Below are 72,089 nucleotides of genomic sequence, written 5' to 3'. Positions count from 1 at the left end.
CCCTGGACCCTGGAATCATGACCTGGGCCAAAGGCAAATACTTAATGACTGAGCCACCCAGGTGCCCCACTACTTTTTTTTTTTTTTTTTTAAGATTTATTATTTTTAGTGAGAGAGAGAGCAGTGGGAGGGGCTGTAGGAGAGGGACAGCCAATCTCAAGCAGATTCTGCTCTGAGTGTGTAGTCCACCACAGGGCTTGATCCCATGGCCCCGAAATCACAACCGGGAGCTAAAACCAACAGTTTCGGCTGCACCACCCCAAGCACACCTCATTCACTTGTTTCAATTCAGATGTCTCTCAGAATGCCTTATACTTATGGATACTTTAATGAACATGCATAAGAAATAATAGTGTGCTGTATGAGTTGAGACAACATTGACAAATTTCTGTGTGTTTAAACTGACAAAGCTAATCAGGGATAACAAGTGTCTTAAGAATTGGAGACCAAAAAAAAAAAATAAAATAAAATAAAATAAAAAATAAAAAAAAAAAGAATTGGAGACCAAGATAATCCCAAATTCATTGGAATTTTTGAAAATCTTTGCATTGCTGTGAACATTTAGATGAAATCTCTCTCATTGTCTCATTGCGAAAGGGGAAATCACAGTCCCTGGGGAAGGCAGACCTACAAAAAGCTGAACAGTGGTTCTTATTTAGTAAACGTGATGTGAACACCTACCATCTGCCCTTTGTGGTACTAAGGAGGGTGGTTATACATCTGATAAAACACACTGTCAGCCCTGGGGAGTTCACAGTACGGTAGAGTGTAAGGGCATGGACTCCCCCACATGCTGATATACTGTGCTCACTCCGGAGAGGAGAGCTCTTCGGTGTGCACAAAAAGCACTAGATAGAATCCTTATTCCTGCAAGGAGACAGAGAAAACATTTGGAGCGTAAGCAAGGAGGTGTTTGTGCATCAGAGAACGGTGAGAAGAGAATTCAAGCCCTAGGGCTGCAGCACAGGCCAAGACAAGAAGGCATGAGAATGCCTGGCACATTCTATAAAAGGCTAAAAGTTCAGCGTGGTAAGGACCTGGGCTCCCAGGATTAAAAAGAAGTGTTTAGTCTGATTGTAAAATACTCACGGTCTTCATGGTAAGGAGTTTGGACTTGATTCTGGAAATGAGGGTGAGGCATTAAAGATTTATTCTTGTGGACATTTTGAGAATGTTCCTGCAAAGCGTTTCATTGAGACACCGGCTCTGATTCACATACACTGGCTCAGAAACCAATTGAACACTCAGGAGTCCACATGGTACAAAGACTACTCTTAAGGTGGCTGTTAGAAGCAAAACTCTTTAGGTGGCTCTCATTATAACTTCGCGGGGTACCAGAGAGAGCTACTCCCAGCTGGTCTTACTTCAGTCCTTCCATTAGCGCTCCATTGTTGATTGTTCTCTTCCAGAATGTCTCTTCTAATGAACCTGATCCCACTGGATATCCCTTGGTGATCCATCCTGCAGTCACTTCCTGATCTGTTGGTTTCCTCTTTGTCCCTTTGTCATTTTCATGCATTGATGCACCACATCCCAACCTCACTCTTTCTGTTCACACAGTAAACATTCAGTATGTTTTCTCTACTGTTGTTTGATGGGCTGACTATCTTGTAAGACAGACTTAAGCAATGGAGGCGTCTGGGGATTTCAGCAGAAGCGAATCATAATAAAGGAAACCCCCATTAGGTAATAGTGAGAAAAATTAAGCCTGCTAGCTAAAAAAATATTACGGCCACAGAGGGAAGACTAGAAAACCAAACAAAGTATTGGAGAGTAGCCTGTGAAAAGAAAGGAGGAGAGGAATTAATAAAGGCTCAGCCTCTGAGAGATTGATCACACTGTGACTCTAGGGCTAAGAGTCTCATTACTTGCTTTTGGGAATGTTGGACCACAACTTTCAAAACGATTTCCTTGGAAGACTTGTTTTATTACCAAGTAATTTTCCTTGATTTTTAAAATATAGTAAAAGTGCTTAATATGCCTTATAAACATTACCAGAATATTTTCAATAAGATGTCATTTCTCCAAGCCACAAACTCCTTTCGGGCCCCGTAATTTACATCAGCACGGGCTGGATTCAGGGAAACTCCACCAAGATTTCCGTGGCAGACTTCCATCGCTACAAAACTGAGGACCAGTTTGGAAATGAAGCAAATACCAGTTCATTCGGAGAGAAAACATGGAAGCTGAGACATGATGAGCTTGGCCCAAGTCCTGGACTCTGGTTGCCTGGTGAGTGAACAGAGCCTGGTATTCATCTGCATGGGAGGATAAGGGATGTTACAGAAAGTGTTTTTAAAATGTCCAGTGATAGGTGGAAGCTGTCTCAAGTCCAAACGGCACTGGGATGGTTTTTAAGACCATTACTTACCTGCTATTATATATTGAAGAATTTCGACAATGGTGTTGGGATATAAACATCACCGTGTGTTTATAACCAAGACCAAATGATAGAAATAGGAAAACAGACTGTGGGCACACAGGGCAGAAGTGAGGACTGCCTTTGTCCTGACATGTTGCCCGTCAGCTCAGAGAAATGGAATGTCTCTGTTGCTTTGGCAACGTGAGAAGTACAGAGAAGACCTCTCTCAAAGCTGTCCTCCTTCACCCTGACCAGTTATCTTCCAATGGGATCTTGACTCTCTATTAGGCGTTTATCTTGGGGGAGGAGGTTTGAATCAGATCAATAATTTAATTTCCATGCATAGCAAGAGAAATAATAGGAGGCTGAAGATAAATGAGGAAGGACCCTCAGAGTATAAAAGGAGGGCCTGGGAGAATTGAAATCATCTCCTTAGTTATTTGGTCTCAGGGGATGCCCGTGTCATGAGAAGAGGGAGAAGAAAACAGATGCAGAGACGGGGAGCAGATCCGGGAGCTTGGCAGCAGAACAGAGGCAAGTCTGACACCAAAGCTGTCAGTGGGGAGAGGTTTTTTCCCCTCACAGAGAGTTATGGACACATAAACACTATTTAGGTAGATCTTTCATAAACACTTATTCTCTGTTACAGCATCCCATTTATTTCCTTTATAGCATTATTGCGAGCGGCAAGTAAATTACCCATTCTCTGGTTTACTTCTTTATCCCCGGTTTCTCACATGAAACCATCCCTGAAAAGAGAGACTTTATATTTTGCACAGTCTCTAGGATTCATCAAACAATATTGCTGAACAGTTGAATTCATTGAGGAATAAATGAATGTAAGCACTGCAGAGAGGCTGGTTATAGTGAGCTGGGGAAATATTGCTGTCGAGTGGGGTGGCATTTAGAAGGACTCAATTGTTTATAGGAAAGCAAGGGTTTTTTTTGTTTTTTTTGTTGTTGTTGTTGTTTTGATAGACAGAGATCACAAATAGGCAGGGAGAGGGGGAAGCAGGCTCCCCGCTGAGCAGAGAGCCCGATGTGGGGCTCGATCCCAGGACCCTGAGATTACGACCCGAGTCAAAGGCAGAGGCTTTAACCCACTGAGCCACCCAGGTGCCCCTAGGAGAGCAGTTTTGGTATCACTATGTAGAGCCTGAGACTGCAAGGGCCAAATAGAATCCTTTTTTTTTTTTTAATTTTATTTATTTATTTGACAGTCAGAGATCACAAGTAGGCAGAGAGGCAGGCAGAGAGAGAGGTAGAAGCAGGCTCCCTGCTGAGCAGAGAGCCCAATGCGGGGCTCAATCCCAGGATGCTGGGATCATGACCTGACCTGAAGGCAGAGGCTTTAACCCACTGAGCCACCCAGGTGCCCCCCCAAAATAGAATTCTTAAACTGGTTCTCCAAGTTGACTCTGGATCACACACCCTGGGGTCTTTCTTGTGGACTGAACACACACCAGCTCAGCCCAGAATGCCAGAGACGTAACATTCACTCATCTGCCATATTGAATTAACCACACACACGCCTACACAGAGCTAAATCAGAAACTCTAAATGAAGCCTGTATTACACATCTGTGTTGTAGTGGATAATTTGCCTCTTGGTCCACTGAGAACAACTCCTTTCTTCAGGAAATATTTCTTTCAAAGCCACGCTTCTAATAGGGGAGTATGTAGTGCAATCCTAGCAATCCTACCCATGGGCGTAGAACCCAGTCCAAGATGGACTAATCCCCAGACTGCTGCTTCTACTCCCAACTCATCCATTATTCCCCACCTGAGGTGATAGTGGCTAATCTAAGCATGGTCACAGGACCCAAGCCAAAAAAACCTTAGTCCCTAGTCAGAATTTTTAAAACAATGACTGGAGAAAAAGAGTGTTTTCCTCTCTTGATTACACTGATGCCTAATGGAAGGAAGCAGTGAGCTGAGAAAATGAAACCAGTGCTCAGAAAGAAGCAGAAATGCAAGAAGGTTCCCACAAGCACATAGAGTCCCTAACTTAGGTCATTACTGCCCCTCCAGTTTTGGTTGTTGAGTTTTCCTCTTGAGTGTCTGTACTACTCCAATATTCTTCCGCCAAATCTTGTGTTTTGTTTAAGTTCATTTGAAATGAATTTCTGTTGTCACCCAAGAGAACCCTAATACAAATGATTATACTTTTTTTTTTTTTAATTTCAAAATAAAACTGGGAAGTGTCCTGGGTAGTTCTTTTCCCCAGCCTTTGAGAAGGTAGCTAGGAGAATTTAATTGTCAACTCAGAGGATGCACTAAGAATTAGAGTGTTACTACCTTACATTAGCTTTTTCTACTTACTTTTGTTCTAACTCAGAGCAGAGGACCAAATGCCCATGAAGAGAAGAGTGAGTGAGAAGATGAATGGCTGAAGACACTTATTCTTCACATCTCAGTATTTATTTATTGAGAGAATTGGCCAGTCGCTAAAGCAGAATTACACCCTACTGAAGGTAACCCTTCACCCACTGAGCTCTAGAGTCTCATTCTGAGGAAATAATTCCGCATTGGTAGGCCAAAACCTATAACAGCATTGGTAGGGTATACAGAAGAAAAGATTTTGCAAGTGAAAGTACCTTCCAGTCTAGTCTGTCTTTTTTTTTCCTCTCTTTTTAATTTTTCCTCCCTACTTCGAAGTCTTCACTTCTTTCTCAAATGCATGTGCAGAAGAGGGGTATTGTACAGTGTTGGTTGTACTCAGGGAGAAAAATCATGTAACAACGCAAGCATTTTAAAACACAAGGAATAATGTGTAAATATGTAGCACCTGAGAACATGTTGACAGACCTTTCAGGCCCAAATCCAACAAGAACGAGCTGTGTATATATGACTTACACCTTGAACAGAGTTACTACGGATGGCAAACTGCTATCCTTTCTTCCTACCCACCACCCACTCTCATTATTTCTTGCTAAGGAATTCCTTGCAGTAGTAGGCAGAGGCCCAGTGTAATGATGGTTGGCTTAAGCCAGTCATTATGAACTGTTGAATTTTTGCCAATAATTGCTCTGAGGGTGAACTTGCAACTCAGCCCTAGGCTAGATAAGCCATAAGGGGAAGACTGCCTAGGGCTTCCAAGAAAGATTCCTCACAGGGGGTCGTTCCTGTCCCTTCCTCTCCTATTTCATCACTGTAGTGTGGGGATATGGTACCCGGAGGTGTCACTATAAAGGAGATAACGTGGGCGACGCAAGGATGGAAGAACAAAGGGATGGAGGAAACCGGATCCTTGGGAATTTGTGTTAAGTAAAGTTACAGTTAAGTTTAAGTTATAGTTATGTTCTGGTGGTCTACACACCACTGTTTATATACTTATTGGTTATCTGCTCTAAATGCATCTTATCTGGTACAGTATGAAAAATAACTGAAAGCACACTTACACGCCCCAATTTTCATTGTGCTAGCAAGGGGCGGGGTAATAATTAACAAGTATTGTTAACATGGAAAAACTAAGCTTTTCAGTTGAGTATCATGAACTCTTGGTAGAGAAGTTCTGTCATGAGTCAAGACTACACAACTCTAAGATAGTATCGCTCACAGGTAGAACAAAGTAAGATTTTAATTTGATGTATGCTAAAATACACTTGGTCTGGTTTCACTTTATGCACCATTTCTCTCATGTACAGCATTAGCACTTACAGATATGATTAAAAACAGATTAACTGAACAGAATGTGTAATGGTCCTCAGCTGAGTATTGGAAAGTTAAAACAGATCTGAAAACTCTTCTGCAACACTCAGGATTTAAATACATTGAGTATGTCAGCAATTTTGTACTCTCACGGCAAGAGATAAAAGAAGCAAAGATAAAGGGATGCACAAAATAGGAATGTCTTTGGGGATATTAAGGCAATTAAGAGCAATATGGAAGTAATCAAAACTTGGTCGACAGACCAAATAAGACCTCATGAAATAAAAATATGGGCCAACATTTGCAAAATGTTGCATGCCTTCAGATTACATATGTCTACAACAGAAATCAAGGGTTAGATTCAACAAGCAGATATGAAACATTAGCAATGGATGAAATGAGCAAAAGGATTGCCTGGGCTTGAACGTGGTGAGTGTTTCTCAGTCTTTCACCGTGAGAGATGAAGCAGCATAGGAGCAGAAAATATGCAAATATGCAAAGTCAAACAAACAGCTTGTTTTATTTATTGTGAACTGTTGTGTTTCACATCCCTGTGAGATATCCAAGAAGTGTTTATGAAGTTTGTATTTTCAAGGATTATTTCTTCCTCCGATGATCGGGACTAAAAGGTATACACAACGAATGCATCCAGGATCCTAGGCTAAAACATACAGGACTGCCTGAATGCAGGCACCAACTGTGGATTAATAAAACCAAGACACTCACATCAGGCGATACTGTGCTTTTCTGGAGACTTCCCTGATTTGAGAAGTAAGAAGCACAGACCTAGATAAACACAGGATTTAAACTATCAGTCAGTGCAGATCTCATGAAGATGAGAACACAGCCAGCAGATGTGACCCAAACCGCACCAGACAGAGGGAAATCATAATGAGGCAGACGAAAAGCTATGTCTCTGTCTGGATTATATGTGATCGTTGGAAACTGACATATTACAATCCCGATTTCAATGCAGCAGCTGTCATCTCGCTGGTCCACTGGTATATTTCTCTCAACTCATTCAGCTTCCTTTTTGTGGTTCTTCCAATGTGGCAGTATCCTAAAAAGATTATTTTAATCATATCAAAGACATTTGAACTTTAATAACAGTGCCACAAAGGAGAGGCAGAGCTGGTGTTTCTGTTGCTAATTTGTTTCATTGCTTCTTACACGGGCAGCTTTCCTCTATTCAGGTGCACCCCTTGTGTTTGCAGTTTGATTGTTAGGGGACATCTAAATGTTTTTATTCCCTCCACTATCCGCCCCCCCCCCCACCTTGTGTATCAAAAATCCCACCCTTTTTTCTTTGGCTAAAAATTGGGGGGCCAGATTCAGACTATGGTTTTTCAGCAAGAACATGTTCCTGTTTGTCTAGCAAGGCGTTTCCTTACAGTCCCTAAAACAATTGTGAAAATACCCTTTGGAGCCCGATGACTGTGCCTGCTGTTCTCTACAGCCAGGACAGCCATGAGATAGAGGATCTGCTAATAATTAGCCACTTTCAGAATCCACCCTTAGGTTGGCAGACGAAACATCTAGAACCTTCAGGGTCATGTGAATAAATTACCTTTCTCATCAGTGTTCGCAAATGAAAGGCAGAGGTCTCCAAGTAAAGCAGTGTGTCAAGTCCAGGAAGCATTCCCTAACCACAGAGCGTTATTCCAGAGAAAAATTAGCAACACAAACCTCTTTGGCTTTAAAAGATTTCAAACACGGACATGAAATTGATAATCATCCTGCTGCATACGAGGTCACAGTGCTGCTGGGAAAGAGGAGAGGTGGGGATGTCAGCCTCCTTCCTATTTCCTGAAGCTGAAGGGAACAGACGAGAATGCTGTTGATGGCAAAGATAGCCACGGCACCGTTGCCAATGAAAACTCTCCTTGTCCAGTTGCTGCCTTGCCATAGAAGCAAGGATCACCGGCTTGACAAAGGGAACCTGAGCTTAAGGGACTGCTTCTATCCCAGCCTTGATATTCAGTGGCCACTTCATAACTCAGGTCTCTTGAGAGCTTTGCCTCTCAAATGAAAGGTTGGACGATGTGACCTTTCAGGCTCTGTCCTCTGTCAAGCACGCAGGTGTCCACTGTCTACCTCTGAGTGGGAGACGAACAAATCCCAAGAACAGAAAAGACTCTCTCCCCAGAATTGTCTCCCTTATGGTTAAAAATGCCTCATCTTCACTCTACTGCTCAAAATCTTGAAAGCTCAAGATGCACGTGTCAAGGGTGAAGATGGGAACAGGAAGCTCTTCTGTTGGGGAAGGAGCTCGAATGAAGACATGAGAAAAGGGGAATTGCAGGATAATACAAAGGACTCGAATCCTTTGTGGATTGATGGCCTTAGGGGTCATGGGGGTTAGTACTGGGATATCTTTAGGCATAATTACTATTTTATTCACAAAAGAAGAGTGATCCTGTTTAGTCCACATAACCCAGACTTCAGGCAGCGAGATGCTGTGGACCATGGTATCCGAGTTATGGAAGGTGGGCATGACAGAGCTCTTGGGCTGGGCTGGGAAATCTTTTCCCTAAAAGGGGTGGATACAGTGCAGACCGGTGCAGTAAAAAATAACTCATATTCAGCAAATACATAGTAATTACTCTATGTAGGAACTAATATACGCGCTTGACCTATATTAACTCACGTGATTCGATCAATAACCCTATAAAGGAAGTGCTCTTATTGTCATCTTCCACATATGGACACTGCCCAAGGCCACAAGGCTTGTGGTAGTGAGCTGATGTTGTATAATACATCTCCCCGAGCCGCTGAAAGCACTAACACAGTATTTATTACATATTTCACAGTTTCTGTGGGTCTGACATTCGAGAACAGCTTGACTGGGTGATTCCGAGTCAAGGTCACTCATAAGATGTCACCTAGTACCTGTGGCCGCCATCGTCTGCAAACGTGACTAGAAGCAGAGCTGTTTTTAGGGTGGCTCGCTGTCCTGGCTGGCAAGTTGGTGCTGGCTCTTGGCAGAAGCCCTCAGCTCCTTCCCACATGGGCCTTTCCCCGGGGCACGGGAGTTTTCTCGGGTCACCCCGCTGGCTTCTTCCTAAGGAGATGATTCAAGAAGGCAGGTCGAGGTTGCAGCGTCCCCTCCAGCTTCAGACGTGTCACACACTGAGTTTTGCCGTAACCATCGGTCACCTCCATCGGCTCTCCTTCACTGTGAAAGGAGACCGCAGGAGAGCATGAGCAGCAGCAGTTGAGGACAATTAAGGGCCGTCTTGGAGGCTGCCTATTGCAGAGCTAACAAGTAACGGAAAGCCTCGATGTCTGGCTCCACAGTCCGTGCTCCTCACCGTGATGCTAGGGCGGCCACCTGGCTTCGGCTCCTGTCCTCTCCCTAAGCAGTCACGAGGGAAGCAAGACTGGGAGCTTAAGTAAGCCTGGGTGAAAGGCTTGAATCTTTATCTTTTTCCCCCTTGACAGTGAATCAAAGTCCTATTCAAGATCCAGTTTTAGGTATATAATTGCCTCTAATTTCCCTCTCTGGAGCCACTTTTGTCCCAGCAACATCCTCCCAGATGGAGAAGTTGGACCGGAGTTCTGAATGCTCATCAGCCCCAAAGCAGTGGAGATCCAAGTGGAGTTGCTCAGCGGGGGCGGGAGCCAGGGAGCAGGGAGGGGCAGGCAAAGTAGGGTGGGCTGGCTGCTCCTTTCCTCAGGACACAGAGGGAATTAAAGGAGGAGGGGAGCAGAGATTTTGCTTCTATCTGGGCAAGGGTTATTCTGTAGCAGACATAGGTTACAAATGAGGAGAGCTTGTGGTTATCATTTACTGTCTTCCACTGCAAATGAGTAAGAATCTAGGCACAAAAGAATTCTTCAGATCTGAAAGTGAAGATACAAAAATTGACCCCAAAGGAGACAAAGCCAGAAAAAAAAAGTGGCGATTCTGATAAATCTGATAATGTCCTTGGATATTAACAGACAATAGATTTCGATTTGAGAAATTTGAAGATTGAGAAATTGCCTAGTGAACCTGAAAGTTAGTCCTGTTAATTAGCATTCTGTCCTCTCTCAGTTTGGGTATGGTCTTTTCAGAGGTTTCATGCAGAAATCTGAGCAAGGCTTTCTGCCCCCCAGTCAGATGCTGACAATTCCTGAAAAAAAGGCAATTCATAGATGAAAATATGCACATAGCTAATAAACACATGAAAATGTTGCTCCAACATAATAATAATCAGAGAAATATAAATTCAAATACAATGCTCTGTTGTCTGCTTAGCACATTTGCAAAACTTTTACATATTAATACATAGTACTGGTAAAGATCTAGGGAATAGACACAGTACTCTACTATTATTAGTCATGTAAATTAGGGCAGGATAAGAGAGGAAAACTTGACAGTATTTCTCAAAATTCTGCTTCCAAGTGTTATCCTAGAGAAATACTCCCACTTGGTCCTCAAGAGGGACATACAGGGAAGACCATTACAAAACAGTGCATAATAATGAAAAAATTAGAAACCCAATTTTTTCATCTGTGAAGTCTTGGTTAAAAATATTTATGCTACATTCAGACTACAGAATTTCATCCAGTGGCTTAACGGAACTTGGAAGATCAGTATGTATATCGACTTAAAAAGTTTTCCAGAACATCTTGTTCAATGAACAAACCAAGTACAATATGAGAACTGTAAGAACAGTAAGTACAGTATAATTTTATTTATGTAAAAAATAACACAAAGCTACATATCACATAGTTGTGTATCTGTAAGTGAATCGATCCATAGGAAGAGGTCCAGAAGGCTACATCTCTCTCTACGAAGCATGGTCACCCCTGAAGAATAGCATAAGGTTGGTTAGGGTTGGGAGAGAGGATATGCCTGGGTGGCTCAGTGGTTTAGGCCACTGCCTTCGGCTCAGGTCATGATCTCAGGGTCCTGGGATCGAGTCCCGCATCGGGCTCTCTGCTCAGCAGGGAGCCTGCTTCCCTCTCACTCTCTCTGCTTGCCTCTCTGCCTACTTGTGATCTCTCTCTGTCAAATAAATAAATAAAATCTTTAAAAAAAAAAAAGGTAGAGGAAATTATGAAAAGGAAGACTACCATTTTTTAAATAAAAATTTATTCACATATTGCCTGTATTAAAAAAAAAACACCTGTGAACATTTTAAACATTAAGGCCTTTTAGACCAAGTATTCAGTGCACAAAAACATTCCATATGTATACACAATATCGCCTTGTGGCAACCATGTTCTCAGAACATCAAGCCTTGTTTGCTTGAAACTAAGCAGTAGCGTCTGACAGAATGAGGCAAAATAAACCCATCTATCTCTGTCGTCTGTTGTTAGGTTGTGTCCTACCTTCTTCTGGTTTCTGTCTTGGTGTCCTTCTTATGATCATTGTTTCCCACCTGACTCATAGAAAAGCTCTAAAATGTCAATCATGGATGTTGTGGAATCAATCAGTGGAACTGGAAAATTGGACACGAAAAGCTCACTTCATGAAAAGCCACTTTCTGCATTAGAGGCACATGGACTTTCCCAGGTGGATATTGCAAAGAAAAGTAAAAAAGTGTTGCTGTTTTTTTTTTTCAACATGAGAAATAAATGCTAACACCACCCAAATCCCAATAGATACTCTTACCTTCTTTCAGCTCTGTCAATATAACTACCACGTAAGCTGCCTACTCTATAGAAACGGTGCCGGTGGTTGCATTTTCCTCACACCTTGTCACCTGTAGCAGCTGCCTTCGTGTGTTTTAAGCCTTCTACCTACTTGTAGTTACTACGTCTTTGGCCATGGCTGTCTTCCTCACCAGACAGCAACAGTGCGGGGGCTAAAGTGTCTCATTCATTTTGTATCTCCCATGATACAGCATCTAGCTTAGTGATCAGCCACCAGATGGTTCTTAAAAATTATTGCTCATCAAATACTCAATTGATATATAAGTGCTATATGTTCAATGGAGCTTCTATAGAAGGAATTTTCATTCTTTTTTTTAAAAAAAGATTTTATTTATTTGACACAGAGAGATCACAAGTAGGCAGAGAGAGGGGGAAGCACGCTCCCTGCTGAGCAGAGAGCCTGATGCGGGGCTCGAGCCCAGGACCCTGAAATCGTGACCTGAGCTGAAGGTAGAGGCTTAACCCACTGAGCCCTCCAGTCACCCCTTAGTCTTGTGGATCATAGCAAGTTATGAAAGGAAATAGACAAGACACCACATTACTATTCCAGAATTTGCCAGAACTAGGGGAGAGAGCCTGAGAGGTACAGTGGAAACATTTGGGCCCTGTAGCTCCTCAAGGCCAGGAGCTGTCTTGTACCTCTGTCATTTCTACACCCCATGCAGGGCCTGGTGACCTCGTGGATGGTCAGTGAATATTGCTGACTAATGTCTAAAACAGCAAGCAGGCCTAGGCTTTGGAGGCAGATGATCCTCTATTTGAATCCTGGCCTGATAAAAATTTTACCCCCACGACCTTCAATATTCTGCTTCTTTACATCCTCATTTGCAAAATTGAAACAAAAACTCCCATTATCACCAGGTTGCCTTGAAAGTTAAGTGGGTAAAATATCCATAGCAGTGCTTAGGTCTCGAAAAATAGTTATGTGCCTACCTTCTCTAACCCACGAGGATAGAAACTGGCTTTCTAGAGAAGAAAAGATAGTAAAATCAGTCAAAGGAGTTTGGCTGGCCAGTCTCACTTTTGGCCACCCCAAGGCCTTATCTGTTACCTTAAGTGATATTAACATGATGTGGATAAAATAAGGTAATAGTGTTGAAGTCTTTTCAGTCTTTTTTCTCTATACCCCCTTCCACCCTCTCCAACCACTTAGCTAAACAGAAGCTTCTTTGTTCTCTTGGCCTCAGCCCTGGTTTCCAAGAGAGAAACTCAGCTCCTGCAGCTTGCCAGTGGAGACTCAGGAGACAAAGCAAGAACAAGAGGAAGAAATGTGGAATTTTCAAAGAAAGAAATCATGGTTTGTTCATGGGAGAGAAGGAAAACCAGGGGCAAGTGCAAGGAGTCCCTTTTCAGCTCACTCTGGAGGAAAGATTTTCGTAGAGATTGGCTCGATGATGCACATATGCCCTTTTGGGTACCTAAGAGGTAAAGAGACCCAGAGTTGGAAGAAAGAAGAAGAAAAGAGATTTTTTTAAACTGTTGCAGTAAATTATGAAGCCAGTATCTTGGAATGTTTTTCAACCGATGTGAGTGAAGATCACCATTAGGTTTATTCACGTGGAGATGCTAGACAGTGCTTCTTTAGGCACGATACCATACAAAAATGGGGTATCCTATTGTCTCAGACTTTCTTCAAGTTATGTAAAGAGTTCCTGGAAGATTACAGGAGAGCTGCCCTTCATATAGCGATCAACAGTGAAAAAGACTGCAACTAGCATACAAATGTTACATGTGGCTAATTGTTTGAAGAACACACGGAATATGTAGAGACTAGGAGAGGCTTGGGCAAGGTGGTCCCATGTGGAGGGCAGAACCCAGTGTGGCACGTGCGCACAGGTGTAGGTGAGCAGGACTGGATGCTGCTTTCTCAGGAAGACGATGCATATGTACAGATCGAAACACATCCATCCTCTCACCTATTGTAAGCAGGTCAGATACCTGGAAGACATCAAGCTAAAATGATCTTGACTTCTCTGTCAACCACTTGCTAAATGAAAGGGTACCTCTTCAAAGCAGATGGCCATGAAATGTCACAAATATGCAGAAAAGCAGACGCTGTAGTTTCCGAGAGCTGTTTTAACAAATTACTGCAGACTTGGGGGCATCCATCATAACTTTATTCTGTCACAGTGCTAGAGGCCAGAAGTTCTATATCAAGTGGTTGCAACGGCCGCACTCCCTCAAGATGCTCTGGAGGAGAATCCATTCCACGCCTCTGTGCCAGCTTCCAGGGGCTCAGGCTTTGTGAGGAAACCAACTTCTATGGGCTCTTTGGCTTGCGGCCACATGGGCCCAGTCTTGCATCGGCCTCCACATCGTCTCTGTGTCTGACATGTGATCCTATGATTCCACTCCGCCTCTGTCATCCCATTACCTGCCTTTCTTTCTGTGTGTCTCTTCTCTTTGTATTTCTCTTTTTAAAAAGAAGATTTATTTATTTATTTTAAAGAGAAAGAGCAGACGTGTGAGGGGAGGAGGGAGAAGGAGAGAGAATCTCAAACAGACTCAACACTGAACACAGAGCCTGCTGTGGGGCTCCATCTCATGACCCTGACATCATGGCCTGGGCCAAAACCAAGAGTCAGAGGCTTAACTGACTATACCACCCAGGCACGCCTCTTTGGGTCTCTCATAAGGACCCTTGTCTTTGAACTTAGGGCCTACCCCAAGAATCCAGAATGATCTCATCCTTTCAGTATCTTTAACTTACTTCCAACTGTAAAGATACTTTTACCAAATAAGGTAATATTCACAGGTTCCAGGATTTGATTTGATGTGGACATATATTGGTTGGGGGTCAACATTCAGTGTACTATAGCACACATATGATGATACAGCTAAGTATTTTTCTAAGGTGACATAACCATCCCCAAATGAAGAAATTAGGATCATCCCAGAAGCCCCATCATGCCACTTAGCACCGTTATCAGCACTACCAGTGATAAATGTTAGTTTTGTGACTTTGAACCAGTAATAAATGTTAGTTTTGTCAGCTTGAGAACTTTACATAAAGTAATCATCAGTATATATACTCTTACTCAATGTTGTCACGTCACAGCCACATCGTGTGGTTGTAGGTCGCTCATTGTCCTTCTGGTATCCTGTTGTGTAAGAATACCACGGTTCATTGGTCCATCTACTGTAGGTTGACATTTGTATTGTTTCTACTTTTTGGCTATTAAGAATAATGCTATTATCCAGATTCTAGTACATGTCTTTTAGTGAATATATGTATGTGTTTCTGTTGGGTATACACCCAAGAGTGAACTTGCTGGGTCACAGATTATGGATATGGTTTGCTTTGGTAAATACCATGAATCCATTTTCTAGGGCTAAGTCAGTAGGGCAGCCATTAAACTTAAATTCGCAGAGTAATTAACTAATGTCTACTAAAGTCTCCAAAAGGGAGATTCTACAAACTCCTTAGGAAACTTCCCAGAGGTTGAGCAAATTTCAATGTTTCCAGTGTTTTCATGAGAATTAGGGGAACTCATTTTTGTAGAAATGTTTTGTTCAGTAAATAAACAGTCTTTACAAGATGGTGGACAGAACGCTCCATCCACTTAGGAAAAAAAACTGGAAACATTTTCGCATCAGGTGTATACATATGCGCCCAGAGTGGGAGTGGCATGCTCCATGGATAGGCTGGCCCTGTTTGCACAGCCCTCACCACTCCAAGGCCCGTGCAAGACCAGGGAGTTTGCTGACAAGATTTGCGGTTTTGCTGCAAATGCCACAGCTGTGCTTTCTAGGTTTTTCTCCATTCCATGGGTGCTTTTGCTCTAAGGCACTGGGTCAACCTGGAGAGAAAACAAAGCCTCCAGACCTAGTCACCCTGTTGGATCCAGAAGGCCAGATACGTCTCCCTCTATCATGTAAAGCAATTTAGTGTTTTAGTGTTCCCCAGCGGGTACTAACAAAAGCTGCATGGTCCAAATCCATAAAAGTACCCAGCAGAATGTGGCCTTCTGTGTATACCTGGATCCAGACTCCAGAGAGAAACTGGGGTTATGAATATGGAACCTAGGTGGAGGGGCACTGACCACAGAGAAGAGCAGATGCATACACATCACTGCAGTGTTCCTTGGCCCCATGCACTCTCTAATGGGCTGTGTGCGTTGGCTCTCCTAGATAGGGTTGTGAGATATCTGAGAATCTTGATAAAGGGGACCAGCATTACCATTCAGAAGGCTTTTCTACATTCTCTGCATGAATTCTTCCACTTAAGGGGATGTTCACAAATACTGGGCTTTCCTGGCTCTTGGGTCTGAGTCAACATGAGCAAGGCAGTATCGTGCCATGATTTCCTGTAGGAGACGGAAGCAGAGTCATGGTTCTGAAGTCCCCCAGCAGCATCTCGGCCTCCAGCTTACACAGCCTGGAAAACCTCGTACCTCACTGGGAGATGACCGTGTCATGCAAGTCAGTTTCAAAATGCACTCGATGTGTTCCAGCTTCAGGGTAGTTCAGAAGGAAGAGGGCACCATGGAGGAAACCAGATCTCTGATACCAGTTCTCTCATTTTGACGTCCAATTATGAACCTCTCAATTAATGTCTGGAGTATTACAGAGAAGAATTTGAATGAAATATTTTTAAAAGTGCAGCAGTCTTCTGGAACATGGAAGCAGTCGTGGTATACCCTTGCCTGTAACGTTTTCTTCACCACTTACTCAACTGATAATCCACATTTCCCAGCCTTGTGTTGCACCAGTAAGTGTTTAATAACAAGCTCACTGAGATCAGAAAACCCTGACTCCTTGTGACTCTCCAGTGTCCATGATGTAAATATACCCCCAGTGGCCAACCAAAAGCTACCAAAATGGTATCCTTGGATGTAGATTGGTCAAAGATGCCCAGTAGCACATCATAATACAGTATTTCCACCACACAGTTACTATAGATACAAATAGCCTCAAGGGCAGAGATAGTAGTAAAAGGATTAGGAAATGATGAGTTTGGGGTATTATTGCCTTTGCTTTTAATACAGCTTAGCTACAAATTCCCTAATTTAAGTTTTATGGATGGCTGTATTTTACAACTGCTTACAAATTTCCTGACAATTCGAATCATTGATTCCAACAAATAAATCCTAACCAGCTCCAGTACATCACATCCCTGGGTTAACCCCATTTTCAGCCTGAAGGCAGAACCTCATTTTTCTCAAGCCCTTCAGCATTTCCTATTACCTTGGCTTTAGTTTTAGTATGGAATCATGATTCAGTTTAGACCAATGAGACACCAAGAAGCTGGAGGTCCCCCAGAAGGAAATTCTCCAATGGTGTGGTTTAAAAATGTAAGTTTAGAACGTTATATCATGAAAAAGTTCAATGTGAGGATAAAGATGACATACGGTTGAAGACAGAGTAGACAGAATTGTATAGAAATGGAGCCAGAGATCTAAGAACCTCACAACCACACCTAAGTCAAGCCATCCCAGAAGATCTTCCTCCAGATATTCTAAGTTCATGAGCCAAATGATATTCTCTTTTCTCCTCATGCCCTTTGAGTTGGATTTTATGTGACTGACAACTTAGAGAGTTCCTACAGATACGTGGAATATTTGATTTGTAAAAATAAAAAGCCAGTAACCCTTCTTACATATACTTGTGTGTGGTTCCCAAATAAATATAATATAGTAGATAGTGTTTCTCAGTAATAAATGAAGTAATTTCTTAGGTAACCTCTAAATTTCTGCCTTCTTTGAACATTCAGTGAGTAAGCCTCATTAAAAGCATTTTCTAGATGTTAATTTTTATAGCCTTTTGGATATTAATATAGGTGGCATTTTAAAATTCATTATTATTATTAACATATAATGTATTATTTGATCAAGGGGCACAGGTCCGTGAATCATCAGGCTTACACACTTCACAGCACTCACCATATCACATACCCTCCCCAATGTCCATAATCCAACCACCCTTTCCACACTGCCTCTCCCCCCAGCAACCCTCAGTTTGTTTTGTGGAGATTAAGAGTCTTTTGTGGTTTGTCTCCCTCCCAATACCATCTTGTTTCACTTTTTCCTTCCCTACCCCCAAGCCCCCTACTCTGCCTCAAATTCCTCATATCAGGGGGATCATATGATAATTGTCATTCCCTGACTGACTTATTTCGCTTAGCATAATACCCTCGAGTTCCATCCATGTCATTGCAAATGGCAAGATTTCATTTCTTTTTTTTTTTTTTAAGATTTTATTTATTTATTTGACAGACAGAGATCACAAGCAGGCAGAGAGGCAGAGAGAGGAAGGGAAGCAGGCTCCCCGTTGAGCAGAGAGCCTGATGTGGGATCAATCCCAGGACCCTGGTTTCATAACCTGAGCCAAAGGCAGAGGCCCCAACCCACTGAGCCACCCAGGTGACCCAAGATTTCATTTCTTTTGATGGCTGCATAGTATTCCATTCTGTATATATACCACTTCTTCCCTATACATTCATCTGTTGATGGACATCTAGGTTCTTTCCTTAGTTTGGCTATTGCTGCTAAAAACATTTAGATGCACAATCCCCTTTGGATCACTACATTTGTATCTTTAAATACCCAATAGTGCGACTGCTGGGTCATAAGGTAGCTCTATTTTTGAGGAACCTCCATGCTATTTTCCAGAGTGGCTGCACAAGCTTGCATTCCCACCAGGAATGTAGGAGTATTCCCCTTTCTCCGCATTCTCGCCAACATCTGTTGTTTCCTCAGCAGTTAACTTTAGCCATTCTGACCACTATGCGGTGATATCTCACTGTGGTTTTGTTTGTGTTTCCCTGATGCCAAGTGACATTGAGCACTTTTTCATATGTCTGTTGGCCATTTGGATGTCTTCTTTGCAGAAATGTCTGTTCATGTCTTCTGCCCACTCCATGACTGGATTATTTGTTCCTTGGGTATGGAGTTTGATTAAGTTCCTTATAGATTTTGGATACTAGCCCTTTATCTGATATGTCATTTGCAAATATCTTCTCCCAATCTGTCAGTTGGGTTTTGGTTTTGTTGACTGTTTCCTTTGCTGTGCAAAAGCTTTTGATCTTGATTAAATCCCAATAGTTCATCTTTGTCCTTCCTTCCCTGGTGATGTTTCTAGGAAGAAGTTGCTGCAGCTGAGGTCGAAGAGGTTGCTGCCTGTGTTCTCCTCAAGGACTTGGATGGATTTCTTTCTCACATTGAGGTCCTTTATCCATTTTGAGTCTATCTTTGTGTGTGGTGTAAGGAAATGATCCAGTTTCATTCTTCTGCATGTGGGTGTCCAATTTTCCCAGCACCATTTGTTGAAGAGGCTGTCTTTTTTCCATTGGACATTCCTTTCTGCTTTGTTGAAGATTAGTTGACCATAGAGTGAGGGTCCACTGATCTATGTGTCTATTTCTTTGCCAGTACCATACTGTCTTGATGTTTACAGCTTTGTAGTAGAGCTTGAAATCTGGAATTCTGATGCCACCAACTTTAGCTTTCTTTTTCAACATCCCTCTAGCTATTTGGGGTCTTTTCTGGTTCCATATAAATTTTAGGATTATTTGTTCCATTTCTTTGAAAAAAATTGATGGTATTATGATAGGGATTGCATTAAATGTGTAGATTGCTTTAGGTAGCATAGAAATTTTCACAATATTTGTTCTTCCAATCCATGAGCATGGGATGTTCTTCCATTTCTTTGTGTCTTCCTCAATTTCTTTCATGAGTACTTTATAGTTTTCTGCGTACAGATTCTTTGCCTCTTTGGTTAGGTTTACTCCTAGGTATCTTACGGTTTTGGGTGCAATTGTAAATGGCATTGACTCCTTAATTTTCTTTCTTCTGTCTTGCCATTGGTGTATAGATTTCTGTGCATTGATTTTATATTCCAACACTTTACTGAATTCCTGTACAAGTTCAAGCAGATTTGGAGTGGAATCTTTTGGGTTTTCCACATAAAGTATCATATCATCTGCAAAGAGTGAGAGTTTTACTTCTTTGCCAGTTCAGATGCCTAATATTTCTTTTTGTTGTCTGTTTGATGAGGCTAGAACTTCTAGTACTATGTTGAATAGCAGTGTTGATAGCAGACATCCCTGCCATGTTCCTGACCTTAGGGGAAAAGCTCTCAGTTTTTTTCCCATTGAGAATGATATTCGTTGTGGGTTTTTCATAGATAGCTTTGAAGATATTGAAAAGTTTTGATCAAGAAAGTATGCTGTATTTTGTCAAATGCTTTTTCAGCAACTATTGAGAGTATTGTATTGTTCTTGTTCTTTCTTTTATTAATATATTGTATCACATTGATTGATTTGCGGATGTTGAACCAACACTGAAGCCCAGGAATAAATGCCACTTGTTTCTGGTGAATAATTCTTTTAATGTACTGTTGGCTAGTATTTTGGTGAGAATTTTCGCATCTGTGTTCATCAAGGATATTGGTCTGTAATTCTTTTTGATGGGGTCTTTGTCTGGTTTGGGGATCAAGGTAAAGCTGTCCTCATAAAATGAGTTTGGAAGTTTTCCTTCCATTTCTATTTTTTGGGACAGTTTCAGGAGAATAGATATTAGTTCTTTAAATCTTTGGTAGAATTCCCCTGGGAAGCCGCCTGACCCTGGTCTCTTGTTTTTTGGGAGATGTTTGATGACTGCTTCAATCCCCTTACTGGTTATGGGTCTCTTCAAATTTTCTATTTCTTCCTCATTCAATTTTGGTAGTTTATATGTCTCTAGGAATGCATCCATTTCTTCCAGATTGTCCGATTTCCTGGTGTATAGTTGCTCATAATATGTTCTTAAAATTGTTTGTATTTCTTTGATGTTGGTTGTGATCTCTCCACTTTCATCCATGATTTTATTTATTTGGGTCCTTTCTCTTTTCTTTTTGACAAGTGGCCAGGGGTTTATCAACCTTATTAATTCTTTAGCAGAACCAGCTCATAGTTTCATTGATTTGTTCTACTGTTCTTTTGGTTTCTATTTCACTGATTTTCACTCTGATCTTTATTATTTCTCTTCTACTGCCGGGTTCAGGATTTCTTTTTTTTTTTTTTTTTCCTCTTTTGTTTTAAGATTTTATTTATTTATTCGACAGACAGAGATCACAAGTAGGCAGAGAGACAGGAAGAGAGAAAGGAGGAAGCAGGCTCCCTGCTGAGCAGAGAGCCCAATGCGGGGCTCCATCCCAGAACCCTGGGATCATGACCTGAGCCAAAGGCAGAAGAAGCTTTAACCCACTGAGCCACCCAGGTGACCCAGGTTTAGGCTTTCTTGGTGGTTCTTTCGTCAGATCCTTTAGGTGTAGGGTTATGTTGTGTACTTGAGACATTTCTTGTTTCTTGAGAAAGGCTTGTATTGCTATACACTTTCCTCTCAGGACCGCCTTTGCTTTGTCCCAAAGATTTTGAACACTTGGGTTTTCATTTTCATTTGTTTCCATGAATTTTCTTAGTTCTTCTTTAATTTCCTAGATGACCCATTCATTCATTAGTAGGATGCTCTTTAACCTCCATGTATTTGAGTTCTTTCCAGCTTTCCTCTTGTGATTGAGTTCTAGCTTCAGAGCACTGTGGTCTGAAAATATGAAGAGAATGGTCCACGTCTTTTGGTACTGGTTGAGACCTGATTTGTGACCCAGGATGTGATCTCTTCTGGAGAATGTTCCATATGCAATAGAGAAGAATGTGTATTCTGTTGCTTTAGGATGGAATGTTCCGAATATATTTGTGATGTCCATCTAGTCCAGTGTGTCATTTTAGGCCTTTATTTCCTTGTTGATCTTTTGCTTGGATGATCTGCCCATTTCAGTGAGGGGGTGTTAAAGTCCCCTACTGTTATTGTATTATTGTCGATGTGTTTCTTTGATTTTGTTATAAATTGGTTTATATAGTTGGCTGCTCCCATGTTAGATCCCATAGATATTTAAAATTGTTAGATCTTCTTATTGGACAGACCCTTTAAGTATGATACAGTGTCCTTCCTCATCTCTTATTATAGTCTTTGGCTTAAAATCTAATTGATCTGATATAAGGATTGCCACCCCAGCTTTCTTTTGATGTCCATTAGTATGGCAAAGTGTTTTCCACCCCTGACTTTAAATTTGAAGGCGTCTTTGGGTCTAAAATGTGTTTCTTGTAGATAAAATATCGATGAGTCTTTGTTTTTTTAATCCATTCTGATACCCTGTTTCTTTTAATTGGGGCTTTTAGCCCATTTCCATTCAGAGTAACTGTTGAACCATATGAATTTAGTGCCATTGTATTGCCTTTAAGGTGATTCTTACTCTATATTGTCTCTGTACATCTGGTCTACTACTTTTAGGCTCTCTCTTTGCTTAGAGGACCCCATTCAATATTTCCTGTAGGGCTGGCTTGGTGTTTGCAAATTCTTTTAGTTTTTGTTTATCCTTGAAGATTTTTATCTCTCCTTCTATTTTCAATGATAGCCTAGCTGGATATAGTATTCTTGGCTGCATGTTTTTCTCATTTAGTGCTCTGAATATATCATGCCAGTTCTTTCTGGCCTGCCAGTTCTCTGTGGATAGGTCTTCTGCCAATCTAATATTTCTACCATTGTATGTTACAGACTTCTTGTCCCGAGCTGCTTTCAGGATTTTCTCTTTGTCAGTAAGAATTGTAAGTTTTACTACTAGATGACAGGGTGTGAGCCTATTTTTATTGATTTTGAGGGGAATTCTCTATACCTCCTGGATTTTGATGCTTGTTCCCTTTGCCGTATTAGGAAAATTCTCTACTATAATTCGCTCCAATATTCCATCTGCCCCTCTTCCTCTTTCTTTTTGTGGAATCCCAATTATTCTAATATTATTTTTTCTTATGGTATGATTTATTTTTCAAGTTCTCCCCTCATAGCCCAGTAGTTGTTTGTCTCTCTTTTGCTCAGCTTCTTTATTCTCTATCATTTGGTCTTCTATATCACTCATTCTCTCTCTGCCTCATTTATCCTAGCAGTAAGAGCCTCCATTTTTTATTGTGCCTCATTAATAGCTTTTTTAAAAAACATTTTATTTATTTATTTATTTGACAGAGAGAGACAGAGCAAGAGAGGAAATACAAGCAGGGCGAGTGGGAGAGGGAGAAGCAGGCTTCCCACTGAGCAAGAAGCCCAATGTGGGGCTCAATCTCAGCACCCTGGGATCATGACCTGACCTGAAGGCAGATGATTAATGACTGAGCCACCCAGGCACCCCTAATACCTTTTTTTATTTCAACTTAGTTAGATTTTAGTTCCTTTATTCTCTAGAAAGGGATTTAATTTCTCCAGAAAGCATTTTTCTAGTATCTTCCATGCCTTTTTCAAGCCCAGCTAGCACCTTGAGAATCATCATTCTGAGCTCTAGTTCTGACATATTTCCAATGTCGATATTGACTAGGTCCCTAGCCATTGGTACTGCCTCTTGTTCTTTTTTTGGGGGGGAGGGTGAGTTTTTCCACCTTGTTATTTTATCCAGATAAAAGTATATGAATGAGAGGAGCTCCTAGGTGGCCCAGTGGGTTAAAGCCTCTGCCTTCAGCTCAGGTTGTAATCCCAGGGTCCTGGGATTGAGCCCCGCATCGGGCTCTCTGCTTGGCAGGGAGCCTGCTTCCCCCATTCTCTCTCTGCTTTCCTCTCTGCCTACTTGTGATCTCTGTCTGTGAAATAAATAAATAAAATCTTAAAAAAAAAAATGAACGAGAGACTAAAATACTAGGAGGGTGGCAAAGACCCCAGAAAAACGTACACTAACCAAATCAGAGGAGATCCAAAATCAGGGGGGAAAGAAAGGGGGGAAAAAGAAATAAAAATACAAAAATACAAAATACAAACATATTTATTAGACAAGTGAATAGAACAGAGCTACCAGCTTGATTTGGGGTGTATTTTGGTCTCTTAAAAGAAATGATCTCCCAAAATTTTAAAGAAAGAAAAACTTTTATATGTATATACACGCAAAAATAAGGGTAAGCACAATGAAGGGGTGGGCTATAACTGTAAATATGAAAATTTTTCAAAAATCCTAAAAAAGGAATTGATAAGGTAAGTGGTTGGAAAAGAAGAAGGAATGTGCTCAGCCTGGAGACTAGAACAAAACCATGTGCTGGATTAGGGTATATTTTGATCTATTAGAAGAAATTGTATCCCAGAACTTTTAGGGAAAAAAAAAAAACCCTATATGTATACACAAAATAAGGTTAAATACAATGAAGGGATAAAATATGAGTATAACAATGAAGTTTTTAAAATATTTTTTGAAAGGTACTGTTAAGATAAACTAGTTTAAAAATGTTGTAAAAGGAAAAGTTAAAAAAATAGAATAAGAAAAAAATAAAATTTTAAAAATTTAACTTTGCAAGACTAAAGGATCATGGAGAGAAAGCTATCTATTCTATGCATTGCTTTCCCCTAGCTCTGGAGTTCTGCTGTTGTCCTTGATCAGTGAGGTTGGTCTTGGCTGTATATTCTTTGTGATCTTCTGCGGGAGGGGCCTGTTGCCGTGATTCTCAGATGTCTTTGCCCAGGGAGGAATTGCACGGCCCTTGCCAGGGACTAGGCTAAGTAATCTGCTCAGGTTCACCTTCGGGAGCTTTTGTTCCCTGAATGCTTTCTGTAGAGCTGGGAGGAGGGGAATGAAAATGACGGCCTCCCAATCTCCGGGCCAGAGGAGCCAAGAGCTCAGGGCCCCACTCCTCAGTGCACCCTCAGAGAAAAGCAGTCACTCCCTCCCATCTCCCTGGTCCCCAGCCACACTCTGAGCACACCTGGTCTATGACTGAGAGTTTCTATCTCTGGTGCATGGCCCCATTTGGAGTCTCCAAACCCAGCAGATTCTTGCCGCACTGTTTCTTCCAGAGGAGGAAAGTAAGTCTCCTCAGATCTGCCACTTGTGGGGTCCCTGCTCAAAGAGCAGTGGCCCAATTGTACCTTGGATCATGGTTTAAGGTAACTCTGATCTGAAAGCTCACTCTTCAGCTCTGTCTCTGTAGTTGGCTTCCCCACTCCAATACCTGGCACCTCTGCCACACTCAGACACCCCCAATCTTTCTGTGTCTCCAAGGGACCTAATACCATACTTTCCCCATGAGGGCTCCACCCCCGCTTAGCCTCTGGAGTGATGTCCCTCAGTGCAGCAGACTTCTGAAAGTTCTGATTTTGTGTTCTGCTGCTCCACGGCTTGCCAGGAGCCAGCTGCTAGCCCCACAGTCTATCTGATGTCATTTCAGTCCACTACTCCACCGCCATCTTGCCTCTCACCTATAGGAGGCATTTTTAAGTGAAACTTTATTTTGAGATAATTGCAGATTCAAAGTTGTAAGAAACAATGCAGAGGGGTCCAAGGTACCTTTTCTCTAGTTTGTCCCAGTGATAATGTCTTATAAAGCAAGGCTGAAATGTCACAGCTGAAATCCATTGTATCGCTTTTTCCTTTTCTGGACTGTGTTTTTAATCTAAAGGTACTGTTACTAATTCGGTCAAGATAGAAGAGCAGCTGTGTCACCTCAAGGATCCTTTTGTAGCCATCCCCGCATCCTGGTACACTGATCTCTTCGCTATTTCAATAAATTTCTAATTTCAAGAGTATAATGTCAAGGTAGTCATACAGTATGAAACCTTTTGAGATTGGCTTTTTTCACACAATGTAATTCTCTGGAGGTTTGTCTAAATTGTTGGGTATATCAGTAATCTGTTCCTTGTTGTATCCCATGATAGCAATCTGCCAGGGTTTAACTTTTCACTTGTTTGTTTGTGGGTTTTTGTTTTTGTTTTTGTTTTTTAAGATTTCATTTACTTATTTGAGAGAGAGAGAGAGCATGAGCAGGGGGAGGGGTAGAAGGAGAAGCAGACTTCCCACTGAGCAGGGAGCCTGACACAGGACTTGATCCCAGGACCCTACGACCATGGCCTGAGCCAAAGGCAGACATTTAACCAACCAAGCAACCCAACTTTTTACGTGTTGAATGATAGCTATGTTGTTCACAGTTTTGGGCTATCATAAAGCATCGGTGAACATTGTATACATGTATTGGGGAGGGGAGTATAGAAATTTTTATTCCCCTGAAGAAAATGCCCACAAGTGTAATTGCAGGGTCATATAGTGGTTGTAAGAAGACACTAGCAAAGTGCTTCCCAGAATGTTTGTACCATTTTACCTTCCACCCAACAATGCATCATCTTGTTCTTTCACATTCTTGACAGTATTTGGGTTTTTACTATTTTTTTTTTAGCCCTTGTGATGGGTGAGTGGTGATATCTCACTGTGGTTTAAATTCACATTTCCTTCACATCCAGTTACATTGAATATCTTTTCATGTGCCTGTTTGCTGTCCATTTATCCTCTTAAGTCAAACATCTGTTTATATCTTTGTCCACTTTCCATTGTGATTGTTTGTTGTTACAGTATTGAGTTTTAAGAGTTCTTTTTATTTTCTAGATATTAATCCCCTGTGAGAGGTGTGGTTTGTAAATATTTTCCCCAGTTAGTAGATTGGTTTTTATCTCAAAAGGATCTTTTACAGAGTAAAAATGTTTCATTTTGCTGAAATCCATTGTATCGCTTTTTCCTTTTCTGGACTGTGTTTTTATTTAATATTTTATTTATTTATTTGACAGAGAGAGAGGTCACAAGTAGGCAGAGAGGCAGGCAGAGAGAGACGGAGAAACAGGCTCTCCACCGAGCAGAGAGCCCGATGCGGGGCTCGATCCCAGGACCCTGAGATCATGACCTGAGCCGAAGGCAGAGGCTTAAACCACTGAGCCACCCAGGTGCCCCTGGACTGTGTTTTTAATCTAAAGTCTAAGACATAGCTTCTGAAGATTTTTTTTTCCTAGAAGTATTATAGTTTTCCTTTTCACACTTAAGCTTGTGATCCATTTTGAGTTAATTTTCTTTTAAGCGTGAAATTTCTGTCAATGTTCATTATTTTAACTATGAATGTCCACTTGCTCCAGCATTATTTGGTGAAAAGTCTAGGTGGAATTTTTAAAAGTGATCATTTGTACTGATTGCAGCAGAAAATATGGAAGATGGTTATTTTTCTAATAAGATCATATGTATTTAAATTGGTTGTGATTTATTGCTTTTCTTAAAAATAGAAAGCAGTGAAAGTAACTTGCTCTATTATGAAATTAATTTGGATAAATCAAAGCTTCTCTGTACAATCATCAAAAGCTACTAAGAGTCTATCAGACATCTAAATACTAGACCCTGATTAATCTTTGTTTGTTTGTTTGTTTCCCTGTAATTGATAGGAGTAAACTATACTTGTGTGGTCTATCAAAGTAACAGGACTGGGATCCTGTTTTATTTTGTTTTGAATGTCACTTGTGGAAATCAGTCTTATTCCTTCATGGTCACACCACACATTTATTTCAGCACACATCTTTGCCTAATACATGAAAACTTCATCTGCTAGGAATAAGCAAAGATACAAGGGAAGAAAACAAAAAATATGGGTTTTAAGAAGTATTTATGAAAGTTCTTAATATCAGAGAAAAGAAGAATGAGAATGCTCAACTCTGAAAGAAAAAATTCTTTCATCATATATGTACTGTTGTCTGTGAGCCACATCGAGCCTGGTGCAGTAAGGTTCTCATCCCACTGGATTCAGGATCTGCCCTGAGCCATCAGATCCCGCTGAACCACTCTGTAAGAACACTGATTCTGGGGGTGCCTGTGTGGTGCAGTCAGTCTGGTGGCTGACTCTTTTTTTTTTTTTTTAAGATTTTATTTATTTATTTGACAGAGAGAGATCATAAGTAGGCAGAGAGGTAGTCAGAGAGAGTGAGAGGGAAGCAGGCTCCCTGCTGAGCAGAGAGCCCGATGTGGGACTCGATCCCAGGACCCTGAGATCATGACCTGAGCCGAAGGCAGCGGCTTAAACCACTGAGCCACCCAGGCGCCCTGACTCTTGATTTCAGCTCATACGATGATTTCAGGGTCGTGGGATCAAACCCTGAGTCAGGTTCTGTACTTAGCAGGGAGTCTGCTTAAGGATTCTCTCTCCTTCACCCTCTGCCCCTCCCCTGATTCATGCTTGTGCATGCCCACGTGCTCTTTCTTGCTCCCTCGCTCTCTCTCAAATAAATCTTTAAAAAAAAAAAAAAAAAGAGGTAGTGATTCTGCTTCATGCTTTCCTAGATCCTTGTCATCCTCCCCCACCAGGTGATAGACTTCTTATAATCTCACCATCCAGCAGAGTACCATGTCTACAATGAACACTCAGTATTTGCTACATGAATAAAGAGATAACGAGTATCAAACAAATCAACAGTTCTCAAGGAACTTACAATCTATTATGAGGGCTTATGGCAAAAATACAAAAGCTAGTGGAATATGAGATGATGTCAGGTTTGGCAGGAATAGAGCAGCAAGACCAAGACTTTTTGCCTAAGGATACAGGATTTTCTTGTGTGATCCGGCATCTCTTTTAAATTTCACTCTGTCCTTTGGCACCAAAGCCCTGCTAATAAGTGTCCTTTAGTTTACTTGTCTTTTTTATTTTTAAGATACATTTCCACTGGGTCTCCAGGGACTCTGTCTGCAACTATGTTTGACCAAGATTCAGATGTTTCCAGGATCTCAAGCCAGAATGCCATCTAATGGGACCCCAGTCTGACCTGTTTACAGTCTCAGTGGATGATGCTTACCAAGTACACAGTTGCCTCTGACACCCAGGAGCCATCCTGACCTTCCACAGCAGGCTCCCCTCACCCATTCACCTGGCTCTGGTCACAGCCTTACATCTCTTCCTGTCACCTTCCTCCCAGCATTGTCCCCTAATCCAGCCAGGCTTCATTCCTCACTTGGCTAGCCGACTCAGCTTTGGAATAGGCCTTGCATCCAGCTTGTTTCTAACTTACAACCTGCCTCAATGTGACCAAACCCCCCAAACTGATTCAATTATTCTCCTACAGAAAGTCCCACCAGTCCGTTTCATTGCCCTTAGGATGACGTCCAGTTTCTCACAGGGCCCTTGGCCGTCTTTGCTGTGCTGTCTGTCCGGACTCCTGCTGTCGGGTCCCACCCCCAGACGTGGGAGCTCTAGGCTCTGGCCACACTGAATTTCTTTTATACCTCCCTTCTCATCTCTGGTACTTTCCACAACAATTTTTCCTGCCAAGAATGTTCTCTCTGCCTAAATCATCTACATCCATTAGTGATTATGTTTAAAACTCACAGCCTGTAGGAAGTGTTGCCTGGTCTCCTGAGAGGATCCCATGACCCTGCTGCATTTCTCTTGTGGCTCCCCGTAGTTCTACCTTATAACTTCTCCACATAATTTTAATCACGTGGTTTTCAGTCTGTCTCTCATGAAAGACTCCAAGGAGGTCTCTAAAAAAGGGTTCTTGTTGCTTTCTCATTGTTAGATCACCAGCATCTAGCCAGGTACCATCTTGACACCCAATAAGTGTTTCTTAAGGGGCTCCTGGGTGGTTAAGCGTCCAACTCTTGCTTTCGGCTTAGGTGGTGAACTCAGGGCTGTGAGACTGAGCCCCGTCTCGGGCTCTATACTCAGCAGGGAGTCTGTTGGAGATTCTCTCTGTCCCTCTCCTCTGCCTCTCCCCTACACTCTCTCTCTCAACTAAAATTAATAAGTAAATTCTTTTTTAAAATGTCTTTTAATGAATGAGTAAATGAATGGATAATCTGTATGTGGGAGGGACTATAACAACAAAAAAAAGGAAGTGTAGAAACGAGTCAGTAGACTTTTGCTCTAATAAAAGAGGAAGGCAATAAAAGCCTGCAGCACATGTTGGCCAAACAAGAGAAGGAAAGCTGTGGGCCAAGCACCAAGTTGCAGTGACGTGAGGGGGAGAGCTCCAGCCATCAACTGTGTGATGCTGGCATATTTAAAAAGAGAAGAAGCACGTGCGTGCGCACGCACACACACACACACACACACACACACACGTTTCCAGAAAAACACAGTCAAGTTGCCTGTTTTTACAGTGTGGCAAGGTGGGACTCTGAACTAATTGCCGCATTGGTTCTTGGGCATTTTTCTCCTCTTCTGGTTGCCTGTTGTTTGAACTCACAGCAGAGGTCCTGGCCGTGAGTATCAAAGACCAAGCTTATGAAAGAGATTTTTTTTTTTTGTCCAAACATGTGGCTTCGCACATCAAAATCAGGAGCTGGAGGGACCACAACTCACTGGAACGCATGTGAGATGGTGTGAGGACAGTGTTCTAACCCGAGAGGACGTAAACATGCAGGCAGCTGTGAGCAGGAGATTCTGGGGGTGCCTAGGGAGCCAAAGCTGGAGAGCAAAGGCCAAATACCGGGGAGCAGGCTCAACAAAAACCCAAACGTGTTTGGGTGTGGACATCAGAGAATGATGTCTTGCTTCTCGGGTGAGGGTTAAGGTGGTGGTGGGACTCACATGAAAGCCCTCATTTCAAAATCATGCTGGCCTTAATTGGAGTGGAAATTGAGTGGGGACCCCAATAGGTAGAGCTCGTAGATATTTCCAGCAACACAAAAAATGGGAGCAAGAGAGCAGGTATAATATAGAGACACAGAGATAGAGATACCAGGGGGCAGAAAAGAAAGGAATAAACAGAGACGACAAATGATAGCCACTTACCCTGAGTTTTTCGCCTGCCTCATGGACAGTGGGAGAGTGTCTGGTCTTTTCCTCTGTGCCCAAGAAGGACAAGGAAGTGGCCCAGTAGTCAGTGGACTTAGAAATCAGAAGAACAATTCATACGCAGGACAAGAGAGATACAAAAGGAATTGCATGACTGAAGAATCATGATAGCCGTAGACAGATGAGCTGTGGATGCCCCAGGAATAAATGGCAATGATGTGAGAACAGAGGAGTATTTATATATCATTGGGGACCACTGGGACTGGGCGCCAGTGACTGGAACGCGTCTCTTGCACAGTGCAGTCTAACCATCCTGGAATGAAAGAGAAGGACAGGAAAGGCATAGTTGAGCATATCTTGAATTTGACTTGTACGTGCCCAGAAGGAGCTAATACTATTCCAAAAGTGGCATGCTGTACCTTGATTTTTGGTTGAGCAGCTTTAGAGACACTTTCTTACTACATTTCTGCATGCCTGAGTCAGACAACTTAGGAAGTTTGTCCATAATCACAATAACCAAGTGGAGAATGCAGAGATACATATACTTGCAGAGAAAAAAAATAAAAGATGGGTGATCCCATTTCTTATCACCTTAATAGATAACTCGTAACCTAAAATAGTTGCCCATGTTTATGTGCTAAAATAGCGCCATGGGAGAATCTTTGAAAAATATTTTCATCTTCCCCCTTAAATTGATTAAAATTAATTATAAATAAAAATAAAAATTAAATTAAAAATAAATTTAAAATATTGTGAGGGAAAAAAAGGCCAAATAAATAAATAAATAAATAAACCAAACCGCCCCCCCCCCCCAAAAATACATTGTGAGGAATCTCTCCTCTCTTGCTGGGGCATCCTTTAATGAGCTGTATTTTAACTGATTCCACCATAGTAATGACCAAATACTCATTGTGCTTAAATCAAAGCCTGTAAGTAGTGTGATATTAAGTGATTATAAAAGTACATAAGTGGTCTTTATATTACATATATGTCATTGCATTATATTGTTAGGTTACTCACGTGTAATCCTGTTGTTCAATGGGTATAGCATTATGTTTCGTGTGGCATTGAATCAAAAAGTCCCAGCATTTTCAACTTGGGATGACTTTCCAGATGATTCAGCCAAGGCATCATTATACAGACAAGGGAATTGAAGCCCAGAGAAGTTAAATAATTTGCTCAGTCACATTATCCATTAATGCCGCAGCTAAAATGAGACCCCTGGCATAGACTACTCTGATAATTTTATTAATTTCAAGAATAATATGCTTTCTAAATTGGTTTATCAGTTAAGACACCTTCAGTGGCAAATAACTGAAGATAGAATTGAAAAGAGTTTAAACAGTAAGAAAAATGTATTATCTTGTATAACAGGGAGCATGAAGATATAGCAATTCCAAGGTTAGTTAACTTTGTCAAAGACCTGGATATTTTTTCATCTCTGTTCTCCCATTCTCACTGTAGCTGATTGTTTCCAGACTGGCTCCCATTAGGGCCATGAGATTGCTGCGGCAAAACCAGGCAACACACACCCTGAGATCCAGCAGGAAAAGAAGGTTGCCCTTCCAAGGTGTCATTTTACCTGAATAAAGACCATTTCCCCAAGATGCCCCCAGAAGATTCGCCAGCATTGCCCTTTGACCAAAATTGCATCATGTGTTCATGCAACAGGACCTCCTTAAGGAACTTACATTAATTAGGATACTTTAGATAAAGAAATGTGTCCAGCTTCCTCTAAGGTCCTTCTTAGAAAGGCGGCTACCTGGAGGACTCAGGAGCCAAGGATAAAACGGAAAGCAGAGGGAGTAATTAGAAGACAACCAACAGTACCTGTCGTAACTGGCGTGTGTTCCTGGGCATAAATCAAAGTTGGCTCTACCCAGTATAGAGAAGATGAGTATTCATGGGGGCTAACTGAAAGTCCTTGATAAAACAAGTAACTGTTTTATGAAAGCGACGAATTAGTCACACATTCTTAATGTCAATCCAGATCACCACATAGAGGATTTACTTAAATAGCACAATTTAAAAACTTTAAAAAAAAAAAGGACAATTCTTCAATTAGTTACATTTATGTCAAAATAACCCATTTTGGTTCCTTTGCCTTTTTGTCCTAAATTATGGTATCTGAGAAATGAACCACCTTATTAAGTCAGAACGATTAATTAGTATCTCTACAGGTGATGATAACAAGGCTCTGAGATACATTTATGATTCTCAAAGTGTGGTCCCTGGATCAGCAGTGTTAACATCACCTGGAAATTTATTAAAAATGCTAAATATTGAGCTCTATCTCACACCTACTTAGAATCTTTGGGAGTGGCCCCGTAATCTGTTATATATTTTTTCTTTGCCTGTTTATTTCAAGCAATTTTTAAATTATGTTATGTTAGTCATCATACAGTACAGCATTAGTGTTGATGCAGTGCTCCCTGATTCACTGTTTGTATAAAACACCCAGGGCTCCATGTAATACGTGCCCTCCTTAATACCATCACCAGGCTCACCCATCCCTTCACCCCCCTCCCCTCTAAAACTCTCATTTTGTTTCTCAGAGTCCACAGTCTCTCATGGTTTGTCTCCCCTTCTGATTCCTCCCCCCTTCATTTTTTCCCTTCCTTCTCCTAATGTCCTCCATGATATTCCTTACATCCACACATAACAAGGCTTCCAAGTGATTCAGATATGCTGGGAAGATTTAGAACAGTATCACAAAACAAATAACATTGAGCCAAGATTTGAACATAGAGTATCTTACCTCCAGAGACTATTCATTTAACCTGTGTTTTAAATTGACCACTGCCCCCACTCCACCATAAACACAGAGCTTCTAGATAAAACAAAATATAGAAAAATGTGTTACACTTCTCTTCATTATGAGAAAGAATACGAGGGGTGCCTGGGTGGCAGTCACTTAAGTGCCTGACTCTCGGTTTCAGCTCAGGTTGTGATCTCAGGTTTGTGAGATCGAGCACCATGCAGGGCTCTGTGCTCAGTGTGGAGTCTGCTTGAGATCCTCTCTCCCTCCCTCTCTGCCCCTCCGCACTGTACATTCTCTCTCTCTCTTTCTCTAAAATAAATAAATCTTTAAAAAAGAAGAATATTAGGCTGAGTAGGAAATGAGTTTATGATACAGCAAATATGTATCCATATTTCACTCTTGACTGATCCATGTGACTTGAGAAGGTGATGAATTATAATAACCCACTTGCCACACTGTGATCTGGGAGCTCCAGCCTCATGTTCAGACGTGGAACTGAGAGGTGTGGAGGACTGAGTTCCTAAATGAAGTCAACCTTGGGTTTCAATTTACTGAAGTCCTTTTGATAATTTTACATTCAAGTGATCTGATGCAGAATTAAATGAAAGAGATGAATCATGAGATGAGTGTGGGTTACTTGAATAGATATTTTTATAATGATTACAGGCACACACAACACCACATTCTCGAAATTATATTGCCTTGTGTTACAAAGAGCTTATTCTTCCCATAATGGCATCTTGATAGAATGTGGGTGGGCTGAATAGCTCCCAGGGCATTAGCAAAGCAATGACATAAAATCATTGTTTTATTTTCTGCAGCTCCTCTGGATAGCTTGAGGGAAATTATATGACTACTCTATAAATGATGGGTAACTATGAATTCCAGAGAAATGAGTCAAGGGATTGCATGACATCATCAATTCAGAAAGGACAGAGTTTAGGTCCTATTTCATGCAATCAGGACCTTATAGTCTATTCTCTTTATAGTTTCCAGATATTTCCTTTGTGAGCTACATAATGATTTTTGCCAGTTACATGCATCTTACTTTCTGTTCATTTTTTTCCCTATTTTCAGACTGAAATTGTGAGAAGTAACCACTCTCACTTTTTTTTTTTTTTTTTTTTTTTTAAGAGAGGGAAGGGGAGGCAGAGGAGTGAGAGAATCTTAAGCAGGCTCCAAACCGAGCATGAAGCCCACAACCAGGCTTGATCTCACAACCCTGTGCTCATGACCTGAGCTGAGACCAAGAGTCAGATGCTTAACCCACCCACGTACCCACTATTCTCTCTTTTAATACTTAATATTACATGGAAATAGTAGCCAAACAGCAAATAGAGAACGTTAGTGTATATACAAGCAAAATTTTAAAATTTATTTATTTGCTAGATAAAATTAAATTTTACCTAGCAAATAAAATCCTATGTAGGATTTTATTCCATTGCCTGTCATCTGTTTACTTGAAAATAAAACTGATGTCTGTTCAACGTGATGAACCACATCCTGGGCTTGACAGCTCCACATTTACTGTTTAGTGATACAGAATCAGCTACATACCTTATCTAACCTTCAATCACCAATCTATAAAATGGGGATATGCTGGGAGGGTAAGGGAGGAATGGAGGGAAGGATGTGGTAACTGGGTAGTGGGACATTCGGGAAGGTATGTATTGTAATGAGCACTGGTAAGACCGATGAATCACACACCTATACCCCTGAAACAAATACATTATATGTTAATTAAATTTAAATAAAAATGAATTGATTAAGTAAAATGGGGATAATCATGTGACCAGATAGGAATATTTAATGTTTGATAGAGTCATATATTTAAGTCACTGACCCCATGGTTGACTCTTGGATACTAACTTGGATATTTTCATTCTTATTTTCTCATCCCTTTTTATCATTATCATGGTAAAGATAATTTGAAAAATACGTAAGTGACTGCACTTTTTAGAAATTTTGTGCAGATGTTCTTCTGCGAATTTCTGTCACTTTTGTGAAATTCTCAGAAGAGTCTTTGACTTTTAACAGAAGTGGTAAGTCCCACAGCAGAAGTTGTATATTAATCACCATATCTCCCAAACCCAATAACTGATGTTAAACATGTTAAGCAACTAAACTAGCTTATCTGAAACTACTTGCTTTTGGGGAAATGAAAGAGAATATTTTTTTTCATGTCTTAGTTAAGTAAATGTAGAATCACAGATTTTCGTTATAGTTGTAGATACAGATATTTCTTCTTGCCAAATGTTTTCTAAGCAAGGTATGTTAATTGCTTTTTAAAATCATAGCATTTTGCAACACTTTCTGTTTTATGAAGACTTGAAATGTAAAACACTGCCAAGATAACATTGAAATCGCAAGCACATTGTTATCTAGCATCCTGGCGGACTCTGGTTGTGCCTCCTGTGCCTGGATGGAGACAGCTGGTTGTTTAGAACCAGGCTGAGACTGCAGAGTCGACTTTGTCTTATTAATTGCCTCCCCACCCTGGTTGGCAAATGCATCCCATCCTTCACCCTAGGAATACGTGAAGGAGGTGGGAGAGTCTGAGTGGCACCAGGGCCACAGCTGAAACGCTGGTCCAAGAGTTTGTCACTCAAGAATCTTACCTTTGTGTAATTCAGGTCTGGGCTTTTAGAAAATAAAACCAGGTTTTTTCCTTTGCTCAGAATAACTGGAGGGAAATGACAGCCATAGCTCATTTTGTTGTGCTGTACTTTATTACACTTTGCAAATACTGTGATTTTTACCGATTGAAAGTTTGTGGTAACCCTGCTTCGAGCAAGTCTACTGGTACCATTTTTCCAACAGCCCTTTTCTCGCTTCATGTCACATTTTGGTAATTCTCGAATATTCAGACATTTGCATTATTATTGTATTTGTGACCTCTGATGTTCCTGTTGTAATTATTTTGGGGCACCATACGCTGTGCCCATATAAGACAACAAACTTAATCAACAAATGTGTATGTTCTCATCGCTTCACTGACTAGCCATTCCCCCACTTTTCTTCCTCTCCTCGGCCTCCCTATTCCTTGGGAAACAATAATGAAATTAGGCCAGGTGATAGCCCTACGATGGCCTCTAACTGTTTAAGAAAAGGAAGAGTTGCGTGTCTGTCACTTTAAAACAAAAGCTAGAAATGCTCGAGCTTAGTGGGAAAGGCACTTGGAAAGCCAAGAGGCCAGAAGGTAGGCATGTTGCAGCTAACAGCTGGCCAAGCTGTGAAGGTAAAGGAAAAGTTCCTGAAGGGTATTAGAAGTGCTGCTCCAGTGAACGCATGAGTAAGTGGGAGAAACAGCCTTGTTGCTGATATAAAGGAAGTTTTAGTAGTCTGGTTAGAGATCAAACCAGCCACATTTCCCGAAGCCAAAGCCTGATCCAGACAAGGCCCGAACGCTCTTCAATTCGAGGAAGGCTGAGAGGTGAGGAGGCTACAGAAGAAAAATTTGAAGGTGCAGAGGTTGGTTCGTGAGGCTTAAGGAAAGAAACCATCTCCATAACAGAAAAGTGCAAGAGGAGGGCTGCCTGGATGGCTAGTTGGTTAAGGAAGCGTCTGCCTTCTGCTCAGGCCATGGGCAGGGAGCCTGCTTCTGCCTCTGCCCACCGCTCCCCCTGCTTGTGCTCTCTCTCTGTCTCAAAAAAGTACATAAAATCTTTTGTTTTGTTTTGTTTTGCTTTTTTAAGAAAAGGGAGGGAGAGGGGAAGCAGCTTATGCTGATGTAGAAGCTACAGCAAGTTCTCCAGAAGATCTAGCTAAGACCATTCATGAGGATGGCTCCACCAAACAACAGATTTTCAGTGTAGATGAAACAGCCCTCTGTCCGAAGAAGATGCCATCTAGGACTTTCATAGCTAGGGAGGAGAAGTCAGTGCCTGGCTTCAATGTTTCAAAAGGCATGGAGACTCTTGTTAGGGGCTGATGCAGCTGATGATTATTAAGTTGAAGCCAATGCTAATTGACCATTCTGAAAATCCTAGGGCCTTAAGAATTATGCTAAATCTATTCTGTTTTATAAACGGAATAACAAAATCTAGATAACAGCACATCTGTTTGCAACATGGTTTACTGAATAGGTTAAGCCCACTGTTGAGACCTAACACTCAGGGGGAAAAAAAAATTCCTTTCCAAATATGACTGCTCATAGACAATGCACCCGGTCACCTGAGAGTTCTGATGGAGATGGACAATGAGATTAACGTTATTTTCATGTCTGCTAACATAGCATCCATTTTGCAGCCCCTGGGTTAAGGTTTCCACTTTTGAGTGTATTATTTAAGAAGTAACATTTCCTAAGGCTATGACTGCTATAGAGAAGATTCCTGTAACGGCTCTGGGGAATTAAATTGAAAACCTCCTGGAAAAGATTCATCATTCTAGGTGCTATTAAGAACACTGTTGATTCATGGGAAGGGGTCAAAATATCAAAATACACAAGAGTTGGAAAAAGTTGATTCTATCTCTCATGGATGACCAAGACTTCAGTGGAGGAAATCAGTGCTGATGTGGTGGAAACAGCAAGAGAACTAGAATTAACAGTAGAGCCAGAAGATGTGGCCGAATTGTTGTCATCTTCTGATAGAACTTAAATGGATAAAGAGTGGTTCCTATGGATGAGCAAAGAAAGTGGTTTCGTGAGATAGAATCTACTCCTGGTGAAGATGATATGAAGATAGCTGAAAGGACAACATAAGATTTAGAATATGATATACACTTCAGTTGATGAATCAGCGGCAGAGTTTGAGAGGACCAACTCAAATTTGGGAAGTTCAACTGTGGGTAAATGTTACGTCCGTGTTAAACAGCACCAAATACTACCAAGAAAGGAAGAGTCAACGGATGTGGCAAACCTAACTGTTGTCTCATCTTAAGAACTTAGCACAGCCACCCGCCCTTTGGCAACTACCTCCTTGATCAATCAGCAGCCTTCCACCTGGAAGCAAGACCTCTAGCAAAAAAACGACTTGCTAGATGATGGTTAGCAATTTGTAGTGATAAAGTATTTTTTAATTAAGGTATGTACATTGTGGAGCTTTTTTGGGTAATGCTATTGCAGACTACAGTATAACGTAAACATAATTTTTATGTGAACTGGAAACCCAAAAGATTCATTTGACTCACTTTACTGTGATACTTGGGTTGTTGGTCTAGAACCAAACCCACAATATCTCTGAGGTATGCCTGGGTGTGTGAATGTTTAAAAATAGAAACTGTATAAAAAATTTAAAATTTTAATGAAAAAAAAATAGAAACTGTGAATGGTCAAGAAATATGCCAAGCACTAGTTTCTGGGTGAAATGATTTCGTGAAGCCACTGCCATTACACAACGATGATGAACACTAACCATCTCTCCTTAAAATGGAGAACACTATGAACTTATCTGCGATGCTTCAGCTAAGGTTCTTTAATTTTTTTGTAGACATTCACTGGCATTCATTAGAATTAATTAGGTAAATTTAACAAGATGGATGCGATGGCTAATTTTATGTTTCAACTTGACCTAGCCACAGGGTGCCCAGATATTTGGTTGTATGTTATTCTGAATGTGTCTGAGAGGGTATTTCCAGATGAGGTTAGCATTTGAATCAGTAGACTGCGTAAGGATTACCCTCACCAGTGCAGCTGGGCTTCATGTAATCCATTCAGAGTCTGAAAAGAACAGAACAGTGGAGGAAGGGATAATTCACTCTCTGCATGACTGTTGGAGCTGGGACTTCTGGTTTCTTCTGTCCTAGATCTGGAAATTACACCCTTGACTATCCTGGTCCTCAGGTCTTCAAACTTGGAAGGGAACTATCCTACCTTCTTCTCCAGGTCTCCAGCTTGCAGATGTGAAAGTTCTCAGCCTCTGTAATCACACAGACAATTCCTTGTAATAAGCGTGTTTATTCTTTTTCTCTGGAGATCACTAATACAACTGAGATATTTATTATGATTAATAATTCCAATGTTTAATATCATCGCTGATAAGGAATCTGTATCCTTTCTAATTAATGACAGCTACATTGTGGTTTTTTTTTCTTTTTAAGATTTTTATTTATTTATTTGAGAGAGAAAGCATGAGCAGGGGAGGGGAAGTGGGGGAGGGAGAAGCAGACTCTCCGCCAAGCAGGAAGCCTGGTGTGGGACTCAATCCCAGGACCCTGGGATCATGACTTGAGCCACACAGGCATCCCTGTGGTTTTCTTAATACATAAAATTCAGATTTATTATATAAAAAGATAAAGTTGTCTAAACTAAGGCACAAAGACAAAAGTAAAAAATACCTGTCCTCCTGCTGTTTAGAGATCATTAACATATTACTTTTAAACTCATATTGATGTGTCTATACATCTTCAGTGTAAGTAGAATGTTATACCTAGATGCTATTTTTAGAGGTAATTATATATGCCTTTTTCATAACGGTTTTATGTAAGTATTAACATACATGCAAAAAGATACATAATTCAGAATTAGTGTGCTCATGGAGGTAGCACCCATTTCTAGAAATAGAACATGGCCAATACCCAAGAAGTACCCCCATGCTCACTCCCAGTTAACTGTACCCACTAGGGTGCTCCTCAGCCTAACCTATAACATCCTGAATTACTTCTGTGTGTTTCTGTCTTCTGTATAATTGGAAACATACAGTGTGTATTCTTATGGACCTGATTTTGTTGTTCAATATTTTGTTTGTGAGATTATCCATGTCTTCTTGATTTGTTATTGCTGTATAAGATTCTGTTGTTGTATCTCCTGGTTTTGACTGAATTTTTTATTTAATGACAGCATTTCTATAGCAATCAAGAGTCAACAAACATTTTCCAGTGCTTATGTCCAGTGCTCTGGATTAGACACTTAAGACATCATTTTAAATGTCTGAAATTTTTTTCACTTTATGAATGGACTGTTCCGTTTGTTTTTAATGTTTTAATGTTTTAATGTTTTAGTGGGAGGAAAAGCAATATTCTGGTTCCATGCTTAGAGTTGTAGGAAGGAGTTTGTGCTTCACTGAAACACTTTGCACTGACTGGACTGGAAAAGTTACTCCTCAGGGTTATCTAACTGTAATTCCAACAGAAACAATTTTACAATTAAGTATATGGAGGGCAAAAAGTAATTCTTATCTATAGACATGCAAATATGTCCTGTAGAACACAACTGACTTCCCCCTCCATACCTCCAAAACCAGTTTTGTTCTGCATTTGTACACACGTTGCAAAACTTCTGATCTCTAAGTGTATCTGTTCTTAAGGTTCTCTCTTTTTTTTTTTTAAGATTTTATTTATTTATTCAACAGAGAGAGAGAGATCACAAGTAGGCAGAGAGGCAGGCAGAGAGAGAGAGGGGTAAGCAGGCTCCCCGCTGAGCAGAGAGCCCGATGTAGGGCTCGATCCCAGGACCTTGAGATCATGACCTGAGCTGAAGGCAGAGAATTAACCCACTAAGCCACCCAGGTGCCCCTTTAAGGTTCTCTTTTGAGCCAATTATAAAATCTGCTTGGTTTCCTCATTAAGTAATAAATAGAATTAAATTTTTAACACATTCCTTCTTATGTTTTTATGACAGTCATGATTTTACCTTTTTCTGAAAATTCGCTTTTTGCAGAATTTTACACTTTTTTTCCATAACAAATAACCTAAGTGATGCTACACAAATGGAATGTCCTTGTTTTATAAAGGATTGTAATTATAAATTATATATTTATTTTTATTAAATTTATTATTTATATTTTTGTATATAAATTTATATATTTGTTTATTAAATAAAATAATTTATTAAATTATTATTTATATAATTGTCAAGATAAAGTAACTGCCCAAGGTGGGGCACAGGGGATCTGTTTAACCTTGCTGACTTAAATATTTTTCCTATTTCATGGTCTATCATGGTTGGTTGAAATCAATTGAAATATCTTCCACCTATTACCTGCAGAATTCAAACAAGTCACACACTGAATTGTTCACTTCAGACATTTCACACATTCTTTCTTATTTGATGCACATTCCACTTCACATCATTGTATATTGATTACTCCCTGTGTCAGGAATTCAATCTTAGATCCTATCAGCCAGTTCTCATTACTATGAATGGAATGTCCTTGTTCTCCTTGGTTTCCCTCTGATGAGACTCATTCCAGTCATTGTAAGTTAGTTTATAACATCCTTCTCCTCATGTTTAATTCTCCTTTATATCTGCCCCAGCACAGAGCTGGGCACACAGTAACTTATTTGTGAGTGAATGAAGAAGTAAATGTCAACATTGCTACCAATCTGTTTTTCTGGAAATTATTAGGTATGGTTGTATCACAATTTCTAAAACACGGCAGTTGAGCTCTTGAGGGGATCCTAAAATAAATTTGTGAATGTTCAATTAATGGTACAAACACAGGCAAAATCAAAATATTGTTAGCAGTGAAAGAAAAGCCTAACTGTAACTATTTTTAATTCAATATGAAAGAGTTTTAAAACCCAGGAAATACTTATATTCTGCAACTCTGTTAGAAAATATGGACATAGGGTTGGTTTTTCTTCTCCTAAGTTTATTAGTTTTAGAGTAGAAAAACCAAGGTGAGCCCAAAATCTTTCCTCTCATTTTCCTGAGAATTGAGTCTCTAGACTGTAAGCGTCAAGAGACCACATGTGTGAGAATCATTACTGTAGATTTATAATATTTCTAGCAGCATGCCTGTCATGAGTGAATCAATCTAAATACTTCATTCATACTTGTGTTTACATTTATAAAATGTGTGTGTGTGTGTACAATACTGTGAGATGAGCATAGCTGCAAGGTTTCTTCCTCTTTGAGGCTAAACCATTGAAATAGGGGAATAATGTTATGAATTCAACTCTGCAGGTGCCAGTATTTGGCCAAGGACCATGTTGGCCCTTACTCTCTGAATCAGTGACAAATCAAGAATTAAGTTTACGTCTTCAGTGCAGTGATCCTACTCATCCTGGACCCTTCTTTACTCTTTGTTCACATAGTAATTTTAGCTGTGGACATCTTCTACACCTAGAAGGACTTAGCTGGAAATCAGGAGGTGGATGTGTGGGTAAACTGTGTTTGTTTGCTCAAGTTGAATTACCTACCTAAAGAGGCATTGCCAAGTAAACCGTCACTTAGGTTGAAAAAAGTAAATCCAGGAGAATGCAACAGACGTATTAAAAGTGTCTGAGCACGTCTAAGCAATTTGCAGATGGAAGACCACTCCGTATATCACAAGTTCGTAGGAAAGAAGCTTCCGTAGGGATACTCAATGTGCAACCATTGGTGGCCTCCTGAAGGCAGAGCAACTTGGCCTCTAGCTTTGGTTCCCCCTTTAAAGAGGTTGGATGGCTTTTGTCTCCTCTTGTCATTAACTAGCAACACGTCTTAATTCCCCCTGGACCTTCACAAAGGAAGGCCCAGGAGTGGCTTTAGGGGTCTGACTTGAAAATTAAATCATAATAAAGTCAGAAGAATGGGGGAGTCCATTCAGAGGGAAATCAGGCCTTCTATTTGCTTCATTCTAACATCTCTGTCTGTGTATAAATACTTCTACTTAGAGATCCCCATGTTCCCTTCTCATCACGCCCAGCTTTAACACAGGACCATGCCTCCTTCCTTACTCACTCTTTCCTATGTTGACAGCTTTAGGTCTTTTGAGATAAAACCAGCAGGAAATTTAAAAATTGGTAGGGAAGTGTTCATACATATTTGGGTCTAGAGCCAGGAAGTAAATACGTTTTTAGCATTGCTGGCCGTATAGCCCCTATCAGAGCTACTCAGCTCTGCCAGTGCAGACTGAAAATAGCCATAAACGATGTCAGTGAATGAGCATGGCGGTGTTCCAAGAAAACCTAACTGACAAAAACAGTCCGTGGGCCAGAGTTGGCCTATGGACCGTGGGTTGCCATCTCCTGAGCAAGGAGGTTTTGGAAACCAAGAAATTTACCTTAGTAAATTACCTTAGTAGGTAGGTAGGTAAGTAGGTAGACATATAATTATGAAAATATATAAAGTATTATGGGGGGATTTCACCTTGTAATAATCTGACATAGCCAGTATAGTAGAGGTCAGGAGCTGTGTTTGGTTATAGGAAATGAGGTTTCCTGCCCCTTGCTCACATCCCCTCTCTGAGATTATAATGAAAGTAGGTCCCTGACTGAATTCTGTGACACTTAGATTTGCTAGCAAGTAGACACAAAATGTTATACAACCTGAATAAAGTGTGATCTCTATGTCCTTTCTGGTACTGGGGGAAAAAAATAAACCACAAACCTAAAACAAATGTGATCATTTTACTTGTATTTATGCTTGTATTAGGAAGGAGAGGGGAATGTAAGATGTTTCTAGAACATCTTGGGTTCCACTAAATTTGCCAAAGAGAGCCTATTTCAGTGATCTCTTTTTGCTAATTAACAACCCGCTAACTTCACCATTGATAAGCAATTCTTTTTTTTTTAATTAATTTATTTATTTGAGAAACAGAGTGTGAGAGTGGAGAGTTCAGAGGGAGAGGAGACTCACTGCCAAGCAGGGAGCCCAATGCGGGACTCGATCCTGGGACTCCAGGATCATGACACAAGCAGAAGGCAGTTGCTCAACCAACTGAGCCACCCAGGTGCCCATTGATAAGCAATTCTTAACTTTTATTAAAAAAAAATATTTCTAAACCTCCAGTATAAATCAGTTCTGAAGAGATTTGAGGCTCTTAGAGACGGGACCTGTCCACAGTGAACCTTTTGGTTAAATGCCCTCTGACCACCCAGATGGAAATTAACACACATATACCAGCAATAGTCACCATAACTATCCCCCCTCTCTTTTTTCTAAGTGGCTTGTTCTGTATAGGGTACAACTAGTTGGGCTCTGTTGGAGTTTACCCCTGGGGCAAGAAGTGAAAGTACTCCTGAAAGGGCAGGCTGGAGTATGACAGTGCTTCAGGGAGAAGCATAGCAAAAACTGCCAAGGGTCAGGCAGGTTTGGGAAGGGGACAAAGGGGGAATTCCAATCTAGAAGACAGGATCATGGGTTCAGATACACAGAATGAAGATGGTGAGATGCCTGGTTATTCCCGGAAGTCTTTCTCAATAGGATGGATTTGACAGGAACAAAGTGGGCCAGTAGGCCCAGCAAATCAGGTACCTGCTTAAGAGATTCAGTAAGACATGGCATAATGATCCTGTGTGTTAAGAAATAGAAGGAGGGGGCACCTGGGTGGCTCAGTGGGTTAAGCCTCTGCCTTCAGTTCAGGTCATGATCCCAGAGTCCTGGGATCGAGCCCCGCAGAGGGGCTCTCTGCTCAGCAGGGAGCCTGCTTCCCCCTCTCTCTCTGCCTGCCTCTCTGCCTACTTGTGATCTCTGTCTGTCAAATAAATAAATAAACTCTTAAAAAAAAAAAAAAAACAGAGATTATGCCAGGCAAAATAGGGGTTTCAGTAGCTTTTCCTAGTTTATGAAGACATCTTCAAATCTTTCCTCCAAGATTCCTTCAAATCTATCTATTGTGTTTGCTATTCTGCATAGCTCACAGTCAAGGTGAGTCCATGTCTATAGTATTCTAAAGCTCCTTTCAAAGCACGTTGACAGCTTCATGTCATTTTGCCACTCTCAGAAGAAGAGACTCAGTTGGTCATTCAGGGATGGGAGTCCAACAAGGTAGTTTTCCTCAAGTAGGCTGTAATGGAAACGAAGGGAACCCTGGTGCTCCAAAAATATTGCAGTTATAGAAAGTTATAGAAAGGATTACAATGCAGTAAAACTCAAGTGCAATGAAAAATTGGGGATGTTCTGTTAAAAGTATTTGTTGCTCTCTTTGAAGTGGCCGTCCCAAACACATATGAAGTGAAGAGATCATCACACAATGCGTTCTCGAAGTGATGACTTTTTGAAATAAACCATATCATTAACAATCTCAAAAACAGATGACAGAATTAATAGTATAATAAACTCCAATGTGTCCAGAACCCAGATCCAATCATTCTTCTAGGGTTTGTCACATTTACTCTGTCCCACTTTTTTTTTTTCTTTTGCAGCAGCTGGTGACTGGTCACATTTGTGACTCCACAAGGGAAGTCCGTGTTTGTCATTATTTAGAGCTAATTTTCTGTTTTTCTCAAGGCTTCTTCTAAGAAAGTATGTCAGTATTTTGATTTGTTCAACTACCTTGAATCTCTAGCAACAAGTGTCGAACACCCACTAGGCACCAGGTTCCATGTACTTGAACTTCTGCCTTCAGCTCTTACACATGTCAAAGCCGTTCTGGAAATGTCAGACATCTTTCTAGATTTCTTTATCTCCCTGCAAACAAGGCTTCCCCGCAGCAGAGAGACAAAAAGTAACCTCGCCAAGTTGTGTAGATAATAATATGCCAGTATATTGGTACTTAATTTCTGTTTAAGAGCATTTGCCTTCTACCACTTTCTTCCAAGGCAATATTGTGTTGTTTTAATATTGTTAAATTAGAACAATAAAAGATATTGCTAATTATTTTTTATTTTGTTTGCATATCATTATAACGGTGCCCTGTGCCTATAAAAATGGAGCTAACAAATAGTTGGAAACCGCACATGTAACCACAGTTCGGAATAAAATAATCCCTAGCTCCTTTTAACCGCTTAGGACCCAGTCCAAGATCCGTGTCGCTGTCTCTGGTAGTTCGCTGCATTTTGAAAGTCATGGCTGCTGGTAGTGCTGGAGTTAAGAATCTGTCAGCATCTTAGTCTAAACTCTTGATTCATGGGCTTATAACTCAGCTGTTTAAATTTGCCCTGAGCCAGAACGTAATATGAAGTTTTAACCTGAGGAACATACACGTATCTTTGCATGTGGACGAATGTCCTGTGTTTATTTTTCCTCTTTACAGTAAGTTCATAAAAAATACATGTGCATGACAACTTAGCCATTTCAGAGTTGTGGCAAATAACTGAAGAATTTGTTTTCAAGCTGACTGACTTTTACCTGCATGAATAATAGAATTTAAGAAAACCTTTCCTTTACGATGGAGACTCTGCAATTCATAAGGCCAGGAGATTGGAGACTTTTAAAAATAAAAAATGAACTGGAAAAAAAGAGAGAGAAAATAAAGCATTGGCTTCTTAGAACTTGAAAATGAGCTCTTACCCGTCTAGTCTTTCCCTGTGTCTGTTTACCGTAGGAACATTTTGAAATTTGGTATAATGACATTAAATAACCACAATTGAGACAAACATTCTATAAGGGACTGTTATGGGTTGCCCCTAATGTGGTAATAGATGTCATTTTAGAAATGCAACTGTACTGTCTGGATGAAAGACGGTGACTCCTAACACATTGGTTACAGACAATTGAATATTACAGCTGTCTTCCCTCTGACTTGATGCTATCATTTTATGGAATGTAACCAGTGTTGGATTGGCATGGAATTCTTATGGGATCAAAGAAAGCTACCATTCAGAAAACTCTCATGTTCACTATGAAACAGGCAATAAATCTACAAGACTAAAGATGTACTTGCCTTCAGTACCCTTATGAAAGAACCCTTATACACTCATTTCTGAAATCTGCTGAGTGTTCCGAGTTCAAGAATGCATTCACTTCTCTAAGTCCCAGTGTTCTTTTCTGTTCAGTGGGGATTCTAATATCTCACAGAGGGATTATAAAAGGCACAAGTGTAGAAACATACAAGATGTACCTACTTTATTGTTTATTTCCTGCCTCCCAGAAATAGAACTTATTTGCCCTGAATTAAGTTCTCCATTTGTTCCCTACACTGTTCTGGGCACTGTAGAAGTAATGTAAATTTTACCTTGCAATATCCTGAATGTAAATTACGTTCAACCTGCGTGTTAGTGTAAGATGAATGAATGTATTTCCATCATTTAGCAACATCACTCATCTAGTCTTGAGCTAACATTTGGCTCCTCATCTACCCAAGTTTTTTTAATTATTATTATTTCTTGGAGTAGTTTTGTTACTTTCTGTATAGACATTGCGCATACTTCCAGGCAATTCCTGGAAGATCTATAGGTTTTATTTTTACGATCAATGAAATTTCGTTTTTGTCACTCTATGTGTAACTACATGATGTTTGGAATTATCTAGATATTTGTATATTCATCTTGTATTCAGGTGCTTTGCTGAGTCTTACAAAGTATGAAGACTTTTCAGCAAATTCTTTTGACATTTTTAGGTAATAATTCTTTTCGACAGCAATTATAGCACTTATTTTTGTTTCGTGTCTTATTGTGTTGGTCACAACCTCCACAATATCACAAGGAGCAATGATAATAGTCAGTGTTATTATACTCCAGCTTACAGAGATGCTTCAGGTGCTTAACATTTAAGTATTGTGTTAGCTCTTGGTTACAAATAGATTCTCGCATTAAAGACAAACTCTGCTGTTCTGTTACTTAAATTTGTGCCCAGACATCACCATTGTATAAAACAAGGTATTCTTGATCCTCAGAATGCAGACCCCTAAGTGAATGCACCCCTGAAAGAAAAGTGCCCTTCCTCCCCCACAAAAAAGGCCTTCCCATTTCCTGATTAAAGTAAGAATTTTAAATCTTTTTATTTATTTTTTAAAAGATTTTATTTATTCAGGGGCGCCTGAGTGGCTCAGTGGTTTAAGCCTCTGCCTTCGGCTCAGGTCATGATCTCGGGGTCCTGGGATCAAGCCCCGCATCGGGCTCTCGGCTCAGTGAGGAGCCTGTTTCTCCCTCTCTCTCTGCCTGCCTCTCTGACTACTTGTGACCTCTCTCTCTGTCAAATAAATAAATAAAATATTTTTTTTAAAAAAAGATTTTATTTATTCATTTGACAGAGAGAGAAACAGTGAGAGAATGAACACAAGCAGGGGGAGTGGGTGAGGGAGAAACAGGTTCCCCACTGAGCAGGGGGCCCGAAACAGGGCGCGATCCCAGGCCCCTGAGATCATAACCTGAGCCAAAGGCAGTCACTTACTGACTGAGCCACTCAGGTATCCAAGAACTTTTCATCCTTTTAGAGAAAAGTCTAACGTCTACTTCCACAGAGAAGATGAGATAGGCTTCCAAAGTCCCACATTCTCAAGTGCTGGGGTCTTGTACGCAGAATCACAGCAGACATGGCACCCTGTCCAAGCAGGACCCTACCAAACCCATTTAGGGGTCTTCTCGCCTGTCTCTATTCCAGGTGAGAGAAGAGCTCACATTCTTCACTGGACTGCTGGATCCTCACACATATCTCCCAAGAAAGGTCTATCATTTTTAGGGCAAGTCCAAGTTAAATATGTATCATAAAATAAAACAGTCCCTAAATTTGAAGATACATATACTTTGCAATACTAAAAATAACATTTCAAGGTTCATCTCTACTTTCAGGGTGATGGGCATGTCAAAACCTCTGTTCAAGAACAGTACGAGAATCTACATACCCATATCTACACGATGCGTTACACCTCCCTCAACCTCTCTCCCTTTTGCATATCCTTCTTCTCTTGGCAGGTATCACCTTCTAACATACCACATCATTTCCATATTTATTCTAGCATCATCTCTCTCCCCCATCAAGATGTGATCTCCACTGGGAGAGGAATCTTGTTCAATGATAGATCCCAAAATCTGGAACAATGCTCACCATAAAATAGTCATTCAATATTTTAAATTGGAGAGTGGAAAAAAAAAAAAGATGCTGACACTTTTGCTAAAACAAAGAAAAGCTTTTATGAAAGGGAGCGGATGTTGTCATTTTTAGAAGCAGAAAATTAATAACACTTTTTTTTTTTTTAAAGATTTTACTTATTTATTTGACAGAGAGATCACAAGTAGACAGAGAGGCAGGCAGAGAGAGAGAGAGAGAGAGAAGCAGGCTCCCTGCTGAGCAGAGAGCCCGATGTGGGACTCGATCCCAGGACCCTGAGATCATGACCTGAGCCGAAGGCAGTGGCTTAACCCACTGAGCCACCCAGGCGCCCCCAGAAAATTAATAACACTTTAAAAATTATTTCTCTCCAACTTGAAAAGGAAAAATTTTATCTCTTCAGGCACCATTTTAAAAAAATACTGTAGATGTTTGATCAGAAATACACAATAAGGAAAGTAGTGTTTAATAATAATAATTTAAGGGGTGCCTCGGTGGCTCAGTGGGTTAAAGCCTCTGCCTTCAGTTCAGGTCATGATCCCAGGGCCCTGGGATTGAGCCCTGCATCAGGCTCTCTGCTCAGCAGGGAACTGCTTCCCCTTCTCTCTCTGCCTGCCTCTCTGCCTACTTGTGATCTCTGTCAAATAAATAAATAAAATCTTTAAAATAATAATAATAATGTTTTTTTAAAAAGGAATATAAATAAAAAGACAAGTATCAACACTAACCACCACATATGGTGATGAGATGACCTGGAGGCAGAAATCATTCTCATTGGCCCAGAATGATGGCAGAAACGTAATGAGTGTTTCACAAATGTTTACTGAATACATGAGTGAGCAAATAAATGAAAAATTGAGTAGCATTCTAATGATGTAAAAAAGTCATGTGTGAGAATGTTCAGGGAATCCTGGAAAGCCAATGCCTTCCCACAAAGAAGTAAACCTTTCAAAGATTGTTTAGGATCAGAGGTCAGGGGAAGACTTGGGATAATGAAATCGTTCTAGGAAATTCAAATTACCCTCGAGACCTACGAATCACACTCTGAACCTGAATCTTAATCACGCCTCACGGAAGAAAGAGGCAAAGCCGAACCCAGAGTTCCAAACCCATTAAACATACTGGCCATTCCAAAAGGGCTAACTTTTCCTTCTTCACCTCCCACCTCAGCAATCTTGAATTTGAGTGTGATGTGTGTACAAGTCAAGGAAAAAAACAAAAAAAAAAAAAACAAGTATTAACTATGTACTGAGACATACCCATTTATATGCAAGCGCCTCTATTTTTCCATACAAAGAATCCCATCTCTTCTGCTCAGTGACAATCACTGCCCCCCTCCCGTATATGAGGGTGCCAAATGAAGGCTACTTTGTGACTGTGATTTAGAATTCTGGGCGTTTACTACCCAGCTAATTGTAGCTTCCAATTAGTCTTTCCCGATAAGGAGATGTAGCGTTTCCTCACTGATGTGATCTTGTGCTCTACAAATTGGTATGCGGAAACATTACAGCTTTGTGCTGCTGCAGCGTTTTAGTAAACTAAATCTGAAATTCAGAAGGGAGTTTTCAGCCCTCGTTTTCCTAGTATTGCTTCCACCTTAATTTTGCAATTACTACAAATCGGTGCTTGTCTGGAAAGAGTATGAGTCTTCGGTGGGGTGCCCTCTGGTTAATTTTCCTGGGACTGCCCTAACGGCTTTGGTATTTCACAGGAATGCACATTTCATCAGATGTAGTCTTTGTGTCCTACATACAGATATATGGACTCCACAACAATTTTATAGCTCTTTCAAAACACAATTTCAAGGGCATTTACAGTGGGAATCTTTGGGGCACTCGGCTGACTCGGGCTGGAGAACATGTCACTCTCAATTTCAGGGTGGTGAGTTCAAGCCCTACACTGGGCTTGGAGCCTACTTAAAAAAGGAGGGGGTGTGATCTTTGTTAACGGAAGAGGAGCTTCATGAGAGGTTTCCTCTTGTTATGAGACAGCAGAACTGTGGTTCTTGGAGTATGGTCAGCAGAAGAGAAGCTTCTAGATCAGTTGAGAACTTATTAATAAATGCAGATTGTCTGGCTACACACCAGGGGTCCTAAATCAGAAACTCAAAAAACAGACCTAATAATCAGCATGTTATAAACCCTGTAAGTGATTCTGATGCCAGGTCAAGTTTAAAAACCAGATGTTCAGGGGTTGCCTGGGTGGCTCTGTTGGATGAGCTTCCAACTCGGTTTAAGCTCAGATCATGATCTCAGGGTCCTAAAATGGAGTCCCACACCAGGCTCCATGACCAGGGCAGAGTCTGCTTGAGATTCTCTCTCTTCCTTTCCCTCTGCCCCTCTCCCGTCTCTAAAATAAAAAAAAAATAAATCCTAAAAAAAGAAATAAATCAATAAAATAAAATAAAAAGTTCAAAGAGATTATCAAGGAGATGTTGTCAAAGACTAATGGTTTTCACACTTCAGTGCATGATAATTTGCACACTTTGAGAAACCCTGCAGAAAATTTAATCTTTTATTTCCATGCAATCTGTTGTAGTGTTACTTCATAGTCTACTTTCTATATAAAACAAACAAAACCTAACAGAATCTTTGACCTCAGTAGGGTTCCATGGTCTCAGAAATTTTTAAATTATAGAACTAAATGGAAAACACCAAGAGATCAGAGGGACACTTGCTTCTGTTGCTCTAACTTTGAAAGAAATTTGGGTAAATTGGGTAATCTGGAAATGCACTAGACGTTTCTATAGCACAGGACACAGATACTTACTTGGTTTTCTGTAAGGCAGTTTGGACTGAAGAGATACATCTTTCCCCTACGAAGAATAACCATAGCACTAAGGAACTACAAAGAATAAAGAATCAGATTAAAAAGATGACCCTCACCGCCATCCTGTGACTAACGTTCAATGGTGGACCCATTTTTAACCTCCCAGAAATCTGTTTCTCCTTTGTAAAATTAGTTTACTAAGTATGCATTGGATCATCTGTGCAAAACACCAAACTTTATGTTGCTGAAGAGACAGAGATGAATTAGACATTTTCCTGATGAAACACATGCACACAAATAGTTAAAGTAGATGGTAGAAAGTGACAGTGTCACTGAGGAACACACCATAAATACTAGGAAGTGATGGTTCCTGTCACTACATCTTAATGATTCTTCCATTATCTGGACCCTGGGCTTGATCATTAGACTCATGTTCTCCTTCCTCCTCGATTTCCACTAGTGCCTCAGAGTTTTATTGATCCTCCCCTTGACATTTCTCTCAGCATGGTCTCTCCTCCTCCACAGCCTCGGGTCCTTCTCAGAACTTGTCACTTCCGTCCACAATTTCTGCAGTAGCCACACATCACTCTTGTTGCCCGCCATTTTCTTTCTGTCTAAGATATCCCCCGGCCCCTTACCAGAATCATCTTCCAGACATGCTTTTATTCTCCTGTCTCAACTCTGCCTTTCTTCGCCAGTTCCCACGGAAACTACTCTAGGACATTAAGGCAGCCTCCAGGAGTCGCCTTTCTCTCCCGCTTGCCTCCATCTGCCTTTCCTCCCCACCACTGCTCCTCAGGGCGGCTAGACCCGGTTCTCGCCTATCTCACAAACACACTGCATGCATCAAAGCTGTGAGCCTTTATCAACGCTTCCCTAGCCTCTCGCAAGATCCTGCCCTGCCTTCCACAGTTGGTCGGTCCTTCTAGACCACCCCTACCCAAAGGGCTTTCTCAGTTCTCCAATCACATGGTTTTCTCCTACTCTGGATTTCTGCCACCTGCATCAACAAGTTCATCACAGAGTCCTTGTTCCTCACTGTTTTTAGAGCCTACAGACGTCTCTGTTTGGAGGGGGGGAGATTAGGTCTTTTAGTTTTGGATTTCTTCCTTCCTGCTGTGCCCATGGCTCTGCTATTAGTCACGCACACACTCTGTTGCTCACACACAGAGTCAGTGCAGGGAGCACAGGCGAAATTCAGGAAATATTTGGTGGATGAGTTAAGTAAAGCAATAGGCATCTGTTGCTTTCTTTTTGCCAGGCTGGCATGCATTCACCCTCCTGATTTCCAAGCTCTTTCCTTATGGTTCTAGTGTTGCTAAGAAATGTGGCCCGGGTCTGCCTAACTGGAATTCCAGATTCACTGGTCAGCCGTGCTCATGCATTGATGTTGAAGGGGCTCAAGTCAGGCCAAGGAGACTCAACAGACCAATGAGACTCAACTTGGAGCCTTGGTGGTAACGGTAGGATTAAAGAAATTCTAACTGCTATTCTTGAAGATAATTGGATTCTTATCTGGAAACACTAGCAGACATCTTTGTAGAGAAAGCCAGGCTCTGAAAAATGTCAACCCCAAGGAAAGACGAATGGAGAGTTGGGAAAAGACTGTTTCCTAATGCCACTGCTCACCTGAATTCAACTGTGCCAAAAGCCAGTGCCCTCAACTTTTCAGAAGCCAGTAAAAAAACTTGTTTTCCTTAAGCTAGTTTGATTTGGTTTCTATCGTTTGCTGTCCAGAGAGACTGACAAATTTGAATAAAAATAGTGAAAGCTGGCACACTGTGCTGAGTGCTTAGAGTGAAAAATGAATTTAATCTTTTAATACAAGACCTTTTCTAAATAACTGTGATGAGTCGATAATGGTGGGTGATTTTTTTTCTGATAAGACATTGATGGTAAACTTTGTATAACAGACAATATTACCGATCTCTCATGATAGATTTTCTAATCCTAAAATATGTGGGAAAGTGTTGGAGAGAATGTCATAAACTACATCCATAGCTACTGAGCTGGAACTGTTTTAGAGCACTTGCTTCTGCCAATCACATCTTTACTCCATGTAATAAAACCATTGAATTCATTATAGAGTTGTATGAGTATTCCTTATGGAATATGTGAGTATTTCCACAACTCAGTTTTTTCTGAATATAATTAATTCATTAAATATGTGACAGTTAATGTATATTATCTTTTTTAAAAAACCAATAGAAATGGGACACCTGGGTGGCCCAGTCAGCTTAGTGTCTGCCTTTGGCTCAGGTCACAATACCAGGGTCTTGGGATCAAGTCCCACATGAAGCTCCCCGCTCCGTGGGAGCCTGCTTCTCCCTTTGCCCGCAGCTCTGCCTGCTTGTGTTCCCCCTCGCTCTCTCTCTGACAAATAAGATCTTTAAAAGCGGGGGGGGGGGGCGGGCACTGGAAATATTTGACAAAAAATAGGATGACAAAAGTTGTTACAAAATTTCTTTTTTGGGGCACCTGAGTGACTCAGTGGGTTAAGCCTCTGCCTTTAGCTCAGGTTCATGACACCAGCAGTCCTGGGATCAAGCCCCGCATAGGGCTCTTTGCTCAGCAGGGAGCCTGCTTCCCTCTCTCCCTCTGCCTGACTCTCTGCCTAGTTATGATCTGTCATCAAATAAATAAACTCTTTTAAAAAAATTTCTTTTTCAAAATGTAGTGAAACTAAAATAAGGTTTTAGATATAAATAAAATTTAGGAACTTCTGATGTAAAAGCCAGAGGCAAGCATGTTTATAAGAGATTGACACCTAGAACCAGTACATACACACAGATGCAAACTTACAAGATTTATAAGGAGTGTTTTGGCTCCCTGGAAGCCTTGGGTTCCTGCTAACATTTATCGCTATAATTACTTTTGGACTTGGGTTCTATGTGTAGTCTCTTTATTTTTTTTTTTTAAAGATTTTATTTTATTTTTTGACAGATAGAGATCACAAGTAGGGAGAGAGGCAGGCAGAGAGAGAGAGAGGAGGAAGCAGGCTCCCTGCCAAGCAGAGAGCCTGATGCGGGGCTCGATCCCAGGACCCTGGGATCATGACCTGGGCGAAGGGCAGAGGCTTTAACCCACTGAGCCACCCAGGCGCCCCTGTGTAGTCTCTTTAAATGTGATTACTTTATGCATGTGGACATGTGGTATAAATGGGAACAAAGAAAGGCTATGGCTGGGATTTTAAGGTCGTAAAGTATTTTTGCAGAAAAGAAAAATATTGGTAAAATGTCTTTAAGTCATGCTCAGGGAACTCCGAGAGTTTTGTTTTTCAGCTCTTTTTGATGATGGCTTGCCAGCTGAAAAAAGCCCATGTTTGTCATATGAAAACTGTTTGGTTTGCCTGCTGTCGTCTTTTAGCCTGCTGCAAACTTCTGTTTGCCTGCTGTCACCTACACTATTAACTCTGAAACACTGGTCCTTACTCAAGAAAAAAAATGTATCTCCTCTGTTAGGACACAGTTTCTGATTCTTGAGGAAGTCTACATCTGGGGAGCCCCAAATCACATGATGAGAGAAGCCCTGTTCTGTCATCGACAGGTACCCATGCCCAGACTTACAAAAAGAACAAGAAAATAGAAACTAAAGAAGGGAGGGAAGAAAGGGGGAAGAGAGAGATAAAGAATGGAGAGCGGTTCACTGTGATACAATAGGGAGAGGACCTTGGTTCTCGCAACATTCCTTCCGTGGGGCGGTGATGGGCTTGCACACCGTCGTCCCTCTGCATTTCTCCCCTTCTTCCCAGCGACCAGTAGACGCATCATTGTGTTCAGAACAAAGACCTCTGAAAACCCAGCTGTTACGCAGCTGATATTAACAAACCTGAGACCAAACATAACTTTAAATTCTTTACCTTTATAAAAGGCAAAGAACCTTGTTATCATGATATAAAGTCATAGTAGGGAAATCTAAAAAAACGATTGATTCCCAAATGCTTTCAAATGCGCTAGATTTCTTAACTGTAGGTGGCAGGCCGAGAAGAAAAAATGGAATCTTTTCTGAATCAGGATCAGGCGCTGGCTGTGAATGTAATTTTAGAGCAAGCTAGCTACAAAGAAATAATCAGGGACCTGGTGGCAGTAAGGAGCAGTCACTGGAAACTCTCAAAGACTCAAAATGCGAAATGACATTAGCTCACGTGCTGTTCCGGCCATGGCAGATCATTCCACAGTGTGGAAGCCGCAGAGTTTGGATCCGCTAGCCGAGCCATGCAGAGGTCCAAAAGGATGGCTGTCTTTTGTCGCAGCCAGAGGTCAGATAATAGCAGCTTCAGGAAGCAGACACTTGGGGCCAGAGCCAGAGAGCCGTTATCTGCCCCACAGAAGGTCCACCTCTGAATGCACAGAGCCTGGCAAGTGTTTGAACCTCAAGAATACGCAGTGAGGGGTATCTTGGTATTTTGTTTGGAGGTCCCCTAGCTGAAGACGGGCGTCTTTCCTGAGATCGAGCGTCAGCATGGAAATAAAGAGGTTGTGCTAGAACTCGACTCAAGAAAAAAAATGTTGTAATCTCTGAGTCCAGCTAGAACTTACAAATATTTATTTGTATTGTATCCTGTCTCAAATTATCATTGTGCTGGAATAGCATAAAGGGTAGAATGCTGGGCATCACCAGCCCCTGCAGCGTGCACAGGTTTGATAGCGGCAGCAAACATGCAAGGCCTGGCTAAGGCGATGACTAAAATTTTCATTTATTTTTCACATTAAAAAAAAAATCTGAATTAAAAATGTCAAGGGATCTGGTGGCAGTAAAAAGACTTGCCAAACAGGTTCACTTAAATTTTACTGAGCATGTTTTGCAGCGTGCTAGAAAACCACAAGAACGAAAGGAAATCAAAGAGCTTGATTTTTCTGGGAATACAAGATAAACCAGGTAACAGTTACGCAGTCATTCAAAGCCACAATTCGAGTGATGTCACGAAACTGAAATTGGTGCTAAGGGACAGCAGGTCACTTTTGGAGAGTTCCTGTCCCTTTGCCGTCACTGTACCGCACTGGGTTCCTGCTTTGCTTGAATATGTGACCTTTGTCAGCCATGAAACTCCCCTGATTCTCAAGGTTTGCATCTAAACAATGGGTGTTGGACTTGAGACTCCGCTACTCTAAAATCTCTGCAGATCCTGGGTGATTTTCCAGAACCTCTAAGGACACGTTCTTCTTTTCCAAACTTTCTTTTTTTCTTTCTTCTTTCCCAAATAGGAAACCAGCTAGAGTTGAAATATTGAAGATCAAACAGGAAACCAGGGGTGGTAAAAGTAAAGGAGAAAAATGAACCTTCCTTTAAATACAGTGCCTATTTATGCCTGACCAACCAGTGTCCCTAGCCTTACGAGTGAGAATTAAATGTTTAGAATCTCGTCAGTCCACCTCTGGCCTTTTAACCTTAGAATCTCTATGTCATTAAGGGATTAATACTTGAACTGGAAGGTAGAATGAAGAAATATAATTCCTGATTAAATAAAACAGAAAAGATAGGAATTGTTTCAAATAAAAAAGATATAATATAAAAAATGAAAACTCTTCACTTATTTAATATAGTCTTTGCTACACCCCTTTAATCTGAAATGGTGTGAAACATTATTGTCAAAGGCAACTGATGTATATTTCAAACAATACTCTGTCATTTAGGAATACAAACTAGAGCACTGTTATTCAACAGTTGTAATCCTGTTACACTAGTTTTGGGGGTTTCATTTAGGACTGATTCCATGACATTTAATATTGAGCTAATACCTTCAAATGATCATACTGACTCCACTAGAGTAAATCTCTTTCCTATGTGATGGCTTTTTTTTATTGTTCACTTTAACTAATAGATTTGATAAAGTTGGGATGTCTATTTCCTTTCTCCCACTTGTGTTTACAAGAGTAGTAATAATATTACATGTGTCGTGCTATGGGACGAGATGTTCATATATTTTTATATTGCACTATCTCTCTTAAGTTGTCACTGTGCTAGGCAAGAGCCAATGGTTGAATGGTAGGTATGAGCAGCCCATGAAATCTGCACAAAGAGTTTTTATCTTAGTACATACAAGAGAAAAGTAGGGTGCAAGAAAATTAAGGAGACTTAACAAAGTGACTCTGTCCATCTTGTTTTCTAGGCTGTTGCTCTAAATATAGGAACACGTGACTTTTGGAATAACAGAGCACACCATCGGAATCCAATATCATACTGTAACTTTGTATACACCAGCAATTTGGCAAATAATTTACAAAACAGGCACACAATTATTTGTAAAATAATTTACAAAAACAGTTCTAAGGTATAGAATTCTCTATTTTCATACCAATCATTCACTTCTTAGTATAAACTCTCTTTTATAATTGGAGCATTTTCAGCTGTAGTACTTCCATTGATGAGGCTAATCCCTAAGTGCATTTATATCTCAGAAATTCACACTGGCATTTTGATGTGATGTTGAGGAATAGAATTCTTCTTATGTGCTTATAAAGTAATTGAACACAACTTTCACTTTAAGAGTTTCATAGAAAAGAAGGGAGGAAGAATTTGTAGCCAAGTAAAAAGAAATTGAAGTATCTTCTTCACTTTAACTATAGCTAACAATTTTCTCAATGTTATTAGATTATGTTAGAACATTTTTCAAAGTCAGCCGATTGTATCTTCTTACTCACCTTTATGACTTTATATAATACCCAGAGGCATCTCTGGGTAATTTTAGGTAGCACATGTAAAATGCTTTGAGAATTTATGGGTGCTATTTACTGGAGTCACTGGGTTGTCTCCGTGAGATTTCCAACAACTGTAAGCTCACAAATGATCTTCAAAAATCTCAGCTGCTAGAATTCTGAAAGTTACAGTGAAACTAAACTATTCAAAGTCAGGAAGGTTAGGTGGATATTTGGCTATAGAGAGGTAATGGTTAATTGTTTTGTCAACTTGACAGGGCCATGGGATGCCCAAATATCTCTTTAAACACTATTTCTAGGTGTTTCCATACAAGATTAGTGTTTGAATTCATAAACTGAGTAAAGCAGATGGCTGTCCCGAGTGAGGGTGGTGTGTCATCCAAGCCACTGAGAGCCTGAAGAAAACAAAGAGGTTGACTTCATTCTGAGCCTGACTGTTTGAACTGGACTTTGAGTTTATCCTGCCCTCTGTGTTTCTGGTTCTCAGGCTTTCACACTGGAACTGGAATATACACCGTCGGCTCTCTGGTTCTCAGCCCTTTGAACCTCCCCGCCAGCTTCCCTGCACCACAGGTTTGAAGATAGCAGGTCATGGGACATCTCAACCTCCAAAATTATGTGAGTCAAGTATGTATGTATATATATATATATATATACATATTATGTATATTTGTGAGTATATATATATACATATATGTATATATATATACTTGACTCACATAATTTGTGAGTATATATATATACACACATATTATGTATATTTGTGAGTATATATATACATATATATGTACATATATACATATATATATGTGGATATATATATACACATACTTGACTCACATATTTTTGGAGGTTGAGATGTCTAGGATATATATATATATATATATATATATATAGGATAGATGTATGGGATATATATATATATGGGATATATATATATATAGGATAGATGTATGGGATATATATATATGGGATATATATATATATAGGATAGATGTATGGGATATATATATATGTGTATATATATATATATATATATATATGGACTATATATAAATAGTCCATCCTATTTGTTCAATTTCTTTGGAGAACCCTGGTTAATACAAGAGGAAAGAGGAATCTAGAATATTCAAAGGTATGTCATAGAGCTCCCTGATTTGCCTGGGAGGTGAAACACTTAGGTCTTCTATGGTGGAAGAGTATTCAGCTTCCCAATAGTAGGAAGGTCCTTATACAAATTAAATGCATTGTAGTTTGTACGTTCAGTAAGCTCAGTGTTGAAAAGGTACTGGGCATCATGATAACAGGAAAAAAAGATTGGTGGCTGATATTTGGAACCTACAGTCAGAGTTCTAAGGGGACTCATTATCTTCCTTAATTGCAGATGGTAAAGGAAGTATTCATTCATTCGGTCATTTGAGAAGGATTAATTAGCCACCTAATATCTTAGAGGCTCTGTGCTTTGTGATGTGTATGGACTCGTGCACAAGGCAGACTTGACTTTTCTCTCCTAGTTTTTGCTGAGGGAAGATAGACAAGCAGATGTGTCCTCTCTATCATTACACGCGTGCGAAGGGCAGGGGGTGCCGAGAGAAGGTGTGCAGAAAGCCTACACTTGGAGGATTGGGGAGCATGGGGAGTGGAATGAATGCTGAACCATCTAAATGATAAGTTTAAAGGTCACTCAGGGAAGAGGAGAGGGATTTGCAGTGGCCAGCCATGAGACAGAAAGAGAAATGTCAAGGTGATGATGAGGTAAAGAGAGGAAGAGGGGAGTTCTATGAGATGAAGACAGAGAAATGAGGCCCACTACTACAGGACCCCACAGACCATGTGCAGGATTTCTTTTTTTTTTTTTTAAGATTTTATTTATTTATTAATTTATTTGACAGACAGAGATCACAAGTAGGCAGAGAGGCAGACAGAGAGAGAGGAGGAAGCAGGCTCCCCGCTGAGCAGAGACATGTGCAGGATTTCGGACTTGGTCCTAACAGTCTTAAATCTGAAGCAGGAGACCGATGGGATGCGATGTTTACATTACTAACAAATGTTCCTGCCTAGTCTGTGAAGAATGGATTAGAGGTCAGAGGTACAAAACTACTGTTAGAAGGCCAGGTAATAGTGATGTGATGGAGGAGGTGCCCCGGCCCCCCCAAAAAAGGAAGAAAGAAAGAAAGAGGGAAAGGAAAGGAAAAAGAAAAGAAAAGAAGCACAGATTCAGAAGCTACTTAGGAATAAAAATAGAAATGAATAAAAGATTGAACATGGGAGATAAGGAAATGTCTGACAAATAAGGCTGACTTCCAGGCTTCTGGCTTGGGCACAGAACGGTTGGTACAGTGTTGCCCTAAAATGGGAGAAAATCAAGATGGAGTCAAGGTGAGCTATGGCAGATCGGAAGGAGGTAAGGGTGACTCGGAAGCGTGCATCTGGGCAACTACTACATGTAGTGAATGTAAAGACTCCGGGAATATGTGTTTAAGCCTTGTGAGGGAGGGTTTGTGTTTAGTCGCGGTCAAGTATCACAGTACCATTTAAAAACTTGCGTGTGTTCATGACTCTCTACCACAGATGAAGGATTTAAATAACCTAATCAGTAGCATGGCAATATTTGTCACTCGGTTATAATACAGCATTGTTTATTTAATCTCTCGTCCCTCCTCTCCCTGGTTTGCTTCCCCACAGTCTGTGTCTTCTGTTGATCTAGATGATGATATTGAACGACATTGTCAGTGGGGTCAGATTCCATAATTCAAATCCTGATGTTCCTCCTTGCTTAGTTGTAGGATTCTGGCAAATTGGCCAAACTCTCTGCATATATTATACTATATTATATTCTATTGCATTATATTATATAAATTACTTATATTATAATATTATTCACCTATAATACTACTGCAGGAGTTTTGTGACATTTTAATTGGTAGATCTATCTAAAAGTCTGATACACTAGTAAGTCTATGGCAGGTGCTCAAAAAGATAAAATGACTACTGCCCTATAGTATCAAAATGTCCTTATTCTATCCGGACACTCTCTCATCTGGCAAACCAAGGTGGTAGATGGGTTCTCCTACTCTACCCTTTGGTGAGAACAGAAGATGGTATCATTCTCATTTTAACTTAATACGTATGTCACCATCACAGGGAAGCCTTCTCACTTCCCTCTCCTACTTCTTGGCTTGACCCTCTCCAAAGAACAGGAGAGCCTACCCCTCCAGACCACCACTGAGGCCAAGAATTTCCTCCTCGTGTCTCTGCTATTTCCACTTACTCACCTTAAAAACCAAAGGTGAGAAGCTCTTTTTTTATATATGGAGACACATTAAATTTTCCTCAGGTTCCATCTGTGTGGGTTGGAGGTAAGCTCCCGCCTACACAACTTTCCCTTTTAGAAGTATGCAGACCCAGAAATAGTGTCCTGGCCTTGGGTGCCCAACATGCTTTTGAGGGAAACATTTGAGTAGTTGTTTATGTGGACATGGTGTTAGTTTCAGCTGCCAATTTTAGAATTAAATGGCTTACATCACTACAAAATGTTAGCAGAACATGTTTTCCAAAATAAATGTCATTAAATCTACACTCCCACCAACTGATTAGAGACTTGAACTCAGAAAATATGGCAAAAACAGCAGAGCAGCAAAAGCAAGAAAAACACATGCTCACTTCATATGGTAAAAATGACTCTTCTCTTCGTCTCTGGAAAGCACATACATTTGGTGAATGAGAACAGTGAATTCTGCTTCCTCCGAGCATAGGGAAATCCCACAAAGTGCCTCCCTATCTTTTCTAGCTCATAGAGCATTAGCTGTTACTGAATTTACATTTTCGTGACTTAAGTTTACCCTTTTAAATTAACACCAACTCTTTATTTTTTATTTATAATTTTAAGAATAAACCTGATGAGAAGAAACCCTGAAGAATACACTTTTAGTTAGTCAGAGGAACAATACGCCCGAGGAAAGTTTCACTAAGAGTCTCGAATATATTTAAGTATTGTCTTCGGGAGCTCAGGATCCCACCTATATTCAGAGAGGTTATCTTTATAGTTCTGAGAGTTAATGAGCCATGAAGGGATCATTTAAGGGCTAAAGTCACAGCAGTGGGCATATGAGTTTGTCACTGTGATGACACTTTTTGAAAATCATCTCAATTTGTACCATGTACTTTGAGAAGAGGGAAAAAAAATATACCTTATTTCTACCCATTACCTCCATCTGGGATATAAGCAATGTCAGATTAAACATATGGCGTATAAACAGTAATTTAATTAAATGTGAACAAAGCCCTTTCATACACCATATTTAAATTTTGAAATGTAGCCCAGTTTTCCTTCTATCTGAAATATATGAAACAACAGCGAAAGAAAGAAAGGGAAGGGAAGGGAAAGGAAGGAAAGGGTCACATTTTGAATGACAGATGTGATGTTGACATGTAAAGTACTCTTGATATGTGATAGGGCCCGACTCTGTCAATAACGTTAAGCTATTTTAAGTATGCTCCACTTTGGCACACAATAGAGTCGAGTGTTTTTGTCCCATCTAACCTATCATTTTAATAAAATTGCTAGCATAACTTCCTTGTGATTTCATCCAATTGTAGCCCTGTAAATAGTTTGATTTAAATCATGCCGTGTGTTTAAAAGAAATTCCAATCACAAGCTAACCAGGAAGCGCTTATATAAACTTAGAGGTTGTCTTAGAAGTTTCTGGGCACATCAAGAAATAAATATGTTTGAAAAAAGATGAGTTTGTGAACACTGCCAGTACAGAAGATTTGAAATTTTTTTAGCTGTCAGTGCCTAGGTGGCTCAGTTGGTTAAGTGCCTGGCTTAGGGTCAGGTCATGATTCCAGGTTCCTGGAATCAAGCCCCTTGTTGGGCTCCCTGCTCAGTGGGAAGCCTGCTTCTCCCTCCTCCCCCCACCCTTGCTATCTCCCTCTCTCTCTGTCAAATGCTCTTGCTCATGCTGTCCTCTCTCAAATAAGTAAATTAAAAATCTTTTTAAAAAATTTATTTAGCTAATTATGGAGTGATTCCTACAACAAAACTGAAGAATTTGACTAAAGACTCCCATAATATTAGTGGAATAATTACCAAATATCCTCCATGATATTAATAGAATAATTATTAATAGACTAATGAATAGAATAATAGGACAGAATCCATCAACTTGGCCAAAAAGGCAAAAATGGAAACAGATTATGAGAATCCTCAACTATTTTTTTTTTCTTGATGGAAACCATCAGAATTCTGCAAAGATCCTACCCCTACTGCACAAGGTAAAATGTCTGAGGCAGATAAAATGGTATATAGGAAAGATCATCCAATAGATTGCTTTATTTTTTTGGAAAGCCTTCACATTTTAAACAAAGTCATTTATTATCTCTTGTATTCTAATTGCCCAATTACAACCTTTATTCAAGCATTACACTACTTAGGATGAAACGGATTCCTCACAGCCCCGTCCCTGATTCTCGTACAATAAGTTCAGATAAAAACCTTCCTGGAAACTTGTGTTAGTAACATCATGAAGTCAACTAGTGGAAGTGTAAAGGCTTTCAGAAAGAGGGCGCTCAGCCTGGTTGTTCCTACTACTTGGTCTGACCGTGTCACGTACTATACACACATTTAAAAGTCATGATGGCTTTGGGTTCGGTTGTCTTCAGCTTCCATCTTCTAGAGAAAAAAGACCAATAAAATTCAAAACGTGTTGTGCCGAGCACTTTTTTCCATTAATTTTTAAAACCAGGCATCTGGTGAGGAAATAAAATCCGTGTGTTGCTGACTCATTTATACTTAACTTGCCAGAATGTTCCTTTTGAAAAGAGAAGTGACATCCAACAAGTCTTCTGAGCCCTTTTTTCTTTTACATTAGTCCCATCTTGTCGACTCCCAACTCCCAAGGTTCAAGGTTGGTTCACAGCTTTGAACTCATATGCTGAGAATGAGCGTGGAACCTCGCAAAACAAACACGCGTTGCTGTGACCCTTTGAATTTTGGGTGTGTGGGAGTGACATTTTGTCACTGCTACTTCAACCTCGAGTTACACTGGGAATGAATGAGGCAAGTGGGAGGAAAAAAGAAACTTTAAAAAGAAGAAAGGAAACAAGAAATGACTAACTCACTTGGGATGTGGCGCAGGGACAGAACACTGGGCAGGAAGTAGAGAGAGGCCCCATGGTCACTCTGCCCGGCTCCGACACTAGCTGGGCCATAGCCAGGACCAACTGTCATCCGTCCAGTCTGAACAACGAAATCCACAATTAGAAACATGAGAGTGTTAGAATTTATAAAGTTGAATGAGACGATTATTGTGTTTCCTTCTGCCCCTGATACTTGTATTATTTTATGAATTTATCCCTGAACAAGAAAGCAAGCCAGACCACTCCAGGAGCTCAGGATCATGATGGTGCCCCAGACTGCCCCTTCCCCTCCTGCTATGTCAGTCTCTCCCTTCCCCAAACTGCCCCAGAACATTCCCCAGTCCCTTGGCCACTTCTGTCCCTCCAGCATCAGGCTTCTGCTGATCCACTTCTGTTTCATATTCCTGTTGATTCATTTCTACTTCATGTTCCCTTGGATCTACTTCTCTGAATCTTGAATCTTCTGCTTCCTTCTGAGGCCATTCTTGGACATGAACTGGTTCCTGTCATGTTTACCTGGGATTTGCCCTCAGAACACCTTCGATGGTTTGCAATCAGTCTCTGAACCTCTTGCTGTCTTCAGTCACAAAAGGCCAGCTTCCTGCCTCACATAGCTCTCAGAATAGGCCTGTATCATGAGAATTGTTCTAGATTTGACTGTAGCTTTCATCAAGTGCAAGAACAGACAATCAAACATTAATCTGCGATAACTTTTGCTCAAGTGCTCTGGTATAGAAACATATTCAAGTTGGAGGGACAGAAAAATTATTTCCAGCCAACCTCTGAACATAGAGAAGCTATTGGATGGATAGGTGTTTAATACATTTTACTGAAAAAGAAAGAAGGTCACTGGGTCATCCGGAGTTCCAAAAAGTTTTCTTTGTCTTTTTTCATAGAAAAATTAACCTATTGGCTTCTACACAGTGTTTAGTACACATGGACTATTGTGGGGCTGTTTGTGCTGACCTCAAAGTTCTTTTATTTAATGAACATTAAACAAATTAATTATGATCTATATTATCGTGATGTATATTGCGAGTCCCCTAATTAAACATCTTCACATTCTAAAAACTCCCATTATGCTTATGAGGATTTTGATGTTTTCTGGTCACTTCTCATGTTTTCCCTTTTAAAAATCCTGCCACCGTGTGTGTGGAAAGTACTTTGCCAAGTTTCAAACTCTGGAACCTCCTCAGCTGTCCGTTCAGAATCAGGCGTAAGCTCTTCCAGGTTCTACTTACTGCTAGCTGATGACGACTTCCTTATCCAAATGGGGGAAAGACTTTTGAACATATATTAAAACGTGTGTATGATTTCTGAGACATCAGATAGCTGGAATAACAAGTCAACATTTTGATGAGTTAAGTGTAAATTAACTAAAAACACATGTAGTAAATTCTCCCTGAAGCACAGATGGTTTGAGAAACCTAGAAGGGCTTGGAAAAAATATGGCTTTTATTTTCATGAAGCCCACCCCACCCCATGTTTGAAAAAGTAATTAAAGATTAATTTCCATCTCTTTCCTGTTGTTGCTTTAGATTTTTAATAGATTATATCCTTTTCTTTTGTTTTTAACCTGGATCATCTAAGGAATGAAAGTCCTTTCTTCTTCCCTCTTCTCTTTCCTACTTGAGGATGAATGGGCATCAGAGGCAAGAAACCCATCTTCCAAGGGCAGAGAGTGCTAATGTGATAAATATCAAGACATTGGAAAGCCATGTTTTCTTATGGAGGACACCCTGGAAGTAGAGATAAAGCTATCTGAGGCTCTGCTTTAGCCCTATTTCCTTTGTTTTGGCAGTGGTATCTTTTTTACTATTACACTACGAAGTGTGGATCCTCTAGTGTAGACACAGACATGTAGCATGACCTGTCCTCAGCCTACTTCGATTCTGGGCTCTGGGCTCGATTGGATCAAGCATAAAGAAGGCCATGGGTGGTGAGGCGAGTTGAGGGTTTCCTTACTGGCATTGAGGCTGATGCCCCATTAATAATAATGTGATATTTTCCTTAGCCTTCTTTGAACATATCTCTTTTGCATAAATCTTCTAGAAAGAAAGAATAGTGAAACCAAAGCAAGATGCCAGCTCTCTAGACCAAAGAAAATGAAATAAAGGCAGTATGTTATGGAGCATCATCTAACACCACTATATTATTACTACTCCTGATGCTTAGAATACTGATACTGTACCAGTATTCAAAGTACCTCCTCCTAAAGTCATTAAACCTTATATGACAATACTAAGGTATTTTCTATAAAACTTGTTCATCCAATCATTGATTTTTCCATTTTTGTGTTTTTTATTCACTTTTTTGAATTAGAAAAGTAATAGGTACATGTTTACCATGGTGTACAAATTCTAAAGGAAAACATGATCAGATCACCAGATCATATCACTACTAATAGCATTTCTACTAGGCTGATGTATTATTTCAAGCTCGTTCTCATGTTGGTGCACATGTATGAGTAGTTTTTGATGTTTTTCACAGAAAAAAAGAAAGTTCACACTATACCACATTATTTTTCAACTCGGTATCTTCATTCAAAAGCCCATTCTGAAAGTCTGCTGGTTCAAACACATCTCTTTAAATAAGAGGTTTAAATAAGAGCTTAATCTTCGGGGCACCTGGGTGGCTCAGTCGTTGAGCATCTACCTTTGGCTCAGGTCATGATCCCAGGGTCCTGGGATCGAGTCCTGTATCAGGCTCCCTGTCCAGTGGGGAGTCTGCTTCTCCCTCTCCCTCTGCCCCTCCATCTGCTTGTGCAAATTTACAAATGAGTAAATTTTAAAAATCTTTTTTTTAAAAGAGCTTAATCTTCTATATCATTGTTACCTGTGATATGTTCAACCATTACGTAACTGATGGACTTCTGGGTCATTTCCAGTTTCTTACCACACTGAAGAGTTTCGCTGTACAAATCCTTGCTCATATGTCCTTGTACTCTGGGGTTTTGATCTATGCAGTATTGGTGCTCAAAAAGGGATTGGTCAGCCAACTAGTGTGGATATATTTGATTCCTAAAAGGTATAACTACATTATTTTCCAGAAAGAATTGTAGAAATGTTGAGAACATCCACTTCTCTGTATTCTCTTTTTATTTTTGTGTATTTGATGAATGAAAATAGTTTTTTGTTTTTATGAGTTATTTTCTAATCCATTAATTTCAGTTTTGTATTGCTGAATTTTTTTTATCAGAATTTATTTCTATGATTTAAAGTAATAATGATAATAAATTCCATAGAGAGAACATTGCTAATGCAAAAATTTAACACAAATCGAAAAAGGATGAGTTAGGCCACGTGTTGACATGGGAAGATGTCCACCACAAACTAAGTAATAAAATCAAGATGCAAAACAAAATGAGTAATACAGATTTTAACTGTACAAAGCAAAACAAAACAAAACATCTCTCTTAGATTAATTTTGAAACAGTGCTCACCAAAATGATAACTGGACTGCTTCTGGGTCCTCTCTTTGGAAAGAAAAACTTCCAACTTTTACTCTGAAGACAAATTTCTACTGTGTTCATTTGTATGAGTGTATATTATTTTGTACCTGAAAAACAATATAAAACCTTTAATTGATAAAAAGTAGCTGATTACAGTATGGCTTATAATGATAAACTCCTTTCTCTGGACCATACCACCTCCATTTTCTCCCCAGGGTTGGTATTAATATGTTGTACTGAATTTGACCTTGTTTCCTAAAAACTGTCAAGCTTGAGCTGGTATTCTCCAGATAGGATTAATGTCGGTGTGAAATTGTTCTGGCTCTGTAGTCCCAACACAATCTCATTAAGAGCAGGGAGTTTAGGTCACATTATTCAGGTAAGAAAATCAACATCAAGGTCACACTTCCAAGTGGAAAGGTTGTACCTGTTAAAACACCATTTCAACTGCTAAGTTGCTATGCTCTTAAACTTCACTGTAGATGTTGATATTTGTCAGACCTCCCTGACAAATTTTGGCATGAGCCATGCTCAATATTTAGCAGTGACATATATACGAAACTAATTTCCAGTTGGTTCTGTGGCATAATTCTATTCTTTCAGGATATTACTGTCATTTGTAATTTTTCATTCTGGGTGAAGTATGACCTGCTCTAGTTAATTAGGTGTTTTAATCGCTTAAGTTCAAAATGCAGTAACATGAACAAAAAGCCAATTCTATTCTTTCTTTAGTTAATCACTGAAATATTTAAAGTTGTATTGTACTGGTAAGTGAATACACAAAATGATCAGTAAAATGAATAGAAATTCCAGAAATAAACATTATATTATATAATCATATGTTACTTTATCATATATTTCTATGTGATATTGTATAATATCATAAAGTTCACATCTCAAGTGGAAAAATGATTTATTCAATAAGTGGTCACAATACAACTAGGTAACCATCTGGAAAAAATTCAATATCTACTTTATACATTGTTCTAAAACAAATTCAGAATGGCTCAAACATTTCAATACAAAAGAATGAGACCATAGAATTACTAATAGCATGGGAGAATTATTTTTATAATCTCAGAGTAGAGTAGGATTTGCTAATATGCTATGAAACTAAAAATTAAGATATGATTAATTAGATAACAATAAGAAATTTCTCCATATCAAAGTACACCATACACAGGCTAAAAGACAAATAACAAATAAAATACAATATCAAAATGGCAAGTCCCAAATTAAGAGCTGATACTTTTAATTGACGAAAAGCTCCTAAAAATCAGTATGATCAACAAATTGGTAGAAGAATGGGAAAAAAGGATAAAAACATTTGAAAATTTAAAAGACTCTTAGAAACTTACACAACATTCAATTTCACTTGTAAGAAGAGAAATGCAAATTGAAACTTTGAAACACCATTTTTTACTTCCCAATGTCAAAGATCAAGTTCATACAGTCTGCTGGTAAAGACAATGGGAGGCAGACATTCCTATTTATGTTGATAAGACTATGAGAGAAATTCTCTTGCAAAGAATTTGGCTATATCTATCTTAATGAAAAATTATGTGTGATATAGCAATTGTACTTCTAGGAATTTATTCTACAGATTAACCTGGGCATGTTCAAATATGGAAAGATATTCATTACATCATTGTTTGCAAGGAAAAAAAATACTGAAACAACCAAAAGAGGTCAGGAGGGCCTGCTAAATGAATTGTGTTACTTTGTTATATTTGAATAGTATGCAGACATCAGGAAGAGTAAGCCAACTGTCTGGGTGGATATGAACTGATAAAGGGATATTAAGTAAAGAAACAAAGAAAGAAAGAAAAGAAAGATACAGAACAATGTGCCTGGTATGCTACAAATGGTTTTTAAAAGAAAAAAAAACTACATATACACACATGGTTAGCCATAGAAAACTTCTGGAAAGATGACAGATAGATAGAGATAGGATTATTTCTGTAGCTGAGTGGCCAAGGACACTCAGGGTAGGAAAAAGATTTTTCTTTTACCATTTACCTTCTTACATTTTCAACTGCATCTGTTCCCTGGTATTCCAAATGTTGAAAGTATTCCAAGAATCATTCTTTTTCCTATTTAAGGGTACCACCTCCCCCTCCTTCTTCCTGAGTTACTGACTAGATGCAGAGGAATGAGCTTTTCAAAGTACTAAAATATTCCCTCCATTTATTCAGGGCTAAACCTGGGAAACTGAGATCATTAACTTTTACTGACATCCACAGCATAGAGGTAATGGGAGACTGTGAAGTAGAAGGAATTCCTGTAAGATAGGAAGCAAAAAGAGAAACACATTCTGGGGCTTGGGGAAGAGCCAAGGAGAAGAGAATGAAGAATAAGAGTGTGGTCTTGGGGCCAAAACCCCAAGAGAATGGGTAGAAACATCCAGAGGCCATCACAGAAATTCTGGATTAGATTTCCTTGGTTCTGGTTGGTTTTTTGTTTGGTTCAGTTTGGGTCATTGGGCTTGGTCTGAGAAATTTCTAAGCCTCGTAAAGAGATTCCATGGTCATTATAGTCCCTCAACCAGAGGGACCTATCTGAGCTTAACATAACAGCACCAGCTTCCTCTAGCACATTTGTGGCAAGTTGAGGATCCACAACTTCCTCTATTCTCCAGCGGGAGGACAGAAAAGTCAAGAGTAAACTCATAAATCTGAAGATGACTGAGGTAGTGCCAAGGAGGGTATGGGGATCTTAGGACCAGACTCAAGGAAGGGACCATGAACTCAGAAGTCAAAGCCCGTACCATGCCAGAGGGACCCAGCAGGACCAGTCATTTGCAGGGAGCACCAGCTCAGGACACCCAGCACAAGACCTGATCAACCATTCTGCCATGGGAGGCACTGGGAAGCCAGCTAACACTTCATAGCGTAGACCTTCCTCCTGCGTTCATGAGAACCCTTACAAAGCCCAACCTTTAAGACTAATATTTTTCTGTGGACTGAAAAGTATATCTTGATACTCTGTGCTAAACTGTGACGAATGTGTTTTTTTTTTTTTTAAGATTTTATTTATTTATTTGACAGAGAGAGATCACAAGTAGACAGAGAGGCAGGCAGACAGAGAGAGAGGGAAGCAGGCTCGCCACTGAGCAGAGAGCCCGATGCGGGACTCGATCCCAGGACCCTGAGATCATGACCTGAGCCGAAGGCAGCGGCTTAACCCACTGAGCCACCCAGGCGCCCCGTGACGAATGTGTTTTAGGTGGGATCTGTCCCCACCGTAAAAGAAAGAATGCCTTGATACAATGGATAGGGAGTCTCCAGGCATGTAGGGATTGCAAAATATGCTGATTTAGTGCATCTTTCCTCTTACATCACTGTATTATTGGTTTATTTGTTTGTCTGCTATAAATCACCTAAAGTTCTGTTAGGCGTAAGGAAATATATGGATATATTCTGAATGTAATGTTATAAAAATCAATAATTTTTGTCAGGAGCTAATAAATATTGCATATTTGCAAATGAGAATTTTATTTTCTCCTAAATATTTATTTGATAGGTGAAAATGGCATAGGAAATATCTATATTTGTTCTTTGTTGGGATCCCCTTCTCTGTGACCTTGAACATGCAGCCAAGACTCTAGTAAAATTTCCATTTTTAGCTTGAACAGCTCAGAAAGCATCAACAAGTCATTTATCCAAAGCAGGGAAAAAAATATATGTGTGTGTGTGTTAAAGTTATATATCTAATAGCCACAAAAAAAAGTCTTCAGGTAAAGCAGCAATCAACTATTTATAACCTTTCAAATCTATTTCCAAATATACTATGAATATTCTTGGAAGCCCCCGAAGTATTTCTTGACTTGTATATTCATCAAAGTGCTGGAAAATTACACGAGAGCAATCAGATAAGGCAGTTAATATGGCTGGCACCAATGTGACTGCTCTACTCCTCCCTCTATGATTAATTACAACTAAATTGATGTTACCAGCAATGATTAATTTACATCTTAGGTGCAAAGTAAATGAACTAAGCAAATTGGAATTGGCACTAACAATTTCTTGAGCCTCAGCACAGCACCCAAATCATGGTAAACTATTATGCACAGAATAATTTCTCCCCCCAAAATGGTTAAAAGGCAGAGGAGCAGACTTTATTTTTGTATGTAGGTGTATTTTCATGTGTCTTTTGAAGCAAAGTTTAAATATAAAAAATAAGCTTAGATTTTAATTTGGCTTGGATATACTGCATATGTATGCATGGTGAGGCAACTCTCTGAAGTCTCATTTACTCAAAATCAGTGCAAAATGTTTTCTTCCATCCTGATCTTTTAGTACTCAGCTTTCAGAACTTAGATTGGGTTATGTGCAGACACAAACTGACACCTGGCCCAGTTGTGTGTATCCAGTTTTCTCTTACTAAATATGAAGAGAATTATAACTATACAAAGCTGTTAAATGGAATAATAGCTGAGATGCTCTGGTACATAGCAGACTTCTTATAAGATGGCCCAGGAGTTTCCAGTATGTTCTCCTGAACAGAGGAAGGGGAGTCTCCTAGAGGCTTCCCACACCCTGCCAATGCAC

This window comes from Meles meles, chromosome 3, assembly GCF_922984935.1.
Source record: "Meles meles chromosome 3, mMelMel3.1 paternal haplotype, whole genome shotgun sequence".
In the NCBI taxonomy this organism is placed as follows: Eukaryota; Metazoa; Chordata; class Mammalia; order Carnivora; family Mustelidae; genus Meles; species Meles meles.
The sequence above is the reverse complement of the archived record's forward strand: the minus strand, read 5'-3'. Positions refer to the sequence as shown.